The sequence below is a fragment of the Eublepharis macularius genome, chromosome 3 (assembly GCF_028583425.1).
Source record: "Eublepharis macularius isolate TG4126 chromosome 3, MPM_Emac_v1.0, whole genome shotgun sequence".
Lineage (NCBI taxonomy): Eukaryota > Metazoa > Chordata > Lepidosauria > Squamata > Eublepharidae > Eublepharis > Eublepharis macularius.
The window spans coordinates 170340675-170412519 of record NC_072792.1 but is presented as its reverse complement, the minus strand read 5'-3'; the positions used below and the strand labels follow the sequence as shown (position 1 = coordinate 170412519).

Genomic DNA, 71845 nt, shown 5'->3' with positions numbered 1-71845 from the left:
CACAAGGGTCCTTGCGGTGAATCGCCTCACTCGCAAACCTGGGGAGAAAACTGGAGTATAAATATCTAAAGTCAGGGATGCAAATGTGATGTTCCTGCCATCACCCAGACGTACTCAGAGACACAGCTTTTGTAGAAGTTCATGATATGGCAGGATAAGAAGCCCCCAACATACGGATACTAGTAATTTCTCTAAACAACTCACAGGCCGTTTTATACAATCACAAGAAAAAAAACATCACAGCCAAGGAAGAGAGTCCCATTGAACCGAGTAGGTTTATCTTGGCGTGAGCACACGTTGAATGGAGTTTCATAGCTCTGGCGCTCTGTGTTCTCAAGGAAACAGACGACATGAACTCGTCCTGTAAACTGCTCAGGGAAGTGCAAGTCCCTCCAACCGTATTCCCCGAAGGGATCTGCTTGTGAATCCGAGGGGAATCTTTTCTCTCTGCAATCCGGCATTGCTGCACAAGGGAATGTAAAGCATGAAAATGCAGGTGGGGAGGAGATGAAAAAGGATTCATAATTAGATGGCATTTGGGGGGGTACTTAGAGCGAAATCTCCCCTTTTTAAGCATTCGCTATGGGGGGGGGGAAGGGGACGATCCCACCAATTTGCTCTTCAAATGACTCAGCTGCAGATGCAGCTGACAGATGCCGGCGCTGTCTCCTGCCACCTATTCCGGCAGGCAGTTTACCAGAGCTGTCGCTAAAAAGAATATTTTTATTCATCCTTTAATGTAACACAGTAGGAAAGAGATGCAGTGGAAGCTCGCTGGTGTCCTTGTTATCTGGGGAGTGCACGGCCCAGACCCATTCGGTTTTTGCAAAGCGGCCCCTCAAGTCCCCATTAAACGATGATTGTGTGACCGACAGCACACCTGCAACCGATTGGGGACAGTCATGCGGATGCCCTCGTTGCTGTGAAAATGCCCAGGCTGCCGTTTGTTTCTCAGTCTCAACCCTCTTTTTAAAACAGATCAGAGTAGATGTCTATTGCACAGGAGGAGTCAAAAGGGTTAGGAGGAGGATATAGTTATCTCGGCTTTTATTTACATTTATTTTATTTCTTTATTTATACCCAAAGTGCCTTACCTCATTCTCCTCTCCTCTATTTTATCCTCACAGGATGAGGTAGGTTAGGCTGAGAGTGCACAACTGGCCTAATAAAAAACAAGGATTATTACAAAGTAACTAAATACAATAGGCAGGGCGCCATACGAGGGGGAACGTGCAGGAACGCAGTTCCAGCAGTTCCCCAAAGAGGTCACATGTCAGGTGGCCCCGCCCACCTGACTCAGCCATTTTGGGCTTGTTTCAGCCTGGATTGGGGCCAAAACAGCCCGGATCGGGCCTCTGATGGGTGGTGGATCACTCTCCTGCTCAGCAGCAGCCCGGTCCTGACCATTTTGGGCCCCTTTTTGCCATTTTGGGCCCAATTTCAGCCCTGAATGGCCAGGATTGGGTCCAAAACAGCCAGGATAGGTGATGCCAGGGGGTGTGGCATATGCAAATGAACCACTTCTGGTGATGGAATGAACCACTGGTTATGCTAATGAACCACTTCTGGTGATGGAAAGGGGCGTGGCATATGCTAATGAGTTATGCTGATGAATTGTGCTATTGAGTTCCTCCAGCTCTTTTTCTACGAAATAATCCCCGACAATAGGCAACATCAAGTTTTAATCATGTGTAATAGTTTGGGGGTGCTAAAATGTGAGGATATTTTGGGTTGGAGAATCGTTAAAAGCATGAAAGGGGTCCCTATTCTGTTTATAAAATACTAGAGTATATGCACCAGTGGTTTCCTTCCTTCCTTCCCCTCCCTCCCTCCCTCCCTCCCTCCCTCCCTCCCTCCCTCTATCTATCTATCTATCTATCTATCTATCTATCTATCTATCTATCTATCTATCTATCTATCTATCTATCTATCTATCTATCTATCTGTCTGTCTGTCTGTCTGTCTGTCTGTCTGTCTGTCTGTCTGTCTGTCTGTCTGTCTGTCTGTCTGTCTTTGCAATCCTGTCAATCTGTAATCTCTATTTTTCTTTTGGAATTGTGCACGCCGCGCATGCTTTTGATTTACTTTTGATATTTCACACCACATTCCTCTTTCTGCAAAAACATAAAGGCCGAAGAATGTATTCAACGTTCATGCATGCCTCGGGTGCATAAATGGAAATATTTATTTGGGATGACAAAAGGATGGAAAATTCACAATGCATTTTTTGCAAATAAGCCACATTTTAAAAACGAGTCATCTGGAAGGTTTACTTTACAGCTCTCTTGTTCCCTTTTTTTGAAATCTTGGGGGAGGCAAGGTCACTTCCTCATCTAGCAGTGCAATCCTAAACAGAGTTAGTCCAGTATAAGCCCGTTGATTTCAATGGGATTCTTAGGGTTGCACTGTCTATTTTCCTTAAGACAAGCAAACACAAGCTGGTTAACATACTGCAGACACTTACAGTTGGATCTAGTGGGAATACCTGAATGGAAGGGAGAAGACATGATTGACATTTCCCAGACTCTCTTCTCATATTGTTCCGGAGGGGTCCCCTGTCCATCAGAAGTATCATTTGGGGGATATTTGGGTTTGTATAGGGAGGGGAGGCTGTGAATGTTTGGAGCGAGTGATTGTCCATCCTTTCTTTCGATGTCTAACAGTGCCATCTTACGCAGGTCTATTCAGAATCGTATTCAGGTTTGTATAGTAGGATTTATTGTTGGGAAAGCATCTTTAGGGTTGCGCTGTAAATGGCTTATGATGAGCCAGGGTGCTTAAAGGATTGCCTTTTTCTGGAGGGGTCTGCTCATTCATTGAAATCTTCATCAGACACTTTTTTCTAATTCCCTGGCCTTTCATGATTAGGAAGGTGGTGATTGGGAAGATGGCCTTTTCAGTGGTGGCACTGTCATATATGCCTGTCTGCACATCTGCCATGAATGTATTCTGTCTGCACATCTGCTGTGAAGGTATTCTGTTTGCACATCTGCCATGAATATATTCTGTGTTCTGTACTGGCCCTCTGAGGGCATGAGCAGGGGAAGATCTAGGGTTGCCAGCACACAGTGCAACCCTTGTCCAGCCCTCTGTGCACACGCGCAGTGCACATGTACGCTCCTGGTGTTGCGTGATGATGTCACTTCCATGACATCATCACACAGGGCAGGAGGTCTGCTGCCCATGCAGCAAGCTGGCCACCCCAGAGCCTGGTGCACCACGGAGCTGGCAGCGGCAGCACAGGCATGTTCTGGGGCGGCCAGCTTGCCGTACAGGTGGCTGAGTGCAGGGCTAGGAGGCCCTCCGCATGGTTCACCTGCCCCACTGCCCCGTGCTACCCGCGCAGCAAGCTGACAGCCCCAGCGCACGATGCGCTGTGGAGCTGGTGGTGGCAGGTGGGGCAAGTGAGGGCCTCCCAACCCTGCGCCCAGCCTGCTGCATGGCAAGCTGCGGCGTGCTCCCGGCAGCTGGCAGCCATGCCTGGCACCCCCTCTTTGGCGGTGCTGGGGGCAGGCTACCCCCCTGCCCTCCCTCAATCCAACCCTGGGGATGAGAAGTTTCTCGTTGATATTGAGGCAGTAGGTTATCTCTCAAGTATTTACTTTCTCTTTCTTTTTTTTTTTGTAATATTTTTATTTTTCAATATCTAACATACAACTACTACATACATACATACCCTACAAAACAGTAACTACAAAAGACTACAATAACACAAGGGATAGGAAAGAGGAGAGAAAAAAGAGAGAGGGAGGGAGGGGTGGAAAAAAGGGGAAGGTACCCTACAAACACTAAACACTAAACACTACATTTCTGTTTTCCCTTCATACTGCCATTATTCAAAAGTTAAAGCTTTATATTATATTGATGGAGTGGTTGACCTTACTAAATGCAAATTACAATTTAATTTCAAGTTAAATTTTTCTTCCCCTCCTGGGTCCCGGACGGAGTTCTCTCTGCGCAACTGCAGCCGCAGTGCTCGTTTCCTCCCCCTCCCCCTCAGACTTCTCCTTTTCGTCTTGCTTGGTGCACTGGAATTCTGGGTTCCTGTCCTCAAAATCCCTTAGTTGATCTTCTGATAATATCTTAAAGGCTTGATCTTTATGGGTGAACCAGATTCCTTCCGGGAATAACCATTTGTACTTTATTCCACGTTCTCTCAGAAGAGCTGCGAACTTTTTATACTTAAAACGTCTTTTCCGGACTAGAAATGGGACGTCTTTCAATATCTTAATTTTGTTGCCCAAGAAGTCCAAATCCGCATTGTATGAATTGTATAGGATAGTGTCCCGGATCCTCTTAGATGAAAAATCGATGATGATCTCGCGTGGCAACTGACGCTTCATTGCATATTTTGAAGTAGCCCGACGGGCTTCCAAAATGGCGCTTTTTACTTCTTCTTTAGTTGCCCTCGCGGGTGTCGCCAATAGTTCCGAGACAAGACCCCGTAAATCCTCGTTTTCCTCCTCTTTCACATTCTGGAGGCGCAATATTGTCTGTGTTCGTTCCACTTGTAGCCCGATCAACTGATTCTCCACCAGTTTAAGCTCTTTATTCGTAGCCTTCACGAGTGACGCACTTTCCCGAGCAGACTTCTCTGCCCCCCCCGCTGCTTCCTTGATGGTTTTCACTTCGCTCTCAATTAAGCCCACCCTTTGATCTGTTTCATTCAGCTTGTCAACAAAGGGTTTTATAGCTTCACCAACCACCCTCCGTACTATTTCCTCCAGCGATTCTCCCTTTAAGGCAGCCGAAACTGACTTGCCAAGGGCAGGACTTTGTTTTTTTGTTGCCATTTGGGGGGGGGGGGCGACAACCAAATTTTGAAACTCAGCAAAGGGGAAGAGTGAGCCTTCTTAGCTTCAGATCTCACCTCTCCTTCACGTACGCTTGTAATAACAGAAGGAATTCGCTTACTTGTAGGCTCTCGCCTAGTTCTGCTCTTTGCCGTTTCTCATGGCCCGGCAGCACTCGAGGCGCCGCGCACGTCCGCCGGCCTCCGTAGGGACAAACGGGCAATTAACCCCCCGCATTGATTCCGGGGGGCTCTTCCCGCAGCGTCCCGGACCCAGCCTCCCTCACTGGGAGTTTTGGGGGCTAATCTTCGCAGATCAGCCGCCCGGACAGGGTGCTCGGCCGCTTCCTCTCGAGCCAGCGAAGAGGAGCGTCCGACATGGCTGAGAAAATGAAACCGAATCCAAGTATTTACTTTCTCTTTCCTCGCTGCTTCCAGAAGTGTCCTTGAAGGCTGCTTGCGGCCAGCTCAAAATGTATCTTTCTTGGGAACTGAGATAATTTCATTCTTTGTTCCATCTAGTCTAAACCTAGCTGTTCCTGGTGACCCCCCCTGGCTCTTTCGTGCCCCGAAACCTTTAACGGCCCTTATCCTGATGGCAGGAACATTCCCTATAACTAACCTCGCCAACCCCAGTTACATCACTTCTGCCAATGCACTTGTCTGAGCACCTTGAACTTGCTGACTCTCTAACAAAGTTACTTCAACCAATACACCTGTGTGTTTGCTGCGGAGAACTGGGGATTCTACCTGCCGACAGGCACTCTATTTGTGCAATAGCACCCTCCATATAGCAAGATCAAAGGAATTGCCTTCAAGAGGGTCCAGCACCTGCACCATTCCATTCCCAGGTTAGGATATTTTTATTCTCCAAGATGTTTGATTTGCGTCTCTGCAGTTTTATTTGGTTTTAGACGTTTTATTTATGGGACTCTTAGACTGTTCCTCACTGCTGTGCTGCTCAGGAGACATTGAAATTATTTAGCATCATTTTTCATCAACTTTATGGCCTCTGCTTTGTTAGATTGTCTGTTTATTTGTATGCCAGTGCCACTTGGAGAATGCTTGGTGGAAAAGAATTTTTTATAATAAATTACACATGAATATTGGCGGAGGGGAGGAGCTTAACATACCAGAACTTCAAAGTAGGGTTTTTAAAAAAAAAATCCTAGCTATTTTGACCTGAAAAAAACCCTTTTGATTTTGGGTAAATCATACTTTTGTGATAGATCACACATACATGCATGTATGTGTGTGTGTGTGTAGTTTAATGACATTTTTTCTCTTTCTCTGCATCAGATTTGTCCCATTTCTACATTATTTATGCCCTGCAACTTTACATACCACACAAGATGCATATCAAAACCATGTGACACTTACACCCAACACAAATGGTCCCCCCAAACTAACAAGCCCAAAGATGAATTTCAAAAAGCCTGATGAAAATATAAATAAATATAAAAAAGAAATTAAGCTGGAAATATTTTCTTAGCCCCTACAGCAATCAGGAGGTCTTCAGGATTTCACAAACCCCGTGGATCTCCTTTTAAATGCAATGCACATTGATTGATACCAGTAGATGTGTCATGTTCAATTATCAGCTTGGCATGTGTGTCTTCATTTACACAAAGTGCGTCGTGTTCCTCTGAAGCGGCTTGGAAATGTCTTGAAAGTCCATGAGACAGGAACATATTTTAAATGGGCTGACTGTCAGGAATGTTATTAACCCTGTTTTGAGAATACAATGAACATATCAAAGAGATTTCTTCTTGAGTTCAGCACAACCAGTGCTCAGTAATGACACACATCTCGATGATACTGTGTACACCATCCTGTATCATGACTGATAATTTTAAGTGACAGGGCCAGACCTCAATAGTCGGACAAATGCTTTCCTATGTATGTACCCACAGAGAAATGTTGCTCGTCCTAAAACATAGCCACATGTGACAATGGCGATCTTCAAACAAGTCTCCTGACATGGAATACAGCTATAAAAACCAGCATTGGGGTGTGATATGAATCAAGGCTGGAACATTGGGGAAGAAGGGTTTAACTATTCCCATCCATGCAGCTTCCTCAATACATTCCAAGACAGGAAAAAGACAGGCGGGTAATACTGCCAGTCTTTTTCCTTGTTGGCCATCCTGATTACTTATGGTTGACCAAGTATGTTTAAACATATTAGAATAATAAATAAATAAAAGATGGCCTGGTGGTCCATTTACAATTAAGAAAATGGTGAATGTGAACATGTATCGCTCAGATGTTTAGCGAGGATAAATCAAAGGAAGGGAATTACTACTTCTGTGCTGCTGAAAAACTTGATTTTTTTTCCCAAGATTTTTTCCAAGATTTTCGGAACATGGTCTCTGTAGCATTGCCAGCAGGTGACAGCATATTGATTCCATGTATCCCAGAGAATTTTCTTCATTATGTAGTTTCCTTTTCACAAAATAAATAATTAACTCTGAATTAACTACTTGACAGGATTTTTTTTGTGTGTGTGTGAAGATCTGGAAAAAGCAGCAACAACAAAAATATATTCCTAAGAAGAATGAATGGTTAGGGAAAGCTAAAGATTGTTTAAACTCATGGCATTTCAAGATTTCCAGAGGCATATAAACTGAAAAAGACTTGGAAAGATGCGTTGAAATATTCTATGTAAACGATCAACTTTATTTTTGTTCTTATAAATATCTACATGCACTTATTACTCTGGTTTTTAATGAATGCTTTTGTGTGTATAGTTAATCTGGAAAATAAAGAAATGGGGAAAAGAATAAGTCAATAAAGACTGCCTAGAGGGGCCCATTTACAAACAGGAAAGAGAGAGAGAGAGAGTTATATTTCTAAGGTTGCCAACATGCCAGGGAAAAAAGCACTGGGAAGTTTTTTGACTTCTGGGCCGGTTGCCAGAATATTTCTTTTCTCTTTCTTTCTCCCTGAAAGCCAGAAATGTGGGCTTCTTGCCAAAATTCTTTTAGTAAAACCAGAAAATTTGGAGTAAAGCTCATCATCAGCATTTTCACTCAATGCCCATACTCGAAGAAAAGCACTTCAAAGGGAGATGCCAGTGTGCAGGCGTTGGATTAGATTTTTATTTGATTGTATTCATCTTGGGTTGAATGGAGATGAAAGTGTTCTCACTCGCTGCAGGTGTAAGATTAACTTAACAATGTCATAACTGCTGTGAGATCAGCCCATCGCAGCTACTGGGAATGCTCACATGGCTTTTCCTGATGTTTGATGTTTGCCTAGAAATGTCATCACCTATATTGCATAGCCTTTCCACCTCTGTTTTTTCCTCCCTCTTCATGCTCATGTATATACCTGCTAGCAGAGTACACTTCATGCAACAGATGACGGATGCAATAGACGATCTAGGGCAATGCCGATCACCACCTTGGGGTCAGGTAGCAAGTTTCCCCAGGCCAGTTTAGCTAGGATGGTGTTTTGCATCTTCTGGGCATGGAGCAAGGATCACTGGATGTGTGTGTGTGTGGGGGGGGTACTTGTGAATTCCTGCATTGTGCAGGGGGTTGGACTAGATGACCCTAAAGGTCCCTTCCAACCCTATGATTCTAGTCCACAAAAGCTTATGCTGTGATAAATCTTAACAGGCAGCACAACCCTAAGAACATTTTCCTAGGAATGAGTCCTGTTGATGGTTGTTGTGGGTTTTCTGGGCTGTATTGCCGTGGTCTTGGCATTGTAGTTCCTGATGTTTCGCCAGCAGCTGCTGGCGAAACGTCAGGAACTACAATGCCAAGACCACAGCAATACAGCCCGGAAAACCCACAACAACCATCGTTCTCCGGCCGTGAAAGCCTTCGACAATACATTGAATCCTGTTGAGTTCAGTAGGACTCTGAGTAGATCTGTTTAGAGCTGTTCTGTTAATATTTCACATGTCCCAGGCCTTCCTTTGCTTGTAAGGCATGGTCTAAACATTAATGGCAGAGCGTCAGCAATGCCCTTGTCCACAAAGTTACACCTTGAAGTCAGTTGGTTGAGAAGGCTGTTGCTCTGCTTAGGACTGCACTGTAAACCGTTTGGTTTAGCCTGTCTTTTTTTAAAAAACCTAGTGCATTTATTTACTTACTTACTTGGTGGTGGAGAGTGCCCTCAAGTCAGAATTGACTTATGGTGACGCCTGCTGGGGTTTTCATGGCAAGAGACTAACAGAGGTGGGTTGCCGTTGCCTGCCTCTGCAACCCTGGTCTTCTTTGGAGGTCTCCCATCTAATTACTAACCAAAGCTGACCCTGCTTAGCTTCGGAGTTCCGACAAGATCAGGCTCAACTGAGCTCTCCAGGTCAGGGCACTTACTTACTTCATTTATACCCCACTTTTCTCCTTGGGCAACCCAAGTGGCTTACATCATTCTCCTCTCCTCCATTTTATCACCCCAACACCAACCCTATGAGGTAGGTTAGGTTGAGTATGTGTGACTGGTCCAAGGTCACCCAGCAAGCTTCCATGGCGGAGTAGAGATTTCAATCTGGTTCTCTTTGATCCTTGTCTGACTGTATAACCACTGCACTACGCTGACGTTAGAAACTGCACTGTGCATTATTATTCATTGCCTTTCTATTATTCCTTTCTTCCCCTCAGAATGCCAGGTGACACATATGATTCGCCTGCTGCTCCTGGATAAGCTCTTTAAAAGGTTGTGCAGTTGATTGTGCTGAAAAGCGGAAGCTCGTCTTTTAAAATGCTTCTTTCGGCTAGCGCAGACAATAGCCGAATCCACACGTCCTTTTTGTTTCCGCGCCTTTTTTGCGTTGTTCAAGCAGATTCTCACACGCTTTCCCATTCCGCGTGTTCCCCGCCATCACCGTGCCACAATTGCGCCTCCTTTCTGTACCACGTGATAATGGCGGCAATCTGGTTTTGCCCGACCTTTTTTTTTTTTTTTAAAAAAAGGGCTTTCATAGCGCATTTGCACAATAAAGAAAAGTCGGTATACCGCAAAACCTACTTTAGTGAGCAGCGGTTTGTGCGGGAAAAGAAACAGATGATGGTCCTTTATGACGGTCCATCGGTTACTTCCCACTCTTGGCTTTGAATGGAACCTGGTTCCCCCCCCCCTCCATAAATACTCTGGCTTTCTCCTTGCTCTGCCTACATAAGAGTCGGAATATCGGTATAGCGCAAAATTAACTACTTTTTTTTTTAAGGGACATGACGTGCGCCGTCAACACTGATGACGGAGGAGGGAACCACCCACTATAACGCTTTACTCAGTGGGGTGTGGAGAAATGATTGCACCATGAAGATGCACTGGGAGGGTGAATGTGATGAACGGTAGCGGAATGAACCCAACTGCCATGACCGTGCAAGATAAGCGGATTGTGAGTGCGTGTGGATTTGGCCAATATCATGAAACCACCTTCTCCCTCAAATCAGCCTTGCTACTCTTTTGTAAATTATACTGTCAAAGGCTTTCACAGCCGGAGAACGTTAGTGGTTGTAGTTCCTGACATTTCACCAGCAGCTGTGACTGGCATCTTCAGAGGTATAGCACCAAAAGACAGAGACATGCAGCACATGTGCGCACTTCTGGGGCAGCGCAATGACGTCACTGTAGGAAGTGACATCATCAAGCTGACCCCATACCACCTTCCCTTCCCAAGGCAGTTTACAAATTCAAAACTGAAAAATACAAAATACAATACAACCCAAATAACACCTTTCCCTCTTTACTTGCAGGAAAGCCCATAGAAGCAGCTACTGTGCATGCGCAAAGCTGGCTGGTGGTATATAATTTCAGCTTTGAACAAAACGCACTAGGATGATCCAGGGAGACCCAGAGTGTGGTAAATTCAAATGTCAACCATGCCCTCCTCAAAGGTTTCAGTGTCCCTGTGCAATACTGATGGTCTAACCCAAATTTGATGATGATTATTTTTTTTTACACAGGTATCTTTTCAGGAAAGCTATGAAGTTTGGAGGAAATCAGATTCAGAACACTGGTGAACATTCCAGCGCAACGCCTCGTATTTTTAAGAGGTTTAGCTATACCACTGCTGCACCCTGGTGGCCCTTCTCTGCAATTGCATGTGCAGCTTCCAACGTTTGCAGCCCGCGGCCGATTGGAGGTTATAACTTCTCATTTTCCTACATGTGTGTGTGTCTAACTTTGCAAACAGTTCAACTGCCCAAAGGCAAATAGACCTCATATTGTACTTTAAAATCTGTTGCCCTTCCAGCAAGTAATTACCTCTTGAAAACATGACAGGATATTTTTTCCAGAGTGTTGTCAACGCCGGAGGCCCCCTTTAAATGTAGATGGTTCTCTGTTGCTGTTTGTTTTGCCTTAATTGTCAGGTTTCCTCACATATTTCTTTGTCTTTTTCAAAGCAATAAGCTTCATGTGAACTTCATTCCGTAAGCAGCATTCCAGCCCTCTGCGGCTCTGACCATCGTCTAAGCTAACTTGAACTGGGAAGGGACCATGGATCCGTGTCACAGCACCTGTTTTTTATGCAAAAGTTTCCAGATTCAGTTTGTTACATCCCCAGCTGAAAGGAGCAGGTAGTAGGTGATATGGAAGACCTCCACCCAAGACCCTGAACAACATCTTGAAGCCAGCTGGGTGACCTTGGGTCAGTCACAGCTCTCTCAGAGCTCTCTCAGCCCCATCCACCTCACAGGGTGATTGTCCTGAGGATAATTGACCCCATCTTGGGACAGTTATTATCTGTTGTTGATTTTGTGATGAACGGTTGTTTTATGAATTGTTTTAATATTTGTATTATATTTTTATAACTGCTGTACCTCGCCCTGAGCCGGCTTGTGGGAAGGGCAAGTTAGAAATGTAATAAATAATAATAACAACAATGACAGCAGCAACAACAACAACGCACTTTCTAAACCTCACTGAGTGTAGCATTAAGTTGTCCTGAAGGGGGGAATATATAAACTGAATGTTGTTGTTGTTGTTGTTGTTGTTGTTATTATCTGCCGATCAAAGTAAACAAGACTGACCTCAGTCTCCTGCTACTTGATTCTTTTAAACTGAAGTTTTCCGGTGTTGAACCTGGAATCTTCTGCATGCCACAATGTTGTACAATTGGGTCATGTCCGCACCCCAGTGAAATATGGATCTTTTTTAAAAAATGTCCTTTCTAGTTTATCCTCATCTGGGTTCATCACTATCTCCTTTGTATTTTTGGATGCCTTCCCTACCTTTCTTCAGATCTAACATAACCCTGTGAGGGTTTGTCACTATTCTATTAGAAAGACGAGTGATGAAAGATGGCTGATGAATTCCCAGCACCAGATGTTCTCTCCGACTGTTTCTGGATAAATGAGGACCCTCCACAGATATGTCACTGGGTAATCATCTTGCACTTGGCAACGTCTGGCCCATTTGCTGATGCCCCAGGTAACTCCCAAGGGCATAACTTTCAACGTCAACTGTCTGTACCGAGCGACTGAGGTCATGGATGCCGCTCTGAAGTCATATTTTGTTCAAGAGGAGGAAAAAAGAAACAAGGGGGTTCTGAAGAAACCCACACAAAAAATAAATGATCCCATTATGAGTTTCAAAGCATTGGACAGAAAGGGAGAAGTAATAATGGAATGAATGAAATCCTGCCATCAAGTCATAGCTGGCTTATGGCCACCCCTGGTGGGGTTTTCATGGCAAGGGGCTAACAGAGGTGATTTGCCATCACCTACCTCTGCAACCCTGGTCTTTGTTGGAGGTCTCCCATCCAATTATTAACCAAGGTCAGCCCTGCTTAGCTTTGAAATCTGACAAGATCAGGCTCACCTGGGCTATCCCAGTCAGGGCTCTAATAATGGAATAACCACTGGTATTTCTTACACCCCCAAAGTACAAATCACTTTTATAAACAAGGCAGAACGAGCAATCATGCCACCGTCAGGCTAAAACGGTGCCCCCCCCCCCAAGCTGTATGGGCTTTTTAGTATCAGCTACAAGGGTTATTTGATTACAGTTACAGGTTGATGATGACACACGCATCCAGAAATACTGGCAAATTCACACTAGATTATAACATCAACAAAGAGCTTTGTGTGAGTGCAGTGACCATGTGAAGGAATCCATGGCCTGTCCACAAATTTACATCACACTACATATAATATGAGATAATAACATTTGGCTAGAATTGATATACACTAGTTTCTGGATGTGCGCATTTGTTTTTATGGTTCTTTGTAAAAGTGTGTAATATTGTCCACTGAGGAAGGCCCCTGGGGCCAAAGCGTGTATGGTCTTGTGTTGGTCATTTGACATGTTCATCAACTGTTTTTGGACTATATCACAGATTATGTAAAGCGTGTTCTGTCTCTGACATTCAAGCCCCTTGTTTTTAATTTTATTATTGTGAACACTACATAATGCCCTGACTCAGATGGCCCAGGTGAGCCTGATCTTGTCAGATCTCTGCAGCTAAGCAAGGTTGGCCTTGGATGGGAGACCTCCAGCAAAGACCAGGGTTGCAGAGGCAGCCAATGACAAACCACCTCTGTTAGTCTTTTGCGATGAAAACCCTGCCAGGGGTCGTCATAAGTCAACTCTGACTTGAGGGAACTCTCCACCACCACTACACTACATAATAAATAATTATTTTGATTATATTTTATTTGATATAGCTTGATACTTGTAGCATCTCCTTGCTACAAGGATCTATCCTTGTAGATATTTCAGGTTGAGTTTGGGTTTCCCCCCCCCCCCCCCGCTTTTTTTTTTTTGCTTTTCAGTATCAGTGCCTTGAATTGGACCCTCACCAGAGGTTTTCAGGCAGAGGCTCGACTGCCATCTACCGAGAATGCTCTAGCTTGGGATTTCCTGAACAGAGCAGAGTTGACCCATAAGTCTCTTCCAGTTTTAGTCTACATGATATTATCCACCTACTGCCTTCGCCAAAAAACAACATAAAGTATTCTGCCTTCTAAGATATTCTAAAGATGAACAGATCGAGTGATGTTTTGACCTCTTCTGAAAAGCTCTTCCGCCCCAAACAGGGTCTGTTGAAGAAAAAGCCCATCAACAGCCAAAGACAGCTAACGTTCAAGATGGTATAGTTAAGAGGGAGGGCTGCGGGGAGGAGAGCTGCATTGAGCCCCATGCAAACAGGCATCTTTCCCCCTCACTTTGTGCACACGAATCACATGCGCCGAATCGATTACAAGCCACACACACACACACACACACAAAATGGAGCAAGTGTGATCCTAGTAAATCCGCAGAAAATTCATCATAAAACACTATGCAGGCAGCTGACAAATGGTAACTTGTGCATACTTGGAAAAAAGCTGCCACAGTTCTGTGGGTGAACCGCACCTCTAATGACGTACGGAAATGGCCTATATGAACTTGGAAATTCCACTTGCATATGATCACTAAAGTGAATTGAAAGTGCATTATTCAGAGTATATGAAAGCAGCTGGGAGTGCTTATAAATGAAGATGTTTTTCCATTTTTGGAGAAGATTATTAAATATGATTGTTGGGTTTTTTTCTTAAGAATTAACACTGATTTTAAAAAAATAAACAAAAATGTTTCAGTGGTGTTCTTCAATTAACCTTGCCGTAAAAGACACGGCTCCTTCTGGAACCACAGTTATTTTCTTTCCAGGCTCATTTTCCTCTTGGTTTTGATTGGTCTCATTAATCACAGCCCCTTGTTGTACAGATTATCTCATTTAAATAGATGTATTATGCAACAGATGCCAAGCAGGGGATCTCATACATAGGAAATTTGCAACAGATTTACCTGATCTTGATTTTTCAGATTTGCTCATGTCAGGTAACTCTTTGAAGATGGCATCCTATGTAAGTGGTCATACTTGCCCTCACCATATTAAGGCTTATGAATATGGCACTATCATAAGCCCCTCTGCTCATGTGTTTAAAACACAGACAAGCTGCCTGGCTAGGCAGGAGATGGGAAAGTCCTGGAATGTGAGAAGTGAAGTAAGCCTAACTCAGCCCCACACCCCAGAGTTTGTGTATAACCATAGAACAATGGAGGTCTCCAGAGGTACTTGGGTGAATCCGTTCACACGCCCTGCCAATTCTACCCTTTACCCACTCTCCTATTATAGCCTCGCCCAGCCAGCCATCGTGGGTCATCAAATAGTCTTTTTACACCTATAGTTCCTCTCAGGAAGACCTAATCAAACCGTCCTCGTTCATTGTCCCACCTTGGAGACAGTTCACCCGCCTTATTGTCTCACCCTGGAGACAGTTTTCCAGTCCTTTGTCCCACCCTGGTAAGGACCATTAAGGCATTCTTTTAGGGCAGAGACTCTCAGTCCCTGCCTCAGGGCATGTTACACAGTATGTATGACTGTCCTGCCATGTGCTCAGTGTGTGTGTGTTCTGGACCCTCCACACACCCTCAGATGGCATGTCTGAGCCCTTCTCCCTCTTGCCATGAAGTCCCGGTCAGTGGTCACTGAAGCTGCTCTCCCTCGGACACTCTCAATCTGCTGGACCTGGTAACTATAAAACCAACTCTGCAACTCTCTCCAATTTTCCTCCCTGTTTTTTTCTAGTTAGCTCTGTGTGTTTTGTGTGCAATTAATCTTAATATTTTAAATAAAAAAACCCTTTTTGATTGAATATCTGCTTGTTTATTGAAAGGGTTCTCTAGAGGAATGGATCCTCATAGACACTGGTGCACAAGATCCCATCCTTACCAGCTTCTCGCATAGCTGTCTTCCTTGCTTGCTAACTCCCCCACAAATTCTCATACTCGTAAGGAGACTAAATTCCAGTAACACCTATTCCAAACAGCAAAAGTGTCAAAATACTTTTGTTAGGACCAACAACATACTTACAAATAAGCCTTTCACTGGGCCAGGAATTCTTCTTCAGGCCGAATGTTAATCCAAAGAAAAGAAAAGGCAAAAAAGAAAGAGATGTTGACAGCCATGTTTAGTTAAGTTTCGACCCAGGCTGAAGTCACTACACACTCATGATGACATTCATTGGGCAAAATTCAAGTCCAGTGGCAAAAGAATAAATGGACATAAATCTGGTATCAAAAATCACAACATTCAAAAAACGGTGGGAGGACTGTCAAGGCATTCCATTGCAGACCCAAGAGGAGCAGTTCTCAAGCAGAGAAATGTCAAAGGAAAATTACAATGTGAGATTGCTGAAACTGAGTTTATTTGCAAATCCGGAACAATGGACCCTCCCAGGTTGAATGGGGACATTGGATTTTCTTTGCATTACAGATGCTAGTTTACTGCACTTCACACCCATGCTCTGTCTAACAACATGTATTATAGCTAGCTTCCTGACACTCTGGTTTGCAATGCTTCTCCCATCCTCTGCCTGGATTATAAAGACTCCTACCTTTTTCCACTCCGTGTATCTGATGAAGAGAAAGCTCATACTTTGGAAACCTAGTTGGACTCTAAGGTGCCACTGGACTCGAATCTTGCTCTTCTACTGCAGACTCAACATGACTACCCACTGGGTAACCTTGGGCCAGTTGCCTTCTCCTCACTTGCCAGACAGGGTCATTGTGAGGTTAAAAAGGGGAAGGGGAAATTATGTATGCCACCCTGAGGACATGGGATAAAAATGTGTTAGATAGCCTATGACCCCTGCCTGCTGCATTTGTAATAACCATAAAATAGAGAGGAGATGGTACTACCTAGACTTAATTTGGCTACCTATGTATCCCCCCCCCCCTTTTTAAATCATGCCCTGCCTTCCGGGAACTCAGGTCACCAAATGTGGTTCTTTCCTTCTCCTCCATTTTATCCCCACAACAACTAGGGTTGTCAGGTGACCAGTTTTCTTGTGTTTTTGCTTTGTGCAACAGCTCTAGTCAAGCATAATTTTTTGGCTGGATCCAAGCCTGTGTCTTTGGGTCCTAGAAATGGTAGCCAAGAAGGCCTGATGAGAATCAAGGCCAGTTGTGTTGTGGAAGGAAATAGGCTTGCCAGGCCTCCCACCTCCCACCTGCAAGTCTCATTGTCCGCTACCACTCAGTAATATTTTAATATTTAAAAAAGTAACATTGCCAATGCCATTACATCATTTCCGGATACAATCTGGAAGTGACAAAGGGTACCTCTAGGAATCACCAGAAACTCTATGATGATTCCTAGAAGACTGACATCACTTTCAGGTTTGCCCTAAAGTAGGGTTGCCAGGTCCCTATAACCGGCTGGAGGGAGGGACCTGGCACTTAACTGGCAGTTCCTAGGAAAGTTCTCACACATGCTTTGTGCATGCACACTCCCAGCGCTGCCATGATGACATCACTTTCAGTAAGTGACACCATCATGCTGGCCATAGGTGTATTCCTCTGCTTCGCGCAGAGCCAATTCAGCCCATTTGGGACCAAAATTGGCCTAAGCGAAGTGGGGAACCACGCCCACATGATAATTTTGCTTTGGGAAGTGATGTCATTGCACCCCACTGGGACTGCAATGGGTGCATGCTTTCCTGGGTTGCCAGCCCAGAAGTGATGTCATGCCATTGGACTGGAGGCCATTTTTTTTGTTTAAATTTTCTCCCATTGTTGCTCTGAGCAGCGATGGGAAACAGGAACTGGGAGGAGGAGAAAATCTCCTGCTGTGAACAGGGGCTTGGCAGCCCTAGGTGGAGCACACCCAGACCCCAGCTACAGGTGTGGCTCTGCAGATTGACAACCAGTATTGTGTAGTGGTTAAAGGGGCAGACTACCATCCTTAAGACCCAAGTTCGAATTCCCACACTGGTATGGAAGATGGCAGGGTGACCTTGGGCCACTCTCACTCTCTCAGCCAGTCCATTCTGACGGAGTTGTTGTGTGGATAAAATGGAGGGGAGAAGAATGATGTAAGCCCCTTTGAAAGGTGGGGTGTAAATTAAACAAATATATATAAATAAATAAAAGGATGCAGGGAAAGCCAGTACTTTGGGGCGGGGGGGGAGGCATGATTGATCAATAAACACAGTCCTGTCTGTAGTGCAAGCTGATGTATGTTATGCTGGCAAAGAATGGAAACGGCACAGCAAGAGGCAGAGAACGGTTCTTCTAGCACTATAAATCTCAGGCAGATGCTGGGCATTTCATTTTTATGATGGGGTGCACAGGATAGAAGAGGAAAGCCTATAAATATCTTTTTTTAAAAAAAAAACAATAGTGTCTCTCTCTGAAGGCCAAAAAAATAAGAAAACCCAGTGAAGTAGAGGATAAGACAGCAGTGTGGTGTTTTTTCATAGAGAGCTACCAAGTTTATGTTGCACAAACTCACAATTTATGAGGAGTCACAACCCCAGTCCAAACTAAAGGGAAATTTTTCCCCTTGGAGTATATTTTGCCTTCTAAACTGTAAATGTTAGTGTGCCTTTCAGTAGCTGCCCATTCCATTCCGGTCTCAAGCCAGCTCCGAAGCTGTCATAGGAAGCTGACCAAGGCCAAGCCAGATTTCTGATCCATCCATTTTACTGTTCTCTACTCTAACTGGCAGTTCTGGTGGGACTCTAATCTGCAGAACCGGGTTTGATTCCCCACTCCTCCACTTGAAGCCAGCTGGGTGACTTTGGGTCAGTCACAGCTCTCTCAGAGCTCTCTCAGCCTCACCCACCTCACAGGGTATTTGTTGTGGGGATAATAATAACATACTTTGTAAACTGCTCAGAGTGGGTGTTAAGTTGCCCTGAAGGGCGGTATATAAATCGAATGTTGTTGTTGTTAACATCATCAGACCTTTGGTGAAGATGTCAGGGACTGAATCAAACAGACTTTAGCACTCCAAGTACATGGGATGGCCTTTCCCTAACCTCTTATTTATTTGGTACATACTTAGCAGATGTCTGATAATTCCCGCTTAATGCCCAGAACAACCCTGTCAGTCGTGTTATTTTGAAAGCGGCCCAAGGCTACCCAGTGAGTTGCATGAAAAATCAGAGATTCGAACTCAGGTCTCTAAGTATGATGTCTGAACTAGAGATGGGCACGAACCAGAAAAAAAATGAACCATGTGGTTTGTGGTTCATCAAATTTCATGAACCATGAACCACGAACTTCCACAAACCTGCCCCTGGTTCATGAACCGGTTCACTTGGTTCATGAAAACACCACATCTGGGTCAGAAGGTCACTTCTGGGCCAGCAGAAGGTCACTTCTGGGCCAGCAGAAGGTCACTTCTGGGCCAGAAGAAGGTCACTTCTGGGCCAGAAGAAGGTCTGCAGGAAGCCCATCCCCTGTTGCCTAGGAAACTGATTGATTGGCACCAGACTGTCTGCAGTGGCGAACCAAAAAACAAACCAAACAAACCAGCCTAAAGTTTGCCGCAGTTCGTCAGAAATGGGATCTGACAAACCATGGTTCGCGAACCACGAACCGGCCTGGTTCGTGCTTAATTTTGGTTCGTATTTCGGTTCGTGCCTATCTCTAGTTTGAACTACTACAGCACACTGTGAAATCAAATATTGTCACACATAGAACTTATTTTTCCTCTTATATTTTTATCCCACTTTTCCTCCAAAGAGCTCAGGTATATGTTTCTTCCTTCTCCATTTTATCCTCACAACAACCCTGTGAGGTAGGTTAGGTTAAAGCAGAGAGAGACAGAAAGAGAGTTTGGCCAAACGTTACCCTCAGGGCAATACAAAATGGAGTTAAACCCTTCAAAACCCATTTATTTCAATAGACAGAAGGATATATCTCTGCTTCCAGTTGCATTGCCAATGAGCGTCATAACTGAGGCTGGATTGAGTGCTTGTCTCCCAGATCCTACTCTAACCATTACTCCTTGTCTCTTCTCATAAATAGAAAATGTGATGCTGGGCATAGAACTGGGTATCTCAGAAGCAACAGTTCTTAATTAGAGCAAACAAGAAAAGCAAGTTTCTAGGCCATGTGGCAGCAAAGATGGGCTTAAAAGGGTTGTCAGAACAGATGTGTGTCCATCACTTGATTGAGTGAGCAATGACTTGTCTGTGTGGGCTATGGCAGATCTAGCGCCACAGCTGGAACTTTCTTCCATCTTACCTCAAATTTAAGATTTTTTAGTGGGGCCAGGTAACATATTCATTGATGAAGTTTTTGCACACCCTGGATTGAACAAAGGCCTGGTAATTTGCATTAGTTTTCATATTTGCAAAAAATGCAAGTTCCTTGCGCAGTTAAGTTCTTACTGTTCCATCCTGGGAAAGAGAAAGAATTCAATAGTTGGATGCCTCCCTCTTGGCAATGCAGTTGCCTCCCACATCCCCTCTGTGCTGCTCTCTTTTTAGGTATGACATTCAGATGCTATTTGGGCTCTGCTTCCCAGAACTCATGCTTAGCGCAAAAGAATGGTGCAGGCCAAGCCGAAACAACCCCAAGTCCACATCCCTATGGGGAACTCTTCTCCCTGGATATCTACCATATTGCTGTCCTATCATTCCTCCTCAAAGTGACTTAAGTAGTTCTCTGTTTACTATTTTATCATCACAACAACACCTTATGGTAGACTAGGCCGAAAGAGATCAACTGGACCAAGTTCCTCTAGTAAACTTTATAGGAGAATGGGGTTTCCCCCCTGGGGTCTCTTAGCTGCAAATTCATCATATTAACCACTACCCTGCGCTGGCTGACAACATTTAGCTAGATATGTTTCGTTGGCTTACTTGTGCCTGGGACTTACTGGGTCCTAGAAGATGGGTCCTTGCCCCAAAGAGCTTACAATCTTTCTGTCCTCAAACGGCAGTGCTTTCTTTCCCTAGCCAGAATGACAAGAGTTGATATACATATTATTATTAGAGTTAATGTAAGTTTTCATATCAGTTGAGTAAAAAGGGCACATGATGATGCAGAACTGTCATAAAACAGCATCAAATATCATAAAAGAAGCGAATGATTCGGGAGCACCTGCATCAAAAAGGAGCAAAACGAAAAGGCTCATCAGCAACATTTTTAAAAATGAAAAGGGGGCATATTCTCATATTCCATTGCAGCAAGACAAAGGAATTATGGAAGGCTGTTAATGCATTTTGCGCACGAAAAATATTATTTCTTTTGAGAGGCAGAATTATGAAAAAAAATTGAAAACCAGCTTCTGTGAAAGAGTCGGTCTTAGAATGGCTTATGCTCTGTTTCAGCCTTTCTTCAACTCTGTATTGGACTTTTGCTGATGCTGAATCCTTGCAAATTTTCAATTACGTACCCTATGGAATTGTTTGCTGAAACATCTTTGACATTGACTGTACTAATCTCATACTATGTAATCCACCTTGAGTCTCCATGAGAAAGGTGGACTATAAATGACATAAATAAATAAAATAAATACTGTGATGAGAAAGGCAACAAAGGGTGTTCCCCTTTGGGCCATTCCTTCGCTACAGGTGAAGGGCCTGCATCTTTGTTCCCACTTTATGAAATGAACTCCCTGAAGGGGGTGAGGGCCAGGACTTTCTTGGAAAATTTTGGGATGTCCTGTACGTCGACTTCATTCACCTGAGTTTTTAATGGAGAACAGGTCGCAGAAATTTTATTTCAATGCTTTTACTTATATATTGTAATCCACCTTGAGCCATGGGGAAGGAAGGGATATAAATGTTTAAGGAAGGAAGGGTGGATGGATGGACAGATAAACAGATATGGAACTGAAGATACACAGGGGGGAAATGATATGAAGCCCTCGAATGGCTGGTTCAACAGGCAAAACTGTTAACATGAGTCAAGTCAACTTGTAAGCCACATACAACGCCTACACTATAATACAAGCTGCCTGGCAGGGCAAGAAGATAGTTGCCATCTCCTGGAAAAGGTGAGCTAGCAGCCCCACAACCCCGAGGAGATGTGCAAAATCTACAGATCAAAGAAGTGACCTTTCAGAGTTCCTGATCCCTCCAATCTTCCCCCTCGCCCCCTCCCTCATTCATGGCATTCAGCAATCTGAGAGCTCTTCCTGTCCCGCACTCAGCAAGGCATAAATCTTCCTTTCGGTATCAATAGATGTGCCTGATCAAACCTTCTCTGGTTTTATTGCCTTGCGATGTCGGAGATAACCTGTTGAATTATTGTTTTAAGCAAACGTTTCCATCCTGCCCAAAGGATGGACTTTTTCTATTAAAAGGGCTGCTTTCAGCCTGTGTGTATGTGTGTGCGCATTTCCACCGCAGACTTCTGGTCTCAGCCTCCTTCCTTCTCCTTGTTGCGATGTGCTGGACACTCCAAGCTGCTACCCTATGGACTCCTCTTGTCTTCAGGATTGGGGCTTTCTCTCTCTGCACTGCTTTCTCACTTTCATTACTGTGTTCTAGTTAAATCTGTGTGTGAGTGCTGTGTGTATTCCGTGCAACTGTTCTTTTACTGCTTCTAATAAAAACCACTCCTGTTGAACATCTGCCTGTTTATTAAAGCGTTCTCCAGAGGGAAGTAATCCTGGTATACATTGGTTAAAAGATCCTGCCATTACCCTCCTCTTTACAATCTCTCCTTGCTGCTAACTCCCCAACGAAACTTGCAAGGAGACACCTCTTTGTCTCCTTGGGTAACAAACTCCTTGGATAACAAACTCACTTCATTGGGTAACAAACTCACATGCAAAGGCTATAATTCAGAAACATTTAAAGGTTTAACAGATGAAGTTGCCTTATACTGAATCAGTTTCAGGTGGGTAGCCATGTTGGTCTGTAGCAAAAGAGCAAGATTTGGGTCCAGTAGCACCTTAAAGACCAATTAGACTACCAGAATGGGAGGTGAAACTGACAGTGCCTTTGGGGAGGCGAAGAGTGTTGTGTACTGGGCCGAGCAAGGCCTCTAAAGTAGTTACTGTACTGATTGTAATGCACTATACTGTGTTGAGCTTGAGGTTCAGTCAAGGCTCCCAAAGCCTGCATTCTCATTGGTCCATAATCCCTGCAATATCACTGGTTACTTTCTCATGACAGCAGCCAATCGGTCCTCTATAATAAAGACCAATCAGTGGCCTGTCTACTTCAAACAGTGTATATAGTTTATGCAGATGATGGTATTCTAAAATATGTATTCTCATTGGCTATCAGTTATTCTGGGGGTGGAGCTGCTGTATATATATTGAGGACTTCTGTTCAGTCTGTCAGTGTGTGTTGTGTTCCTGCTAAATAAAGAGCTATTGAATCACCTCGTGTCTGAACCCACTATTTAATACTGGCGACGAAGGTGGGATCTCTGATTGGGTATGCAGCCCCAATACCAGAGCGATATCACTAACAAGGTGCTTGGGTAGGCAGCCCCAAGACCTAAGCTGAAATCTTAAGCGTGAGGAATTGTCACCTCCACCATCCGACATACGCTCGCGTCGTCCAGAAGGCAGACATGGCCGCTAAGGGCCACTTCGAACCGTTTGACTCAACAGCCGAGGACTGGGAATCCTACATTACCCGCTTCGACTTCTACCTTGAGGCGAACAAGATTGAAGACACAGATCTCGCGAGAGCAACGTTCTTCAGCGTGTGTGGGCGTTCCACGTTTGATATAGCACGGGCACTAGTGGCGCCAGCCCAGCTTCAAACTACAGCGTTCAACACAATAAAAAACAGACTCAAGGAGCACTTCTCACCACAGCCATCTGAGATAGCCTGCAGACATGCGTTCTACAGCCGAGACCAGGCGCAAGGTGAATCGATAGCGGCATTTGTCACAGCCCTCCGACAGGCAGCCAGACAATGTAACTTCCCTGACCTTGAGATGGCACTACGTGATCGCCTGGTGTGTGGCCTTCGTGATGAGAAGCTACAGCGCCGGCTTTTCACGCAGAAGAACCTCGACTTCCAAACAGCATTCAAAGAAGCACTAGCAGCTGAAGCAGCAGACCAGTCCACCCGGGAGGTGCGACGTTGGCGGAGTCCAGATCTGCCCCTGAACGAGGAGCCAGTCCACTATGGGGATTTTGACAGTGGCTCTGAGGAAGAAGACGGTGTGCACAGATTCCATGCAGTGCAAGCCCAGCACTCTGAGAGGCAGCCATACTACGGTTCCCCTTGTTCTAGTTGTGGGGGAGACCACGAAAGAAGGAAATGCCGGTTCCGGGATGCCAACTGCCGGGCATGCGGAAAGAAGGGCCACATCGCTCGGGCCTGCATAACTGTCAGGAAAGGAGGCTCTCCGCAGCAGTCTCCTCGCCTCACTCCGCGCTGCCAAAGGCCAGGAGGAAGAGAGTGCCAGCTGAATGAATGCCACACCACAACTGTCATCATGCACACACAAGCAGGCAACAAAGATAAGATCTACACCACGGTTTGTATTGAGGGAACACTGTGTGTCATGGAGGTTGACTCCGGGTCAGCGCTCTCAATTGTCTCCAGGGACACCTACAACCGCCTGTGCTCCAAGGGCAAGAACCAGCCGCTCAAGCCCAGCAGTCTACGCCTGATGGATCTCCAGGGTCGTCGGGTTCCAGTGGTTGGAGCTGGCCGAGTTGTGGTCGGCTACAAGGACTTTCACGGCCTCCTTCCTCTTGTTGTGGTTAAGGGGCACTGCACGAGTTTGCTGGGACTTGATTGGTTCAAGGCGTTGGGCATCCGCGTTACCGGAGTCCAACAAGGCAGCCCATCCATAAGCAAAGCGGCACACAGCAAGTTCCCTGCCAGGCACGTTTCATCAGGGCGCCGCAAAGGGCCGCCCGTCTCCACGCCAGCAGTGAAGACAAGCCATCGGAAGGAGCATCAGGTCCACTCTGCACTCAATTACATCAGCTTAAACTGCCTTGGCCGCTATGGGAGCAGAAACAGAACCGGGACTTTTCCCTGCAATCCACGGCCTCAAGTGGCTCGCAAACTCCCACAAGAGACTGCACCTCCAGAGCAAAGCCAGCAAGGAACACGGGGCTGTCGGCCCCAAAGAACTCTGGAGCGACTGCACCGTGCAGGCTCTGGCAGGCTCACCTTTCCCCATTCCCACTCCAGGACTCTGTTGGCATCAGGTAGTTCCACACTAGGGGGGAAGGGGTGTGATGTATTGGTCTCAGGGCCTCTAATGTATTTTGGCTCATCTTCCCCAGCCTATCTGCGAACAACAGGGTATTCCAAACTAAGGGGGGAGGGGTGTTGTGTACTGGGCCGAGCAAGGCCTCTAAAGTAGTTACTGTACTGATTGTAATGCACTATACTGTGTTGAGCTTGAGGTTCAGTCAAGGCTCCCAAAGCCTGCATTCTCATTGGTCCATAATCCCTGCAATATCACTGGTTACTTTCTCATGACAGCAGCCAATCGGTCCTCTATAATAAAGACCAATCAGTGGCCTGTCTACTTCAAACAGTGTATATAGTTTATGCAGATGATGGTATTCTAAAATATGTATTCTCATTGGCTATCAGTTATTCTGGGGGTGGAGCTGCTGTATATATATTGAGGACTTCTGTTCAGTCTGTCAGTGTGTGTTGTGTTCCTGCTAAATAAAGAGCTATTGAATCACCTCGTGTCTGAACCCACTATAACAAACTCACATGCAAAGGCTATAATTCAGAAACATTTAAAGGTTTAACAGATGAAGTTGCCTTATACTGAATCAGTTTCAGGTGGGTAGCCATGTTGGTCTGTAGCAAAAGAGCAAGATTTGGGTCCAGTAGCACCTTAAAGACCAATTAGACTACCAGAATGGGAGGTGAAACTGACAGTGCCTTTGGGGAGGCGAAGAGGAAATAAACAAACCCCCTGAGGAGCAATCTGTGAGGCTCTGTAAAGAGAGGAAATTGACAGAGCCTTCCGATCTGTCTTTGACTATTCAGCTTCCCGGCTAACATTGTGGTCCCCCTTCACTTGAGCATCCCTACATAAGAGGTCTTGTGTAGAGAGACTCAGTATTGAAAGAAAAAAGAAAGAGAAAGAAGTCGGAAGGACGGAAAGAAGGTCCCCTATGAGTAGCAATCTACACATCCAAAGGATAGCGGCAGAGCAGTAGAAAGGCAGGATACACAGGTCCACACCTGTCTCCCTGGCTCTCTGTAGTCCCCCTCTGGTGTCTGAGGCTAAGATAGGCCCTCACCTGTCTCCCTGGCTCTCTGTAGTCCCCCTCTGGTGTCTGAGGCTAAGATAGGCCCTCACCTGTCTCCCTGGCTCTCTGTAGTCCCCCTCTGGTGCCTGAGGCTAAGATAGGCCCTCACCTGTCTCCCTGGCTCTCTGTAGTCCCCCTCTGGTGTCTGAGGCTAAGATAGGCCCTCACCTGTCTCCCTGGCTCTCTGTAGTCCCCCTCTGGTGCCTGAGGCTAAGTTAGGCCCTCACCTGTCTCCCTGGCTCTCTGTAGTCCCTCTCTGGTGTCTGAGGCTAAGACAGGTCCTCACCTGTCTCCCTGGCTCTCTGTAGTCCCCCTCTGGTGCCTGAGGCTAAGATAGGCCCTCACCTGTCTCCCTGGCTCTCTGTAGTCCCCCTCTGGTGTCTGAGGCTAAGACAGGTCCCCACCTGTCTCCCTGGCTCTCTGTAGTCCCCCTCTGGTGCCTGAGGCTAAGATAGGCCCTCACCTGTCTCCCTGGCTCTCTGTAGTCCCCCTCTGGTGTCTGAGGCTAAGACAGGTCCTCACCTGTCTCCCTGGCTCTCTGTAGTCCCCCTCTGGTGCCTGAGGCCAAGATAGGCCCTCACCTGTCTCCCTGGCTCTCTGTAGTCCCCCTCTGGTGTCTGAGGCTAAGACAGGTCCTCACCTGTCTCCCTGGCTCTCTGTAGTCCCCCTCTGGTGCCTGAGGCTAAGATAGGCCCTCACCTGTCTCCCTGGCTCTCTGTAGTCCCCCTCTGGTGTCTGAGGCTAAGACAGGTCCTCACCTGTCTCCCTGGCTCTCTGTAGTCCCCCTCTGGTGCCTGAGGCTAAGATAGGCCCTCACCTGTCTCCCTGGCTCTCTGTAGTCCCCCTCTGGTGTCTGAGGCTAAGACAGGTCCTCACCTGTCTCCCTGGCTCTCTGTAGTCCCCCTCTGGTGCCTGAGGCTAAGAGACAGCCCAAAGTCCTTAACTTCCAACAGTGATGACTTTATTCTTGCCTTTTTCCTGTGGCTACTATATTTATGGAGGGACAGCTGCCTATATTGGGGTATCCTGAAAAGCAGTCTTTGCCACGCTGCTTCCAATAAACGTGGAGATGATCAGAGAATACTTAAAGCATTTGGGTTGGAGCCAAACTAAAATTTCCAAAGTCCGAATGGATCTTTCCTGCCTCCTCCTTCCCATTGCAGTCTAATGATCTCAGAGACTTGCCGCTTCAAGGGGGTAAGATCACGAGGGGGTCTGCAGCAGGAGGGGGGAATTGGAATCATTGCCATTTTAGTCTGGATTCCACCCCCGTTGTCTTTAAAAACCTCATCTCAAGTAGGAGATGATGTAACAGGGACAAATTCTGACCCTTCCTGTGCTGGGCCTCTTACCAGTTCTTCTCCCTTGCCTCCAGGAGTAAGTAGGATTCCATGCCAAGAGGGACAAAATGGCTTGTCCACTTAAAAGTAAATGCCGAAAGCACAGCTCTCATTTTGAATGGGCCATGTGGCAGTGTGATGTCATCGTATGGAATGTGATCCCTGATTGGCTGGGATTACTTTCTCAGTCGCAAGGGAAGGGGATGGTGCCATTGCAACTGGCAATTGGGAGAGGGATGGGGCAGAGAGGGATTGAGGGAGTTCTCTCCTCTTCCTGAAATCACTACTTTCATACTACAAAGGTTGCATGCAAATAAATACTCAGCTCAGCTATATCCTTACTCGGCCACAGAGAAGGGGGCAAACAAATGGACCGGAGAAGAAGCAGACAGGAGCAACTGCAGCTACTCTGTGACCTGTTTGATTGGTACAACCACTTTTGCCATGTCGCCCCAACTCGCTTCTTTGACCAGAGAGAGAAATAGATTTTCTGTAATTGGTTGGACAGTCTTGTTTAAAAAGGGAGGGATAATTGTTTGTTGTTTATTGCTGCCCTCTAGTGGATACGATCGCAGCATTGAGAAAAAGCATATCGGTGCTTTTCTGGGCAATCTATGCTGGTTTTTTTTTGGTATTTAAATGGCAAACATGGCTGCGCCTTTCATTTTTATGCTACACATTTAAAAATTATGTGTTCTCAGTAAGGCCCTGGAACAATGAACTGGCCTCCCGCATTCTGAAGAGGACAGGTCTGTTGCTGGATATTAGCAGTGAAAGCTTCCAAATTCAGAAGCAGAATGGAGGATGTTGCTGCTCATATGTTGGCAGAGGAGGTGAAGGAGCACAAAGGAGTGATTGCATCTAACGTGGAGGCTTTGTCTTCCAAGCCCACATCTGGCCCTCTCACAGCATGTTAGTGTACTTCAGCAGACAGCTTGGAAGCTGCAGACATAAGCCTGTTGCAAGCTTGAGCAACAGGCACAGTGTCAGTGCGCACAGGCACCACAGGGTTTCCAACTTCCAGGTGGAGCCTGGAGATGTCTCAGAACTACAACCTAGCTATGCCAGACCATGTCTGGCAAAAGGCAGGTGTTTTGGGGGGAGAGGACATAGGGGGCTGCAATGTTGCATGCACTGGTATGTCATTTTGGAGGGTAGAGCTAGGAATCACCAGAAACTCTATGGTAAAACCATAAAAACCATATGATAAAACCTCAGAGTTTCCACGATTCTGAGAGCTACCCTCCACCACTCCTGGGTTTCCCCCAGAAGTGATATAATGGCACATGCAATGCTACTGGTTTTAAAAACATTTTTCTCCTGCTACCACTCAAAGCAGTGATGGCTATCAAGAGCTGGGGGCAGGAGATCCCTCACCCCAACAGGGGACTGGCAAGCCCAACTACAAGTCATCTCTAAATAACAGCTATCAGTTCCCCTGAAGGACGTGACTGCTTTGGAAGGCAGACTCTATGGCACTAAACTCGACTGAGGTCCCTCCCCAAACCCTGCCCTTCCCAAGATCCAACCCCAAACCTCCAGGGATTTCCCAACCTGAAGTTGACAGCCCTAACCACCAATCAGGACCAGACTAAACCACCATATTGTGCCCCTTTGGAAAGCTTGGATTTCCCAATTCAAGCTAAAAACAATGGGCCATATGTACTTTACTACTGCTATTTCTATGTTCATTCCCAAAGTCTACATCTAAGCTTGGCCACAAACCTCAAAGCTGTCCCTCACTGCTAGTAGCCAAGCCAATAAGGGTGGACATTGCCACCTCCCCTAGGAAATGTAGATATTTTTGATCCACATGTAGCAGAAAGCTTCCTAGCATACCACCAGCTTAAGTTCATGGCATAAGCAGGTCCTGATTCAAATAAGAAGCAATGCCTTCCATTCGCTGGGAGCTGCCATGAGATCCAAGCTGTTATATACCGGGAGAGCACATTATATGAAGAATGCCTTGTTTCCGAAAAGGACAGTGTCTGCTATTACTACTGAAAAAACTCTACAGCCTTATTTCAACTTCTGTTCTTCACACATGCAGCTCCAAAAAGGGGCAAATAAAACCTCCAGGGCTATTTTGGCTCAGGACAAGGGCACAGGGGAAGACAGAAGTCCTGCAACGTCTCCTTGATATCAGGGTCCTGCAGTGGCTTTAAAAAGCAGCTGCTGTGTGGCTGCAGGGAAAGCCATTCAAAAGCAGGACTTGTGCTTTGGCCCTTATGCATCACATGTCCAAGGTTCTTTAATGCACATACGAGCTTTTTTCTGCCACGGCTTGGGAAATCCCTGGAGATTTGGAGGTGGAGCCTGGGGAAAGCAAAGTTTGGGAAGGGGAGGTGGCTCAACTTGAATACAGAGACTACCCTCCAAAGCTGCCATTTCCTCCGGGGACCAGATCTCTGTTGCCTGAAGATCAGTTGTAATTTGGGGGGATCTCCAGCCATCACCTGGAGAATGGCAACTCTAGTGGCCAGATTGAAAGGCCGGTCAGGAAACATCTATAAGAGAAATTGGGCCAGGCTCCGTGTTTTATGGCAGACTGACTTATAGGGTTGCCAACTCTGGGATGGAAAATGTCTAGAGATTTTGGGGGTGAACCTGGGCAGGGCAATCTCGGGAGGCGAGGGAACCTCAGCAACGTATGATGCCATAGAGTCCAGCCTCCAAAGCTGCCATTGTCTCCAGGGGAACTGATCTCTGAAGCTTGGAGATCCGTTGTAATTCCGGGAGCTCTCCAGCCACTACCTGGAGGTTGGCAGCCCAGAAAAAAGTCCTGCCTCCTCCTTCTCCAGGCAGTCACTGCGCTGCAAGCCTCGTCGCGCTGGCTGCGTTGCGGAAGCCTCCCTCCCCAAAGAGGCAGCGGATCCGCTTGCCAAGAAGAAACCCATCCCGGCTCCCTTGGGCTCTCCCTTGCAGAGGAACGGCGGTGCCAGGCCGTGAGACTTGGCAGCACGACAAAGCTCGGCCCGGCCGCCTGTCTTCTGCGCTTCCAGCCTGCAGGAGGAGTCTTGCTCTATGCAATGGAGCGAGGACTTCGCCCCCCTTGTTTGTGCTCGCTTGGGGCAGGGACTGGTTAGATCCGCGCTCGGGGAAGCCTGCTGGCGGCAGAGGCCAGGAAAACCCCCCCGAGGATGTGGACCTCCCTGCAGACTGTCACCGAACCGAGCTCCCCCAGGGGGGCCCGGCGTCGATTCTGGGTTCTGATTGTAGGGGCAGCCGCTGGAATCTTCCTCCTGGGCTTCTTCATCGGTACAGCGCAGGGGGAGTTCTGCTCTCTGGGATCTGCAGAAGTTCTTGCAGGGGAGGCGGGGGGGGGAGCGGGGGGGAAGGGTGTGTTTGTGTGTGTTTACTGCCCGAACTCCTGGAGGAAGGGAAAGGGAAAGGGTCCCTGCAAGAGGGAAAGACGGGGAAACTTTGTGTGCCGGAATGGGAAAGCGGGATTTGGGTCCAGTGGCACCTTAGAGAGCGACAAGATCCAGGGTATCTGTTTTCAAGAGTCAATGCTCCCACTGGGAAAGCTCCAGGTTTTCCCTTGCAGCAGCTAGCACGCAGGGGAACCTTAGGACAGGTAAAGGAAATGGTTCGCCAGGTTCACAGGAGGTGGTGATAACTGCTAGGTGGAGTTAGAAAGGAGCGGGCAGATTTGTGGAAGGGTAGGGCTCTCTCAACAGCTAGGAGTTGGGCCAATGAAATGAAACCTCCCTGTGTGGATGCACAGTACCTGACAGTACCAGATGCTGGGCACAAACAAGGGAAGGTAGGGTTGCCAGCCTCCTGATGGAACCTGAAGGTCTCCCTAAATTACAACTGATCTCCAGGTGACTACAATCAGTTTCCCTGGGAAAAAATGCCTCCTTTGGAGTGTGGACTTGATGGCATATCCTGCTGAGGTCCCTCCCCTTCCCAAACTCTAAGCCTGCCCTAGGCTCCATCCCCAAATCTCCAGGAATTTCCTAACCTGGAGTTGACAACCTTAAGGGAAGGTCATTTTATTCAGGAACTTCCAGAGACATCTGTCTGTCTGTCTGTCTGCTTTTGGAAAGGGAATGCCGGGCTAGCTATGTCCCAGTCTAATGCAAGGAGGTAATCTGGGAAGGGGGCCAGGGTTCAGTAGCAGAGCAGCAGTTCAAATCCAGTTTTCCCAGTCTCTAGTTTAACATTCTTAACCACCAGTACCGGGTTACAGTAGATGGATGGTCCCTAGTCTGACATTCTTAACCACCAGGACATTTGTACCAGGTTACGGTAAATGGATTGTTAATGGTAGATGAAAAATATGGGTGATATAATACAGTCTCCTGCCTCTCGGGTGTCAAGCAAACTACCCCCCAAATCTTTGTGATGCAAACTTCTGCACACATGAGAGGCTGATTGCGAGAAGGCGAAGGTCAGAACAGTAAATCTTACAGAGACACAGCAGGCAACCTTGACTGTTGGCGGGCACTTTGGAAGTACAGGAGATTTTATATAATGGATGGATTTCTCATGGCATACTGCTGAGACCCAGCACACAGCCTGAAACTGAAAATGTGTAGGAGAGCGAATCACTCAGTAGGGATAAGATCCGGAAATGGATGAGTGTGTCTTTCACATTGGCGGGCTCCTTGGTGGAAATGTTTTGGTGTCTCTTGCAGGCTGGGTGAGTAAGCCCACTGATCCATTGCCAGCAACAGGTTCCAACAAGAAAATGAAGAAAACATTTCTGACGGAAATGAAAGCGGAGAACATCCAGCAATTTTTACAGTAAGCAAAGCCCTGCCCCACCCCACCCTATGATGGCGCTTTCTTTTTAAAGAGATGTATGAAATGCTAATTAGGAATAGTGCGGCTATTCACCTGTCTAAGGCATGACAGAAAGGACCAGCCCTTCCTCCCACAGAGCCATTGTTTATAGATTAAACCAGGGGTCCCTAACCTTTTTAAGCCTGCCGGCACATTTATAGCCCAAAGTGTGGTAGGCGCAGCAACAAAATGGCTGCCACAAAATGGTTGCTGCAGGAGGCAGAGTCAGCCACAAAATGGCTGCTACAGCTTACCTTCAGTCACACAGTGAAGATCCTTGTGCTGTGGAAACAGCTTCACCCAAAGCAGTGTTTTTAAAAATCTGGGCAACCAATTAAATCTCCGATAGGCAATCAGAAGCCATGCTTGGAAAAACCCCACCTGGCCACACCCACTTTTAAAAAATACTTGGCAGGCATCAGAATCATAGAGTTAGAAGGGGTCTTACAGACCATCTAGTCCAACCCCCTGCCCAATGCAGGAACAGCCTAAAGTATCCCTGACAAGTATTCATCCAGCTGTTCCTTGAAGACTGCCAATGAGGGGAAACCAACCACATCCCAAGGCAGCTGATCCCACAGCTGAATTACTCTTAAAGTGAAGAAGTTATTCCTAATATTTAGCGGGTACCTTCCCTCTTGTAGTTTAAACCCATTGTTTTAAGTCCTATCCTCTGTTGCCAACAGGAACAGCTCCCTTCCGTCCTCTTAGTGACAACCTTTTAAAGTGAGTAATCGTGTCTCCCCTCAACCTCCTCTTCTCCAAACTGAACATTCCCAAGTCTCTCAGTCTTTCCTTGCAGGGTTGGTTTCCAGGCCCCTGATCATCCTGGTTGCTCTCCTTTGCACCCATTCCAATTTCTCCGCATCCTTTTTGAAGTGAGGCATCCAGAACTAGATACAGTACTCCAACATGTTACAGAGTGGGATAATAATATCCCGTTATGTCTTGTTAATACATCGTAAGATTGCATTTGCCTTTTTTGCTGCTGCATCACACTGAGTGCCCTATTTAGCTTCCTATTCAGCCGTATCTCAAGATCTTGTTCACGCACACTGCTACCCAGAAGTGTTTCCCTCATTCAGTCAACAAGCTTTGCATTTTTGTTACCCACGTGCAGAACCTGGCACTTATCCATGTTAAATTGCATCTTATTCAAATCTGCTAACTTTGCCAGTATGTTCAGATTTCGTTGAATTCTATCCCTGTCTTCAAGGGTATTTGCTACTCCTTCCAGTTTGGTGTCATCTGCAAATTTAATGAGTAATCCTTTCACACCCTCGTCCAGATCATTTATACAAATATTGAAAAGCACTGGGCCCAGGACCAAGCCCTGTGTCACTCCACTGGACACTCCCCTCCATTCAGTCATGATGCCATTGGCAACTACTCAGAAAGGTATCGGTGGGCACAATGGTGCCCATGGGCACCATGTTGGGGATTCCTGGGTTAAACTCATTAAGAAATGACAGGTTGGATCCTACCAGTTTTTCTGTATGGTCTTACTCAATTCCCTTCCTTACTACAGCCCCCGTCCTGTATAGTTTTCATCTGTGTGGGTCCCGTGATCCCCAGAATAACCTTTTGGGAGTCAAAATGGCTCCTTCCTTTTTTTTTTTTAATCAGTCAAGAAGCTGGTAGGACTCTAATCTGGAAGGCAGGTTTGATTCCCCACTCTTCCACTTGAAGCCAGCTGGGTGATCTTGGGTCAGTCACAGCTCTCTCAGAGCTCTCTCGGCCCCACCCACCTCACAGGGTGTTTTGTTGTGGGGATAATAATAACATACTTTGTAAATGGCTCTGAGTGGGCATTAAGTTGTCCTGAAGGGCGGTATATAAATCGAATGTTGTTGTTGTTATTATTAAATAAGCTCGTGACTGGCATTGTGGATGATTAAGTGAGTTCCCATTTAGTCAATTCAAACCCATTTCAGGTGCAATCTTTGGCTTGACTCCAGGAGGGGACGGGGTCTGATGTTCTGTGCTAAACGCTACATGGAAAAGATGCTTTTTGAAGAGAGATTTGAAGGGCCTAAGAGAGAATGCATCCTACAGATGTTCCGGGAGGCAGTTCCAAGCGTAAGGAGCAGCAAGAGAGGACAGGCAGGGTCATTTGAAGGTAGAAAAGCAGAAAAGGCCTTCAGAAAGCAATGGTTGCCAACTGTCTGGAGAAACCCCTTTGACACAGGGATGTTGTTACTAGGTGATGTTATTTTCTTCCATGCCATGAAAATCTTCAGCTGCGCATTTCCACACATTAATCCTCTATTAAAGGGACAGAACATTTTTCTCCAGGTCTGTTAGTAATCCTACAAGTGGAAGATTATAGCAGTTGGAAGTAAAGATCAGAAGATTAAAAGCAGAGACAAGGCCTTTGGAAGGATTATTAACAATGATGAGCTCTAACCAATCCTGTTGGACCTGAGAATCCACCTAGAATCCTCCCCACACACAAAAATGGATCGCCACAGGGAAGCTTTCTTTCTGGGAAGCTTCCTCATCATTTCTGTTTTTCTCAGTGAGGAATGATAATTTTTTCTTGGAACACAGTGTGAATGTTATAGCTCATCAGAAGCACAATAAAAGCACAAATCCAGTTTCGTAGTGTGAAATGAATGTCCCTTTCTATCTTCTAGCAATTTTACTCGGCGTCCTCACTTGGCGGGTACAGAAGAGAACCTACGCCTCGCAGAACAAATACAAGCCCAGTGGAAGGAATTTGGCCTGGATTCAGTCCATCTGGATCCGTATGATGTTCTGTTGTCTTACCCAAATGAAACGGATCCTAACTACGTCTCAATTGTCGATGAACAAGGGCATGAGGTAAATGAAAACATGCTGCCAGCTGTTCCAATTAGGTTTGCCAGGCCCTCCCACTGTGGGGGGAGCCCTCCTGCTGGCAAACTTCATTGCCCACTTCTGCTTTGACTGGCGGCAGAAGAAAAGTATAAAAAAACTAGTGATATTGTTGATATTGCTACATCACTTCCAGGAACTACAAAGGTAGCTCTAGGAATTTCTGGAAACTCGATGATTTTCCCATAACATTTCCAGTGATTCATTGTCACTTCAGGGTTGTACCCAGAAGTGATGTGGCGATGTTGCAGCCTCCCACCCCTCGCCAGGCCTGGCAACTCTAGTTCTAATCTCTTTTAGTGTGCTATGGCTGTTGTGGGTTTTCCGGGCTGTATTGCCGTGGTCTTGGCATTGTAGTTCCTGACGTTTCGCCAGCAGCTGTGGCTGGCATCTTCTTTTGGTGCTACACCTCTGAAGATGCCAGCCACAGCTGCTGGCGAAACGTCAGGAACTACAATGCCAAGACCACGGCAATACAGCCCGGAAAACCCACAACAGCAATTGTTCTCCAGCCGTGAAAGCCTTCAACAATACATCTCTTTTAGTGTGCTTAAATTTACCAAGGATGAATGAGATACAAATCTGGGCAAGTCCTGAAAACCCCAAAGGATCAATCTCCTGCATGTATGATTAACTACCTGGGGACTTCTCATCCCATGTAATGTGTGGAGAGAACTGGGAGAACATGAAGATGAGAAGCCAGGTATCAACCTGGAAGTCCAACTTGTTCCTCTCTAGGCCAGATTACACGTCATTGGATATCAATAATTGGATGTCCCAGTGAGCAATGTGGCTGCAGAAATCTGTGGCCGATGCACAATATGGGGAGGGATTGACTCTTCAATCTATGTGATTTTCTTAGTTGCAAATGTCTCCTCCGACCACGATTCTTTTTTTTTTTTGAAAAATTTTATTGGATTAGAAACATATAATATCTATTACAATCACATTCCCTTAATTATTCCAATTCTAACCCCCTCCCTTCCCCCCCCTTTTCTTGACTTCCAACAGTTTTCCAACCCCTTATCTATTCTCCCTCTACTCATTTCAAACTTATTTTGTTTATTATAGTATACTTTCAAACCCTTCTAAGCTTATCTATAGTAACATAGTGCTATCTCTATTTCCCCATTTAAATTATCAACTAAATAAAACGCTCAACATATCTTCTTCAATAACAATAATCATTTTGATAATCTGTACTCTATCTTACTCTTTCTAATCTCTTCAATATGGGAAATAGAGGGCTCCGACCACGATTCTTTTGATCCTTATGGGGGGAAAGGACAGACACAAAGCAGCCACCTGTTTTTTTCTTTCTTTACCACAGCTGACATCAGTTGGGGGAGGGGTATTTTCAATCAGGGAAATGATACAAGGAAGCAATTAAAGCACTCCTTTTCACAAGGCATCTTCGTATGTTTAAATCCTGATGTCCTACTTCTGAGAAAGTCTGTTTTGCAATCCCAGAGCCATTTGAACATTGCTGGCTGCGGCAAAGCAGGAAAAGGGTCCAAATCTGATTGTCCTTTTAATATACGTGTCTCCTTCCTTTCCCTCTTTGTTAACTAGGTTTTCAACACATCATTGTTTGAGCCTCCTCCTCCGGGGTATGAGGACATTGGAGATGTTGTTCCACCCTACAGTGCATTCTCAGCCCAAGGTGTGATCGAGGTAAGGTCTATGGGAACTTTTTCCCTCGGCTGTTCAAAAACAACACATGCCCTAAGGTTTGATGACAAACCATAGGGCTGTCTCTGTGGGGACCAAGATCAAGATGATCCAAACTATGGGTATTCCCCATTACTATGTATGGATGTGAAAGTCGGACAGTGAAGAAAGTGGACAGGAAGAAAATTGATTCATTTGAAATGTGGCGCTGGAGGAGAGCTTTGTGGATACCATGGATAACCAAAAAGACAAATAAGTGGGCACTAGATCAAATCCTGTCTGAATTTTCCCTTGAAGCTATAATGACAAAATTGAGGCTATTGTACTTTGTTCACATTATGAGAAGACAAGGTTTTCTGGAAAAGTCAAGAATGCTAGGAAAAGTGGAAGGCTGTAAGAAAAGAGGAAGACCTAAAACAAAGTAGCTTGACTCTATGAAAGAAGCTACGTCTTCCAGTTTGCAGGATCTGAGCAAGTCTGTTAATGACAGGACGTTTTGGAGGTCTTTCCTTCATAGAGTCACCAAAGGTCAGAAGCGACTTGACGGCACATAACACACACACATAGAGTTGTGACTAATAGTCTTAGCTGGACAGATTCCAACTGGATTTGTTACACTTCCCCTAAGGTGATGTGTACCCATTACTGGATATTACAACGTTGTTACGGCAGAGGAATAATTCATTAATGGACTGTCTTGCCCACACAGGAAAATCCGGTTGCAAACGATAACATAATATCTGATGATGTGTGGATATGTTGTAAGTAGGAGCTAAAAGAAACAATGCTTACTTTTTTGGAACTGGGTCAGAGAATAAGGAGAAGTTAGAACTGTTTGGAATGGAAGGATATGCCGTTGCTTTTATGAGACCAGTGAAGCTTGAGAGATGAGCACAGCCTGACTGGGAGCTTGCTTGCTTCCCACCTGCTCTCCCTGTATATTTGTATATAAACAGATATTACCCAAACACTACCACCCTAACACAGCAAGGGGTTACTGTTAGCCAGAGTACACAGTTTGGCGTGGAAGGGTGCCAGTTCATGGCCTAGAAGAGGATAATGGATATCAGAATAACGAAAGAATCTTGTGAATGACTCACCTCCAGGAAGTGATATGAGTTTTCATGAACCAGACTGACTGTGTCAGCTATGTGAAGGCGAATGAATGACTATCAAGCCACTATCAGCAATTGCTTACAGGTTTAGTTCCCTTGTGATGGAACACAATCACACGGGTCAGTTTTCCAAGTTACGTAACCTTTTTGCTCTGTAGATGATAAAAGGAATAGCATTTGTCCTTTGATTTGTAGGCTATAAAAGTTAACAATTGTTCCCCTGAGGTGACTTTGCAACCATTCCTGAGTTTTATTCATTTATTTACATTATCTGTGGCTCTCTTTCTCACTGAGATAATGCAGTATGAGTTAATGCAATCGGCAGGTTGGGACATCCAGTAAGCAGCACAATAGGACTTGGATTGCAGAATTCCAAAACAAAGCATAAGTAGTTGCATGACATGTTAAACAATGCAGAAAATACATAGCAGGGTCATAGATACAGCAACAGATAAATACATACTATACACCAGGGCTTTTTTTCTGGGAAAAGATGTGGTGGAACTCAGTGGTGGAACTCAAGACTGCACAATGATGTCACTTTGGGTCAGCTGGAACAAGGGGGGAGTTTTTTAAAGTTTAAATCGACCTTGGCAAAAATGGTCACATGGTCGGTGGCCCCGCCCCCTGATCTCCAGACAGAGGGGAGTTGAGATTGCCCTCCGCGCTGCTCGGTGGCACAGAGGGCAATCTAAACTCCCCACTGTCTGAAGATCAGGGGGCGGAGCCACCAGCCATGTGACCATTTTTAAGAGGTGCCGGAACTCTGTTCCACCGCGTTCCCGCTGAAAAAAAGCCCTGCTATTCACAGAAGTCTAATCCATAGTCCTTTCCCCTTTATTAAAGCATCTTTCTAAACCATTCTTTTATCATATAGCCCTACTCCTTGTGTAAAAATGCCCTCCTGAGTAAATTTGGTTTTGCATAGTTTGCAGAATGCCAGAGGAGTATTGATGACTATATTGTTCTTGAGGGACCTCTGACGCCACAAGACAAAGTTTCAGGGGGCTTAGTGGGGTGTGGAGGGAAGGGGAGGCAGGAAAGTCCCATTCTGTGAAGTCTGTGGATAGCTGAATATGTGCCACTTACGCCAAACAAATTCCAATTTTTGGGACTCCTAGTTCTCTAGAACCAGCGTATGAGGCACTCAGCGGCTAAAGTATTGGATCAGGATCAGCGAGACTCGAGTTCAAATCCCCACTCAACTGTCAAGCTCGTTTGATTGGCCTTGGCCCAGTCGCTTCCTGTCAACTTAATTTACCTCACATGGTTGTTGTGAGGATACAGATGGAGGAAAAGAAACAACAGTGTAATCCACCCTGAGTTCCTTGGGATAAAAGTGTGAGTGATTCCAGCTAGTTTCCACCTAAGTCAGCTGCAGGTTACATCAATCTAGGATCATGTAAGCCACGAGTCGAAGTCTGTTGTAAAATGACAGGCTGATATTAAAACCAGAGACAATTCTTGAAATCTGAGAATACCTGGACACTGAGGGCGGTTTTCATACTGAGGCATTTCCATGGCTTTCTCTAAAGGATCCTGAGAATTGTACTTGCATGAGGAGTGGATTGTGTCAGAGATTCCTGTCTCTCCCCCTCCTGAACTGCTATTTTATTTATACAGTTCATTTACTTAACACATGTGCTATGAAATGGAATTGGTCCTTGTGGATCAAGGGAAAGATGTTAATCTTTCTTTTCATCTCCTAAACCCTCCTAAACCCTCTCAGATGCGGAGGGGTTGGTTCCCTGATCCCATGACCCTGGGCCAGTCCTGTCATTGAAGCACAAAATGTCTGTTTTTCCCCCTTCCGGCTTTTCCCCCTTCCTTGTGCCACCAGGGAGATCTCGTCTACGTGAACTATGGCCGCATAGAGGACTTCTTCAAATTAGAGCGAGAAATGGGAATTAATTGTTCGGGGAAAATTGTCATTGCCAGATACGGGAAAATCTTCCGAGGAAATAAGGTAATGGTACCATCTAGTTTCAGAAAGGTTTAGTAGTGCTTTTCTACTTTTATGAAGAGAAGCTGAAAAAAATCTGAGTGCCATTTAATGACCAAACTATACATTATTCCAGAGTTCTGACTAGAATCCTCGATGTGTTTTTTAACCATAAGTAACAGCTGTTGGGATGAATGGCAGTATCTACTTCCACAGATGAATAATAGCCAAAGTAGGCCCGATGCATTTTTAGTGGGAAATAGCAACCCTGTGTGATCCTAAATCAGACTGAGTGCAAAAGGGGAGGTGGTTCAACCCTTCCCTACCCAAGCATGGTTTTGACCATTGAATCTGCTCCCCCAAACAGATTTTATTTATTTCCTTCATTAATACCCCACCTTTCTGCTCAGTGATGATTAGGGTTGCCAGCCTCCAGGTAGTGGCTGGAGATCTCCCGAAATTACAACTGATCTCCAGGCCACAGAGATCAGTTCGCCTGGAGAAAATGGCTACTTTGGGGGGTGGACTCTATGGAATTATGCCATGCCAAGGTCCTTTCCCTCCCCAAACCCCACTTTCTCTAGGTTTCTCCAGGTTTCACCCCCCAGAACTCCAGGAATTTCCCAACTTGGATCTGGCAACCCTAGTGGAAACCCAAAGCCACTTATTTCCTTCTTATTTCCACGACATCTCTGTGAGGTAAGTTGGGCTGAGAGTGTGTGACTGGCCCAAAGACACACAGTAGGGTTGCCAGGTCCAGGTTGGGAAATTCCTGGAGATTTGGGGGATAGAGCCTGGAGAGGGTGGGGTTTGGGGAGGGAAGGTACCTCAGCAGGGTATAATTCCATAATGTTCACCTTTCATAGCAGCCATTTTCTCCAGGGGAACTGATCTCTTTGGCTTGGAAATCAGTTGTAATTCTGAGAGATCTCCAGCTACCACCTGGAGGCTGGCAACACTAACACACAGTGAGTTTCCGTGGCAGAGTGGAGACTCAAACCTGGGTCTCCCAGATCCTAGTCTGACATGCTAACAACTATACCACACTGTCTCTGTGAGGATATCCGTTGCGGGGAGCAGTCCCTTCCAGAAGCTCTGATCGCAAAAAATTGTGTGGGCAACCAAATGAAGTTTTGGTATTAGCTGAATAGTTTGGTCTCTGGAAAACAACCATTTCTTTCTGAAGCAGCTAGTTTGCTGAGTGATCGGAGCTTTTTGCTGAAGCTTAGAGATTTCACTTATATAAAGCCTTTCTGTTATACCATCTGTGGTGTCGTCTTCAACTAATATGGCAAAACGTGGACACAGACACAGGATTGATTATCCCCAACCTGTATCAGTCTCCGCTATGTAGAAGCCACATCCCCAGATTGCATGCCAAAGCTGTATGACTGCAACACCTAAATGTGCTCTAGTAGTTAGTGTGTTGGACTAGAATCTAGGTTCAAATCCCCTGTCGGACACGAAAGCTCACTGGCTGACTTTCAGCTAGTCACTCTCTTGCAGTCTAACCTACCTCATAGAGTAGCTGTGAGAATAAAACGGAGGATCACAGAACAACATGTACCACCCTGAACTCCTTGGAAGATGGGTGAAGTTAAAATGTACTAAGTAAATAATATTTTTTCCCCTAGGTTAAGAACTCCAAGATGGCTGGAGCCAAAGGTGTTATTTTATATTCCGACCCCGCAGACTCCTGTGCCCCTGGAGTAAAGCCTTACCCAGATGGCTGGAACCTTCCTGGCGGAGGAGCCCAGCGTGGGAATGTACTAAATCTGAATGGCGCAGGGGATCCTCTAACCCCAGGGTATCCAGCCAAAGGTGAGTCTACCTTGCCTTTTACCCCACCCTTTCTCAAAGGGGTGCAGGGTGGCAGACAATATATCATTCTTTCTTCCCCATTTTTATCCCCACAACATCCCTGTGAGGTAGGTTAGGCTGGGCCAGGGTCACTCAGCAAGCAGAAAGGATTTGAACGAGAGAAGCCTGGGAAACTGGAAGTTTTGAGATACATAAGATGCTAGATTCCCCTCCTATATTACCACTCTCCCTTTCCCCCACCTTTTTTCTAATGCTGGCTTTTTCCATACCCCCCCCCCACCCTTCCACAGAGCTGCATACTTAATGTTTAATGGGGCAGCTGGGAAGTGCCCAAAATGCTGCAAGATCATATTTTTTCTTTATCTTGTAATGTCTGTGCAAACACAGATAACACTTCAGCAGTTACTGGGGGAGGGGGGGGGTTAATCCCTCTCTCTCTTTCTTGGCATATGAGTTTTCTTCAAACCTGAGAGTCCCCCAAGGTTTGTAAAAAAAGAAAAACTTTCTGATATGTATTGGTGTGTTTGTGTGGGGGAGATGTTCAGGATTTGATCAATAATGTTATGACCAACTTTTGCCAAAAACAAAGTGTTTGACATTGTCAATCACTAGACAGCTGTGTATATTGCTTGCCATTTAATTATAAAATATGTAGAAATTGGAGATAGGGGTGTGCACCCCCCCAAAGAGGCAAATCTGAATCTTTTTACTGAATCTGAGACCAAAAAAAAATCAGAATTCCCTGAATTCCAAATTGATTCTCTAATTCAGTTCAGCTATTTCTGAAAGCCATTATTCCCTATAGGGAAATCTCTCGGGGGGCTATCTGGTGTGCTGGGGGTGGGCAGGTCATTTTTTAACCAAACTTCCCCAAATTTGGTTCCTGGCTGTCCTCTATCCTGGGGTCCAATTCTATGGCCCCTGAACAAGGTGCCCCCAGCAGCTCTATGTTTTCTACAGGAAAAAGTCAAAGCTGATTCCCACTGCAGAAACACATTGGGACAGGGCTGCCGTGGCCAAAACACACTACCAAATGCAAGCTGAGCTCATCTCACAGAAAGCCCAACAGAACCAAACTGGAGCACAGTAAAAATCCCTCCAGACCAACACACCAGAGAATCAGACCCATTCCACCCAAACCAAACTGAAGCAAGGGACACTGTCACAATTTAGGCCAACATAAGCGAACTGAAGCAAGGGAATGCCTTGTGCTTGTGGTTGAGTACTGCTTGGCTCTGTTCTGTGGTGTTCCCCCACTGGCTGTACCCAGCGCTGGGCTTCTCTGAATGACACTGGTTCTGTTGGGGGTAAGTTGCAACAGTGTCTCTTGCTTCACTTTGGTTTGGATGGAATGGATGTGATTCTCCAATGTGATATTGATCCCCTTGCTTCACTTTGGTTCCCATAGGAAACAAAGGCTGAATTTTACCGAATCTTACCAAATTAATTCGGTAAAATTCAGTCTGCTCTTTTAAAAAATTTGGAATACCTTGATTTCACCGAATCAGCCAAAATTCAGTATTTTAATCCAAATTCCAAACCAAAACGCAACCCCTATTTGAGTTAATAACAACAACAACAACAACAACAACAATAATAATAAACATTATTGTTCCAGAGTATGCTTACCGTTATGATGAAGCAGAAGCAGTTGGCCTCCTGAAAATCCCTGTCCATCCTATTGGTTACCATGATGCTGAGAAATTGCTGAAGTAGGTGGATCTGGTGGTATGATTTAAAGGCTCTGTCAATTCTTTAAAGCTGTGCTGTTGAACACCTTGAGCAACAGGGAACGAATAGCATCTAAGCAGTTAACCTGGGCTTCTTGTCAGATAAATCACCCTCCTGATTTCTTTGAAACTCGTGGGGCTTTTTCTTCTGCAAGCCCCAAACTGCCCTGTTCAGAAGTTACAGTGAAGGAATGTAGATCTATTTGTGACAAAGATTCCAATGGCCTTTCACTTTACAAATGAAATGGGAGACCAGGAACCAACGCGCTGTTCTGATCACATCTTCACTGTACCTGTGTTGAACGTAACATGAAAATTAGTCAATGCACTTCTAGAGAAAAATCAGTGTATATTGTCCACAGATTGTGCATGTGTTCACTGTCAATTGTAACAATGCTAGAGTCTTGTGTTTTTGAGGATGAAACTTCTCCTACTTAATGGCTAAGCCGTCATGTTGGTTGCTCAGAGAACCAAACAGTTTATGGACCAGCAAGGTTGTCTGGGACTAAAATTGCACATAAAGGCAGCTTGAGGATTAGAAAGAAATCTTGGGGAACGTAAGTGTGGTGGTTAGGGTTTAGAAGACCCAGATTCAAACTTCCACTCAGCCATTAAGCCTGCTGAGTGACCATGAGCTAAGCCTCACCTACCTCACAGGGTTGATGTAAGGATATGGAAATTATGCAAATAGACAAGGAGGCTGAGAGCAGCGACCGCAATTGCAAGAGGCTGAAAGGAAGCTACAGAGTAGGCAGTAAACTGAGGAAAAAGAACAGGAGTTGGTGTATTATAAGTAGGGTTGCCAACCTGCAGGGCAAGCCTAGAAATCTCCCAGAATTATGACTGATCTCCAGATGGCAGAGCTCAGTTCCCCTGGAGAAAATGGCAGCTTTGGAGGGTGGCCTCTACGTTGAGTTCCCCTTACCTCCTCAAACTCTATCTACCCCAGGTTCTACCCCTAAAACTCCATGAATTTCCCAAGCCAGAATTGGCAGCCGTAATTATAAACTGATTTAGAATTAAACAATGGGGAATGCACAAGTAAACACTAATATTTAGCATTTATAATCTGCTTTGTGTTTTAATTGTGTCCCAAACGTTATCCTACTTCTCTTTACAACAACCCTGAACAGTAGACCAGTACTACCCCTATGCTACAGATTGGGGGTGGAGTGGCGGCGGCAGAGTGACTCGCCTGAGGCCACGTGGTATGAGTTCGTGGGTAGGAAGAGTTTTGACCTCCCGGTTTGTTTTCTTTGCCACTAAGCTCCACTGGTTCTAGTGAACAAATAAATGAGACTTGAGAAAGCAGTGGACTGTGGTAAAAAGTAAGCTCTGCACTTGGCTGCACTTAAAAGGAGGAGATAATTATGTTATGGGGCATGGAGAAATAGAACTACGTCTTGCAGGCAGATAGTCAATAGGCAGCTACCTTATATTTTCCAAATTCTGCTTTCTGATATCCTGTTGCTGGAGATTTCAGAGATCGATTCCTACATTTGAGAGGAAAGGAAAATATTTCTATTGCATCGACCCAGGCAGGCCTATACAAGTCACTAAACCAACACAAAGGATTTAATTCCGTCACCTAGCGCCTAGATGAAAAAATGTTAACTGCCTATCTTATTTCTATTACAGTTGAGAGACAGTGTGATGTAGTGGTTAGAGAAACACCCAGTTTTGAATTCCCACGCTGCCATGGGAGCTTGCTGGGTAACCTTGGGCCAGTCATACTCCTTCAGCCTAACCTACCTCACAGGGTTCTTGTGAGGATAAAATGGAGGACAGGAGAATGATGTAAACCACTTTGGTTCCCCGTTGGAGAAAAGGTGGGATATTAATGAATATACAAATTCCTTATCAAGCTACAATAGTCCTTTTTAAAAAAGATTTTATTTAGAAAGGAAAAAATATGGCAGTAGAAAGTGCATAAGAACTTTTACAAGCACTACATTTAAAATTAAGTTAGATGTAGCCCAAGAGGGCCTAATCTTGTCAGATCTCAGAAGCTAAGCAGGGTTGGCCTTGGTTAGTAATTGGATGGGAGACCTCCAATGAAGACCAGGGCTGCAGAGGCAGGCAATGGCAAGCCACCTCTGTTAGTCTCTTGCCTTGAAAACCACAACAGGGGTCGCCACAAGTCAGCTATGACTTGAGGGCAAGATTTCATTCATTCAATAGACCGATATGTAACAACACAACTAAATTGTATAATATTCCCTCTCTTTAGTTACTTATACCCAAACTTTAGTATCCATATTTTTAATTAATCATTTCTCCTGTGTTTTATCTTATCTTTGTAACAGATTAATTTGTTACAAAGGCTACAATATTCCTGTCAGGGAACACACAATTCCCTATCAGGCTAAAAAAAAATAGATTAAAATCCTTAACCCAAGCCTGCAGATTGTCAGCTTTCTCTCTTCTCAGCCCAACTGCTGTTTTCTAACTGCCCACTTCCCCAAAGAACTCGAATCTTAACAGGTACATGCCGCTCAGAATAAACGGAGGCCTTTCTTCCGGCACACCTTGTCTCAGAACTAACAGTAATAAGAGGGATCATTCCGGCCAACAACGGTGAAGAGAACGCCCTGTGCTGGGACATGCTTGTGAACCCCTGGCCTTGTGGTCATCTTGAGTTGAGCCAGCAAAGTGGAAGTGGGGGAAACAGTGTTTAAGGTTAAGAAGAACAAAAAAGTCGAAGATCGCCTTCTCAGATACAGATGTAAGGCTTTTTTTTTAAAAAAAAAAACCGGAACATGAAGTTCATTATTGGCATGAACAGCCTGTGGACTCAACTTTATTGTTTCACTTCCTCTGAGAAATCAAAACACGAGCCACGCTGACAACTCCACCCCCTCTTCCCTACTCCGATTTGCAGCCACATGGCTACATTCCAGTCTAAAGAAAAACAATTCTGTCTTCCTTGTTGTACTAGAGCTTGATTCAGCAGTTCTCCTGTGCACAGGGAGCCCCTCTTCAAATACAGCTCTCTGGAAAACCCTTTGATAAATTCCATGAGTTGCTTCAATCTAGAGTCCTTGTTAATAAGAACAGAATGTTTCCTACTGATGGCAGGGAGGAACTTTGTTTTTCATGCAAAATTATTTGGTGAATGACAAAAGCCTGAACTGTTCTCTTTTTTCCAACAGGCAGATGGGTGGAGCTGCTCCCCCAGATGACAGCTGGAAAGGAAATCTCTCCGTGCCTTACAACGTTGGGCCAGGTTTTGTAGAAGGATCCTCAAAAAGGTGTGTGTGTGTGGGGGGAAATATCTCCTTGTATTTTATAGAACGTTTCACAGGAGTTGGCAACTCTTGTGTTACATGGGTCAAGATGGGTCATGGAAGGGGCCTCCAGGGTTCTGTACAATGCAGGAAATTCACAACTACTTCCCCCTCCCACACCCCTAGTGACCCCTGCTCCATGCCCAGAAGATAGCCAAATAAGAGGGGTCCTCCGAGTGTAGAACACTCCAAAGAAAATTACAAACCTACAATAAATATACTATAGAATATTTATCACATTTGAGCACTTGCACTTTAGTAAGAATAAAAAATATAAAAATTTACAAAATATATTTAACATATAACCTTTGAGGTTTGTAATTTTTGGCGTGACCATGCCCAGAAGATGGCAAAACACTCCAGGGACCTTGTGTCTGAAAAGTTTGAAGGTGGCTACACTTCTTGTTTATATCAGCAACATGAAAAAAATTCAGTCCTGATCTTTTTCAAACTGAATTGGTTTTATCTTTCCAAAAGTGCTTTTGTTTCGTAATCTGATGCCTATTTGCACTTCTTGTCTTATGGCATTAGGAAGGTCAAAATGCACGTTCACAGCTTGAACAAAGTGATGAGAATATACAATGTGATTGGGACTCTCCGAGGTGCCATAGAAACAGGTAAAGCCATTTTTAGGGCCCAATTTCTCACAAGACAGCTTGTGTTGTAGTAGTGTTGTTGTTGCAAATGTGTATGTGTGGTTATGGTTCCCACTCACCCCCTCATCCCCCAAAGCACTGGATGTGCAATGTTGAAAAGTTAATATTTCTTATATTGTCGAAATATTGTCAAAGGCTTTCATGGCTGGAGAACGATGGTTGTTGTGGATTTTCAGGGCTGTATCGCCATGGTCTTGGCATTGTAGTTCCTGATGTTTTTGCCAGCAGCTGTGACTGGCATCTTCAGAGGTGTAGCACCGAAAGATAGAGATCTCTCAGAGCGGAACCACAAGTGACAAAAGGCACAGGTTGGGCACTTGTCAGCTTCCCTCAAGTTTTGATGGGAAATGTAGGCAGCTTGGTGGAATGTTGGACAAGTGACAGTTGAAAAGTCCATTGGACAGCAGTCGGAGAGCCAAGCTGCAAGACTAGGATGCCTACATTTCCCATCAAAACTTGAGGGAAGCTGACAAGTGTCCAACCTGTGCCTTTTGCCACTTGTGGTTCTGCTCTCAGTGTCAAACAGTGTTAATATTTCTTGTTTGTGTATTTATTTAGTGGAATTTTAGATAGGGTGGCTAACCTCCAGGTGGGGCCTGAGTCCCCCCGGAATTACAACCGATCACACAATGACACAGATCAGTTCCTGAGGAGAAAATGGCAGCCTCAGAGGATGGACTCTATGGAATTATATCTCTGCTGACTTCCCTCCTGAGGCAATACCCCAAATCTCCAGGAGTTTGCCAAGCCATAGTTGGCAACCTTAATTTTAAGCCACCGTTCACTTCATAGATTGATTTCTCTTTTCCCCAAGTTGATACGTGACAGAGTTTTTAACTAATTTCAAACTAACAAGTAAGTCTGAATGAGCAAATTACCTCATTGTAAAACACTCTCCTATCTACATTTCTCCAGACAGGTACGTTATTCTAGGAGGCCACCGTGACTCATGGGTGTTTGGGGGAATTGATCCTCAGAGCGGAGCTGCTGTCGTTCATGAGGTTGTAAGGAGCTTTGGAAACCTGAAGCGGAAGGGTAAGTTACCAAACACCCATGTTTGGTGAGGTGTGTTTCTGATTACAGTGTCAATGCCGAGGATTTGAGGAAAGTCTAGTTCAAATCTCCAGTCAGCCACGAGGCTCACAGGGTAACTCTGGGCCAATCTCCTCCTCTCTTTCTCTCACATGGATTTGAGTCCAGCGGCACTTTTGAGACCAACCATGGTGCCACTGGACTCAAATCCTGCTGTTCTACTGCAGACCACCAGGGCTACCTACCTAAATCTCTCTCTCATGGTGGTTATGAGGTGAAGTGGGAGGAGAAAATGAAGTCGGTTGTCCTGCAGTCCTTGGAGGGAGGACAGAATAAAAATCCTTGATAGAGCCCCTAAATTTGCACTCGTTCCACATCATATGGGAACTCTGTACTGTCACAGCTATAGAAAAGTCTGCTATACATTTTTAAAAAATATATACAAATATTTTGTTTAATTTTTTAAAAAAATCTTGCAACCAGTCAATCCAAATTGGCACACATTTTCTGCAGTATTTATTCTGTGTGGATTTTTATTGTTTTGCTCATTATGAGGTATTGTATGCTAATGCTATAGGGCCATTGTATGGTATGCAGTTCCCAACAATGAGTTGGGAAATTCCTGGAGATTTGGGGGTGGAGCTTGGAAGGGTTGAATTTGGGAAGGGGAGGGAGCTCGGCAGCAATGTGATGTCATGGAATCCACCCTCCGAAGCTGCCATTTTCTCTAAGAGAACCTTCTTCTTACTATATAACTGAGTAAGCGTATTTCAGACAACTCACTTTATATCCTGGTGCACCACCAGAGGGCGCTGCCATGGAGAGAAGCCTAGGCTAGGCACCATGTCCCTCCAGAAAACATGCCATGCTGGGAAGCCCAGGCCGGGAGCAGGATGGGAGCAGGTGGAAATGCCTACCTCCCACCTTCACCCAGCTGGTATTAGGAGTGAGGCAGGTGGCAATGTCCACCACCCAACTTAACTCAGCTGGTATTAGGAGCGGAGCAGGTGGCAATGCCAACCCCCACCTTACTGCTGGTATTAGGAGCAGGCAGAAACAGACAAACGTCCCCGTATGATGCACGAAACTTAAAGTTAATTAAAGACACATTTAACTGAGCCCTACTTGGAGGGCAATCAATGAATTATACACCACTCAATGTTTAACCAAATATATATTACAAAAAACAATGCCTGTAATTGGCATGTAATGTATTAAAGTTTAACAGATTGATATAACATGTTTTAAACAGAACTCAAAGGTCCAGTAAAGCAATTAGGAGCAGAGCAGGTGGCAATGCCCACCCACATGCCTTAACCCAGCTGGTATTAGGAGCAGAGCAGGTGGCAATGCCCTCTCCCCACCTTAACCCAGCTGGTATTGGGAGCAGAGCAGGTGGCAATGTCCACCTCCAACCTTAACCCAGCTGGAATCAGGAGCACAGCAGGTGGCTTTTCCCACCCACTGCCTTAACCCGGCAGGTATTAGGAGCAGAGCAGGTGGCAATGCCAAGCCCCCACCTTAACCCAGCTGGGATCAGGACAGAGCAGATCATATGGCAATGCCTGCCCCCCTTCACACAACTGGGATCAGGAGTACAGCAGGTGACAATGCCCCCCCTGCCTTAACCCAGCTGGTATTAGGAGTGGGGCAGGTGGAAATGCCCACCCCCCACCTTAACCCAGCTGGTATTAGGAGCGGAGTAGGTGGAAATGCCCTCCCCTGCCTTAACCCAACTGGTATCAGTGGTGGAGCACGTGGCAATGCCCACCTCCCACTATCACCCATTTGGGATCAGGAGTGGAGCAGGTGGCAATGCCAACCTTGCACCTTCATTTGGCTGAGCTTAGGCGCAAAGGAAGAAGCAATGCCCTTCCTCTCTTCACCCAGCTAGGATAAGGTGCAGAGCACGTGGCAATGCCCACCCTCTTCAACCTACCAGAAGAAGCCACTGAGCAGGCGGCAATGCCCACCCTTTCTTCACCCTGCCAGAGTCAGGAGCCAAGCATGTAGCAATGCCTGCCTCCCCCTTCAACCTGCCAGAATCAGGAGCAGAGCAGGTGGCAATGCCCGCACCCCCTTCACTCATCTGGGATCAGGAGCAGAGCAGGTAGTAAAGCCCGCCACCCACCTTCACCTGTCAGGATCAGGTGCGGAGCAGGAGGCAATGCCTGTTCCTCCCTTCACCCAGAGGGGAGCAGTTGGCAATGCCCACCCCCTCCTTCACCCAGCTGGGATCAGGTTTGGATCAGGATCCCCTGTGATTGCACTCAGAGAAGGCCAGGTCTTCATATTATATTTACTGCTGTCTTCCATCTCTGATGAGTAACACAATGTTTGTTGTTTCTGGATTGAATATGTCATATATTATGATGTTATAATACTGCTGTTTTAGGATGGAGGCCGAGAAGAACAATAATTTTTGCCAGCTGGGATGCTGAGGAGTTTGGCTTGCTGGGATCTACTGAGTGGGCTGAGGTAATTCAACCAGAAGTTACATAACAGGTTTGGTACTGCTGGAGATGTTTTTGCTGAAGGACACAATCTATGTATTGTCGAAGGCAATACAATCGACACAATCGACACAATCCAATCGACAATACAATACAATACAATACAATACAATCGACAATACAATACAATACAATACAATACAATCGACACAATCTATGCTTAAACCAATCCATACATTATTGTGTTACCAGGTATGGCCTGGCAACGAGTGATATATTGGGGGCAGCTGTCAGCGATGGCATGATGTCCCTTCCTGAGAAAACCCAGAAGTGATGCGGGTCCTGTCTAGGAACCACCAGCAAATCTATGGTTTTACCATAGAGTTTCCAGTAATTCCTAGAGAGGCATGACATCTCTTCTGGGTTTTTCCAAGAAGTGACATCATTCCATTGGGCCCCTGGAGTAGCCCTGTGGATATGAAAAACAAATTGCCATCTCCCCTTTCTCCTAATACAGCAAAACGTCAAACTGTTGCAGGAGCGTGCAGTGGCCTACATCAATGCTGACTCCTCCGTAGAAGGTAAAATACACTCGGTTTCCGAGAGACAGAAGAAGCTTGAGTCACTGACATTACAGTTTGTTTTGTGAGTACAGGGCTAACCAGGAAAAAATAGTGCAACAACTTCACAAGAATGTGTGGGAGGCTTTCAATGCCATCTTGAGATAAATTACAACTCCTGAGTCCATTTCTTCTGTTTTTAATTATGTGCCAATGTGATGGGGGCAAAAGCGAGGTGAGGTGGCCCATTCTTTCCCTATTATTTCCCCATTTGGATTCTACCTCTCCTAAGTAGAGATGGGCAAAAAACAAACCACGGAACAAAATTCCGTACGGAATGGCTGGTTCATTTGTACTGAAACATGTATTCAGTGGGAACGCGTGTTTATGGAACAAACAATTTTTTCCAGCTGTTCCGTGGCCAGGTTTGGAGTTTCACAGACCCGGTGCCAGTTTCAGTCCATCGGCTGAACCCATCGCGGGGGCTGTGAAACTGACAGGCCCTGTGCAGGAGAAAAGGGCTGTCAGTTGCACAGACCCTGCACGGGGTTCAGCGGATGGGCTGAAACTGGCGCGGGGTCTGTGAAACTGACAGCCTCCTGCTGCCCAGGCTGTCAGTTTGTCACAGACCCTGCACTGGAACAGTGTGGGGGTCTGTAAAACTGACAGTCCTGGCAGCAGAAGAAAGAAGCTGTCATTTCACAGACCCAGCGCTGAAACCGGCGCGGGGGCTGTGAAATGACAGCCTCTTTCTTCTGCTTCCAGAGCAACGGGAGAAAGAAGCTGTCATTTCACAGACCCCGCACCAGTTCCAGCGCGGGGTCTGTGAAACTGGCAGCCCGTTTCTCCTGCTGCCCGGGCTGTCAGTTTCACAGACCCTGCGCTGGAACCAGTGTGCAGTCTGTGAAACTGACAGCCTCTTTCTCCTGCTGCCCGGGCTGTCAGTCTGTCAGTTTCACAGACCCCACGCTGGAACAGTGTGGGGTCTGTAAAACTGACGGCTCTGGTAGCAGGAGAAAGAAGCCGTCATTTCACAAACCCTGTGCCGGTTTCAGCACGGGGTCTGTAAAATGACAGCCAGGCAGCAGAAGAAAGGGGCTGTCTGTTTCAAACGCCCCGCACCGGATTCAGCAGCCAGTGCATGGCGATTGAAATACCCGAACTGGGGAAAGGTTGGAAGTTCATGGTTCGATGTTCCGTGGAATGCTACGAACCACGAATCAAGTGGTTCGGGTTTTTTTGTTCCATGCCCATCTCTACTCCTAAGTCTATCCACCAGGGGAAAAGTGACAGGACTTCCATATCTTTTCCCTTACAGGGAGAAAAGCAGTTTCCTCCATCAGGAAACTTATGTGTCATGGTGGCTGCACACCAGTTCCCAAACGGAACTTCTCCGGGGCCTTGTCAGTTCACAAAAATGGCACTGGGAATAAGGGAGCTGAAGCCAACATGGTCAGAATTGGAATATGGCCCCATATACATGGGCGGGGGACGGGGAACAGAACTCCTGACTTAAGTGTGATACGAACTCCTAGAGCGGAACTACAAGTGACAAAAGGCACAGGTTGGACACTTGTCAGCTTCCCTCAAGTTTTGATGGCAAATGTAGGCATCCTAGTCTTGCAGCTTGGCTCTCTGACTGCTGTCCAATGGACTTTTCAACTGTCACTTGTCCAACATACCGCCAAGCTGCCTACATTTCCCATCAAAACTTGAGGGAAGCTGACAAGTGTTCAACCTGTGCCTTTTGTCACTTGTAGTTCCGTTCCTAGTGGCAGCTGCAAGGACTTTGTATCATGTGGATCTGGCCTTGAGGCCTGTTTTTAATCAGAGCTTCACTTTATCAATTGCAAGACTTTGCTTTCAGGCAACTACACCCTTCGGGTTGACTGTACCCCCTTGATGTACAGCCTGGTGTACAATCTGACTAAAGAGGTAAGAATGTCTGTGGAGGAAAAGCAGATAGATTGGTCCAGTTATTATAGTTCTGTAAAGCTGCTGTTTTTCCCAGCTTCTGTTTTGAGCCGTAAAATTGCCCTTCCCCCAAGCTGTCCTATAACTTTCCCCCAAGCTGTTTGGTTAGGACTGCCAATGACCAGGTGGGCCCTGGAGACCTCCCAGAATTACAAGTAATCTCCAGACAACAGAGGCCAGTTTCCATGGAGAAAATGGCTGCTTTGGAGGGCAGGCTCTATGGCATTATACCCTGCTAAACTCCCTCTCCTCCTCAAGCTCTGCTCTCCCAGGCACCACTCCCAATCCGGAGTTGGCAACCTTATCTTGGGGGAAGAGGGGGTTGAATGGGGGAATGGCAGCTCCTCTTCTTTAGCCTTTTCTTTTAGTCTGATGAGTATAAAGCTGGGGGTAAAGCTGTTTGGAGATGTTGGCATTTTGAAGAATTGAACTGTTGTTGTAATTTGAGTATGCCGAAAGCCGCCTTGGTCATGATTTTGGTAGCAAAGCAAGATGTAAACATTTTAAATAAATGAAGATTGATGGCATGTCTTTTAGGAAACTTGAATATGGCCATCTTTTATACGCTAAGATAATTGCTTCCTTTTGGGGAGAAATGAATAAGATTGCCCAGACTAGCCTGATCTCGTCAGATCTTGGAAGCTAAGCTCTTGGATGGGAGACCACCAAGGAAGTCTATGGTTGCTACACAGAGGTTGGCGATGCCTTGAAAACCCTCTGGGGTCACCATAATTTGGCTGCAATCTGATACTTTCCACCTCCTACAACTGTTTACCGGAGGCTTTCTCTGGTCTCTCTCCCAGGTGCTGATCCACCTTAGCTTCCTCAACAGTTTTAGTTTCAGGAGTTTCTGGATCAGTCACTGGGTCGAATCACCTGTTCTAACATGCAAAGCATAATTTATGTTGCCTCTCCATTCATGGGAAGGGACAAGGATGATGCATAGGAGCAAATTAAGCTGATCACTCAAGAGCATTGGTCCAGTGAGCTCCATTATTATCCACTCTGTCTGACAGCAGTTCTCCAAGCAGAGAAAGGGCCTTTTTAACACCTGAGATCTTTTTAAATTGGAGGTCCTGGGAACTGAACCTGGGATCTTCTGCATGCAAAGCCGATGCTGTGTCACTGAGCTACGGCCCCACCCCTTAATGAGAAGGCACGAAGCCTCCTTATACTAGGCTTGTCATCAGGGTCTCTTTAAATGATACGTTTCTGCATGGGCATGCATTGGTTTTAATGTGTTCCCTGCAGACATCTCGGCTGAAGGCAATGTTTTCTATTTAAAAAGCTCAAACAAGCTCAGAACCACACCCCACAGGGAGGGGGCACTCCTGCCTCCCCCCCCCAAGCCATTTTCCTGAGCCAAAACAGTATGGGGAGCTGCAAAATCAGTGAAATAACTCCCCTCACATGCAGTTTTTATATGGGAAAACAGCATTAAGGGGCATCCACTTGTTTGTAAGAGTCAACAGGTGTTCACTTTACACAGGAAACCTGGGACCAGTACCTGGATAAATGTGGGGTTTCAACCACACATTCAGCTATACATGCATTGAATGTCACATGAGAATTACTCAATGCATGTATAAAGGAATAATCAACTGTACACTGCACATGGACTAGGATCTGGGAGACCCGAATTCGAATTCCACTTCTGGGACGCTAACTGGGTGATCTTCAGCCAGTCGCACACTCTCAGCTTAACTTACTTCACAGGGTTGTTGAGAGGATAAATGGAGGAGAGGAGAATTATGCAAACAGCTTTGGGCTCCCACTGAATCACAGAATCATAGAGCTGAAGGGACCCCCAAGGGCCATCTAGTCCAAATCCCTAAATGATGCGGGAGATTCACAGCTACTCCCCTGTGGTGATCCCCTGCTCTATGCCCAGAAGAACAAAAAACCTCCAGGATCCCTGGCCAATCTGGCCTGGAGGAAGATTCCTTCCTGACCCCACAGTGGTGATTAGCATTACCATGGGCACATAAGAAAGGGCCACATAAGAACATAAGAGAAGCCATGTTGGATCAGGCCAATGGCCCATCCAGCCCAACACTCTGTGTCACACAGTGGCCAAGAAACCCAGGTGTCCTCAGGAGGTCTGCCAGTGGGGAAGGGACACTAGAAGCCCTCCCACTGATTGCCCTCCAAAACACCAAGAATACAGAGCATCACTGCCCTAGACAGAGAGCTCCATCTATACCTTGTGGCTAATAGCCACTGATGGACCTCTGCTCTATTTGTTTATCTTGGCCACGAAAGCCAAGCATCATCTCATCCCTTCCTGCCCTCCCTCTGACTCATAGAAAGGAGGGCTATAAATGAAGTAAATCATGCAGATTTGTGACCAGGGCTCTTAAGTCAGACCGCCCGTCCTCACGATCAGCATTGCCTACTCTGAAGGGCGGTGGCTCTCCAGGGTCTCACGTCTTTCACTTCGCCTGCTACCTTAGCCTTATAAATGGAGCTGTCAGGGATTGAACCTGGGACCTTCTGCTTGCACGATGATCTAGCATTGAGCCACAGCTCTATTCATTAAGAAGGCTCTAGGCCCTCACTAGCCCTGACGCCTGAGATCTTTTTCACTATGACTAGGCATTGGAGGGTGGGGGCATGCATCACACCGGCGTGTTACAGCATCCCTGCTTGTCAATTGACTCTTCATCTTAGAAATAAAAGTTACTTGGAAAACAGTAATTAAAGCCAAGTTCCTCCCTGTCAGGTTTGTAAATAACTGGGTACTGAAAAGCACAGAGATAATAAGGCGTGTGGTAATGACAGTGTGCAATAGAAGGAAGCTTAATTATTCCTGGTCTCAGCCGACATAATTGTCTGTTGGGTAAGATACTTGTTGCACATTTAAGATTATTGTTAACATTTAACAGAGAGGAAGTCTGGCCCACAGCCAGGAGAACCCAATTGGGGAAGGGCAGTATACACTACAAGCAGTCCCTTTTCTAAGGGATGCTTGGACACGTGCTGGGTCAGTTCACGTTAGGATTGCCAGTTGTGATCAGGGAGCTAATCTATTGGTGAGCTATTCATCAGGAATGGGAAACTCCTCATTGTATTCAAGCCTGGCAGGGACATTTTGGGGTGGAAAACAGAGGCAGACTTTCCGCTGATGGGGGAATCAGCTGAGAGCTTCTGTTCTTCCCCTAAACCTTCTCATTGTCTTCTTGCAATGGTGGGACACACAGAAAAGCCTGCACAGGGTGGAATGGGGAAGAATCAGAATATGAATAGTTCCCCCCAATCAGCTTCTGCTCTCACACTTCCTATTGCAGGAACCCAGCAAAAAGGGGGAGCGGGGGAGCTCACAAACCAAAACTTAGGGGAGAACTGCAGGATTTGAGATTAGTGGCACCTTAGAGACCAATAAAATTTTCTGGGTATATGCTTTTCAGATTCAAAGTTTCCTTTTTCAGAATATCTGAAGAAGTGAGCTTTGACTCTTGAAAGATTCTACCCTGAAAATCTTGCTGGTCTCTAAGGTGCCACTGGACTCCAATCCTGTTGTTCTACTGCAGACCAACATGGCTACCTCCCTGAAATTATCTTCAGGCTGGGTAGGACAGAAGCAGCATGGTGACCAGGGGAGATCAACTGCGAATTGGTTTTTGTTCCCTCCTCCCCACCCCCAGCTTCTCTGTACATCCTAGTTGGGGTAGGAGATCAGCTACCAGCTGGCTTCTCTTCTCCCTTTCTGAATGTGTCCTTGCAAGGCTTGGACTCGACGAGAATTTTGGCAAGTGACTTCCGTTTGGCGGCTGCTCAAGTCCCATTAGTAGCCACAAATAGTATGTTCAAGGAACAGAGAGGATGATGATAAGATTCTGCACCCCACCAGAGATTCCAAGGGAGCACTAGAGCACTCTGCCATGATAACCCCCACCTGCCTTTGCTTTCCCTATCCTTGCAAGATACCATCTACATATCAAATGGTGCCCACTTGCATCATGTTACCCCGTCTCCCACCTGTCTCTAGTGTGACATGAGGCACTGGGGAGTAGGAAGCTGCCGATCTCTTCCTGTTTCACATACACAAAATGAATTGTGTCTCCCTTAGATACCAAGCCCTGATGAAGGGTTTGAAGGCAGGTCTCTTTATGAAAGCTGGTTGAAGAAAAACCCATGGAAGAATGTCCCCTGGTAAGTACTGAAGTGGGAAAAATTAATACTATTAGCAGAGATGGGAGTTCCTTCTCATACCTGCTGCTCTGTCACAAAAACTGGCCTTGAAGCTTAACAGCTACTGCAAGCATTCTCTGCAAAATGAGTCCCATGGCGTGCAGAAAAGAGAGCGGAAATCTGCAGCTTTAGTCTTGCATCAAGAATGCCATTTAGGGAGGTGGGGGAGTACTGAGTATATTTGTTAGTTAGTATAGTAGAGTTTGCACAGTCAGGAAAGCATGGAATAATGTGCAGTAAACAATGTTTCCAGATAAGTATATTGTAAAATGATATTTCACATTCACATTCTTTTGGTAGCAGAAAGGAGAAAGAAGCCTAATATAAAGGATATTTTTCCTTGTTACAAGTTGCCAGCTAATCCGGCTGCATGTGCATGGAGGTATGATACCATGCTTCTGCAGGGGGGAGACCTGTGGATGCATCCTGCTTCTTGCAAGACCATGAGGAGATAGAAAACACAAAGGGCACAGGAAGAGCAGGAGGAGAATCTTTCAGTTTTGACAAAGAGAGACATCCCATTCAATAAGACAATAACACATACACAATCTAGTTCTAGCGCAGAGAGAAATATAATGCCCCCCAGCAGTGTCTGGGCATTCTGAGTATTATTTTATTTATGCATTTTTTTGGATCTCACTGAGATCCAAGGCAGATTACACAGTATGGGTGAAAATACAATATAATTGATAGCTAGGAGGACATTCACTGAGCAAAGGACAATAATGAACAACAATTTTGGGAAACAGTCACAACAGGGAATGGTAGCAGAAAATTTTAAATAAACATACATTCAAGCACAGAGATGAAATCTATCTGCATCAAAGCATAACTAATTTCCGTGGCATATTTAGCAGCATGGAAATTCCCTTACCAAGGTATCTCACTGAGCTATTTCTTATGACACAGTCCTGTAATCTGAGTAGAAAGCCCTCCTGAATAATTCAGTTTTGCATAGTTTGCGGAAAGCCAGGAGAGTGGGAGCTTTCCTGACTACCTCAGGCAGGCCATTCCATATTCTTTACTATAACAGGGAATAGGGTTGCCCCCACTTTGTGTTCCTGTCCGTATGTGATTATGCTGCAAATTGCCAGTATGTCCTCTAAAGGCCACTATATGCAGCAGCATGCTTCTTTTCTCAGACTTCTCATTTCATTTAACCTAAAGCAGCTTACTAGGCTTTGGATATGAACAAAGGGCACAATGGTGGGGCAAGGAGAGTAGGGGCCACTTCACCCTTTCCATTCCAGAGATTTTCCCACTCAGTCTCCCACCAAAGCTATCATTGGGCTCACAGCTTTGGTCTTTTTCCTCACAAGCTGAAAAACAAGTCGATCTGGAGCAGGAAAGACCATTCTGCTAATGCAACTCACAAGCTTGGAGGCAGCTTTCAGTTCAAAAAAAGAACACGGCGGAGAGAAGACACACGCGGCTACATGTAGCGTGCAGCTTGGCCCTCAGTGGCCATTATTAGAAAGCGATCAACAGGCCTTTGGTATGCCTGTCAAAGGAACAGCTCCTTTTATTTTAAAAAAGCTATTTAATCTAGAACATATACCACAGTGAATTTCTGAAGCTTGCTGTGTCCCCCAATAATATTTTGTTGCTCTTCCCTTACTGAAATCTGAAATGTCTACATCATGTGCACATGAAAAGTATGCTCAGCTGCAGCTGCAGCTGCAGCTGCAGCTGAAAATCTCCCTCTATTGAAATCCACAGAAATATTACCCTGACTACACACTTGATAGGGCCTTGTGGATCAGGGCCAGTAATGGTACTGTATTGCTTTAACATGATGAAACAACACCAACTTTTTACACAGCCCATTTCCACTTCTTTTTCCCTCTCAAAAGGATCAACAAGCTCGGCTCTGGCAATGACTTTGAAGTCTTTTTCCAGAGACTGGGCATTGCATCTGGCAGAGCTCGTTACACTAAAAATTGGGTAAGCCTTTTTAAAAAAATCAGTTGTATCCCTTTTGCCAACCTACCTTCATTACTGTTTCATGTGCTTTTAATGTGACTTTTAGTTTTGGTTTTAATTGTTTTTATGATAATTTTTTATAATGTTTTGTTGTGATGGTTAGCCACCGTGGTGGTCCAAATTGGGAAGACAGGTGGCATACAATACTTTGTAAATTAAAAAAAAAGCTAAGGAATGGGGCATGGATGAAGCTGCCATTTTCAGAGGCAGTGTATCCTTGAACACCAGATGGTGGTGCCAAACAACTGGAAATCAAAGAAAACCTGGTGGCTATAAGTGGTTCAAAAAATTCAGCCTATTGTAGCCTACGGCTATGCTTAAGAGTTCTACAAATCCGAGGAAACTCCCAGTTCACTTGTTGTGTTTCTTTTTTCAGAAAGTGGACAAATTCAGCAGCTACCCAGTTTATCATAGTGTCTATGAGACCTATGAGATTGTAAAACAGTTTTATGACCCCACTTTTAAGAACCACCAGGCTGTGGCACAAGTTCGGGGAGGACTGGTTTTCGAGCTGGCTGACTCCCTCGTCCTTCCTTTCAACTGCCAGGATTACGCAGAGGCATTAAAGAGCTATGCTCGTGTTATTTACAACATGACACAGAAACATCCAACTGAACTGGCAGCATACAGTGTATCATTGGGTATGTATCACTGGATGTGCTGGCAGGTCTCAAAGAATGAAGCGGGAGGCACCTAAAGAGCCGCTTTGAAAAGTAAACATTCCATTCTGACTCTCACGAACAAAGTTGTGCACCTGCTATTCAGATCATGTTTGGGCCAGAAGGAATGTGCTCTCCTAGGCCAACACTGCAACGGTGATTTTCTGCTAGGACTATTGAGAAAACCCCTGGTCAACAATGCACTTAGGGGCATGCTTTGTGCAGACAATCCCAGATTCAATTTTTATTTAAAGGATCACAGGAAGCCAGGCTGGGGGAAAACTTCCACTTGAAACTCTGGAGAAGGGCTGCTCGTCACAGTAGACCATTCTGGCTAGAGGGACTAGTGGTCTGACTAAGTATAAGGCAACTTCATGTGTTCTGGTGCCAGAGGACCATTTTAAGCAGGGGTTATTTTGTAGGAAAAGAGCTAAAGGAACTCATTAGCATAACTCATTAGCATATGCCATGCCCCTTGCCATCACCGGAAATGTGTCATTAGCATAACTGATTTGCATATGCCACACCCTGTGACATCACCTATCCTGGCTGTTTTGGACCCAATCCTGGCCATTCAGGGCTGAAATTGGGCCCAAAATGGCAAAAAGGGGCTGAAAATGGCTGAAAAGGGGCCCAAAATGGTCAGGATTGGGCTGCTGCTGAGCGGGAGAGTGATCCGCCACCATCAAAGGCCCAATCCGGGCTGTTTCGACCCCAATCCAGGCCAAAATGGGCCCAAAATGGCTGAGAGTCAGGTGGGTGGGACCACCTGACAGGTGACCTCTTTGGGGAACTGCCAGAACTGCGTTCCTGTGCGTTCCCGCTCAAAATGAGCCGTGCCTCTTTGTTTCTGGATTTGGCCCAACAGTCACCACCTGCTGATTCCTCGCTAGTTTTTGAGGGTGTTTGTGCTTCTTTGAAATCCCTCCTGTGGCAACAGATATGAGCGATTAACCTGAGCTTGCATCCTCTACCCATGTGGATGTTGTGGTCTTAGAAACAAGAGGTACAGAGACTCTGGTGTTAAGCGCATATCCTCATTTTTGCAGAACCTCTTTTGTCTGCGGTGAAGAATTTTTCAGAAGCTGCCAATGACTTTCACAGAAGACTGCAGCTACTGGATACCAGAAAGTAGGTCTGCTATGTTTTGGCCCAGCCGCACCATTCACCCGTTGCACATAACCCTTTCTCAGTCCTTATCTGATTGATAAATGAATGTGAAAGATAGCCACGCCTCAACAGGCTGAGATCATTCCTCTGGAGCAGCTCTGCTCCTCACCTCCCAGGGACTATTTCTAAAGACTGAAGGGCCTTTAAGGGTGGTTATGTTCAGGTGGTCACCAAAGGGCAGCACCTATGGAAACCATCTGTTTGAAAGCAAGCCTGCAGGGTGCAATCCTGCTCCCTCCTCTTCAAATGTTGGTGATAACACTGTATGCTATCTGCACAAGGTAATATGAGCCAGCCCCTTGAGCTGGCAACCATGTGTTTACTTTTATATTTCTTTTACTAATTGATGGTTTAAGTGCGTTTGGCAGCCATGAGGGCCAGCCACGTTTCAGTTTTGACAGTTAAAATGTGGAATGCCATTTCACAGAGCCAGTGTGGCATAGTGGTTAGAATGTCAGACTGGGATCTGGAAGACCCAGGTTTGAATCCTCATTCTGGCATGGAAGCTGGCTGGGCGACCTTGGGTCAGGTGCACTCTCAGCCTAACCTACCCCACAAAGTTCTCGTGAGGATAAAATGGAGCAGAGGAGAAGGTTGTAAGCCACTTTGGATTTCCATCAGGGAGACAAAAGAAAGAAAGTAAATAAATAAATTCTCCTCTCCAAAGCTCCACCTTGCGAGTTAATGTGCAGGCTCCAGGCCAAAACCTTATTCTTTTCCTAGGCATTTCTAATTAGCTTATTTAAGACCCCCATCACTAGTTTATCTAATCTTTTGCTGTTGACCAATGTCTTTTATGCTTTGGTTTGTCATGTTACACTGCTGTGAGCTTTTCATGCTTTTTATATATTATGTCTCTGCTGCTTTATGCTTTTTGTGCTGTTGTATCCATTTTAAACTGTCTATGATGATTTTAGGACTCACATAGTTTTATTATGTTAACTAATATTGTTTTTTGTTTTTAATGAGAAACCATACAGGGCAAAATTTTGGCAAGTGGGGCAGGGGCTAGAGTGTTGGGTTCAAATCTCAACTCCATCCATAAAACTCACTGTGAGACCTTGAGCCACACTGTCTTGCAACTTTATCACACTAGGATGTTTAGGGTAAAATAGAGAAGGGGAAAATGAAAGGGACACACTGAGCCCCTTACAGAAAAGGCGGGATAAAAAATGTAATAGACATGCTAATCAATACGTATCTAAATGTAATGAATGAATGAGGACATCTGGAATACAGCAGGAGTCAGGGAAGATTGTTTCAGTGGCCTATGTACAACTCACATATATTTCTCCATCTATTTAGTTTTGTTCATTTATTTATTTATGTCCTTCATTTATACCCTGCTTTTCTCCCCAAGGGGGACCCAAAACAGCTTATATTGTTAGCAATCAAACCCTACCCTCATGCTACTAGGGAAGTTTATGAATATGGCTGTATCATAAACCCTTCTCCTCATGTGCTTCAAGCACAAAAACATTGCCAGGCCAGGCAGAATGGACCCTGACCCTGCTGGAGTTGGAAAATCACTGAAGTGTGAGTCATGAGGCAAGACTGGCTAGCTGCCCCACACCCTGGAGATGTGCAAAGATGGAAGACAAAAGCAGTCTTCCAGGAGTTCCTGAGTTAATCTCATCCACACCTTTCTAAGAGCCAGTTTGGTGTAGTGGTTAAGAGTGCAGGACTCTAATTTGGAGAACTGAGTTTGATTCCCCACTCCTCCACTTGTAGGCAGCTGGATGACCTTGGGTCAGTCACAGCTTCTAGGAGCTCACTTAGCCCCCCTCACCTCACAGGGTGATTGTTCTTGTTGGGATAATGATAACATACTTCGAGTGTTAAATCATCCTGAAGGGCGGAATATTAATTGAATTTCATTATTATTATTATTACTAATCAAGGCTACTCAGGGACATGATTACTCTTCCTATCCAAAGATTGCAGGTCATAATCACTTTCCTTATCTTTAATAACACCAAGGAAGGTATAATCAAGCCTCTCCTAGTTTATTGTCTCACCTCTGGAGACAAACATTAAGTCATTGTTTCGGGTGCAGAAGACACCATCCTGCCTCAGCATATATTCCACAGTATAATTGGACTGCCCTGCCATGTTCTCAGTGTGTGTGTAGTGTGTGATCTTGGGAGCCTATGCATACCCTCAGATGTGTGTCAGAGCCTTCTCCTCCTTGCCACAAAGCGCTGGTTGCTCAGCCACTATGTCCTCTATCTCCTAGATTGGTAACTATCGCCCAACCCAGTACTCCTCTCCCTCTTCCTCCCTATTTTCTAGTTAGCTCTGTGTGTATGTGATGTGTGATTTCCTGTGTGTTTGCTCTTGCTGCTCCTTTAATAAAACCATTCCCATTGAACTCCTGCCTGGTCCTTTCAGAGAGTTCTCTAAAAGAACAATCCTGGTATACATTGGTGGACTTGGTGGAGTTAGCTACCCCCTCTTGCTGTGTTTCGAGTGCCAATTCCTCCAACTCACAAAATGACCCTGCATTTGAACCCTCACAACAATGCAATTAGATTGGTTAGGCTGAGACAGAAAGCAACCGGCCCAAGTTCGTCCAGCAAGTTTCTGTGGCAGAGTAGAGATTCAAACCTGGGTTGCCCAGATACTCTACACCACACTGAGTTAGCATATGACTGTGTTTGTATAGCAATAACATTTGTCTCTATGGTCTAATTTTCAGCCCACTTGCAGTGAGATCTTGCAACGACCAGCTGATGTTTTTGGAAAGAGCATTTATTGATCCTCTTGGTTTACCTGGCACACCATTTTATAGGTAAGGGAATATCATGAAAACTCTTTTAAACTTTGAACTGCTTTTAAAGTCCTTAATTTTTCTTTGCTCATTTGTTTCTATTTAAAACAGAACTGGATTCCATTTGTCAGAGCAGTGCATCTAGAGAAATTCTCAGTTGCGTCACTGAGTGTGGCTTCAAACTGTGTCCCTGATACTAGCACCATCATTGAATCCAGTATGGATAGTTTTTAGTATAACATGACATCTGAGTTATGAGAACGCTGGGTTTTGGGGAGCATGGGTTTACATTTACCAAAGATGTATGTGCACAGGAAAAAAAAAATGTACATTGCCCGAAGTGCACAAAATGGCAACTCTGCATATTGAGAGGGCAAGTCGCGCTTGCTCCCATGATATGTGATTGGTTGAAAAAGCAAGCCCAGCCTGGATTCATACAACCTGCATTTTCAACATACCTGTCTGTGAATTTGCATGGAAATCTATCCCCTAACCTGAGACAGCAGGAACCTAAAACAGATGTCCCACTGCTGATATATTATATCTTCTCTGTTGAAAAAAGCCTCTTTTAATGGAAGGGGCTTACAAAAATAGTCAGATTTGTGATTATGGTTCGAGAACTTTAGCTGTTTTCTCCCAACTAGTTCTACGTTGGACATTCCTTCTACTTCCTGGATGGGTAAAAAGGACAATCTACTATTCAGTTAGCACGTTTGGTCTCGGTGTCACTAGTTACCCCAAATAGAGTATTGTATCAGAAAAGCTTGTTGTGTAAGATACAATGAGTAGCTTAGATCATGGGGTGTGTTTTCAGGGCTGTTCTACAAATATTATGAAATCTCAAGGGTAGAACATCTGCTTTGCACATAAAAGGTCCTGAGATCAGTCCAGGCGTCTCCACTGAAAAGGGTCTTAGATAGTGGGTGATGTGAAAGACCCCCACCTGAGACGACACTGGAGAGCTGTTGCCGGTTAGAGTAGGCAATACTGACCTTGATGGACCAATGGTTTGACTTGGTCTAAGGCAGCTTCATGTGAGACAGAATCGTTCACGGCTCCAACTGAAGGAATACAGATGGAAAAGGAGGCACGGGTGGTTGGTACTCCCCATTCCTCGGCATCACTGTTTTGGGTGAGACCCAGCCAGTTTCATTCCAGACCAGAAAGAGACGAGTGTGAGGCACATACAGAAGGGATGAACAAAAGAGATCCAGGGAAAGATGAAATCCGTCATCCTCAAAAGGGCTGGAAGGCCGTTAATGTTGCCAATGCTCCAAGCTTGTTATCATGAACTTTAATATGTTTCTCTGACAGCTATTTGTTGCTGTTCTTCCCCCCCCTCCTCAGACACGTTATCTTTGCTCCCAACCGCCACAATAAGTATGCTGGAGTATCATTTCCAGGAATCTATGATGCCTTGTTTGATATCGGCAGTCGGGCAGACCAACGCGAGGCCTGGCGGGAAGTGAAGAGGCAGATTTCCATTGCGGCCTACACAGTGCAAGCAGCAGCTGGGACTCTGAGAGAACCGGCATGAAAATACTCGAGGCTAGAAGAAGGTGGTTTGACTCTATGAAACCCTGTTTAGGGTGGAGTCTGGTGACCCTAGAAATTATCCTCATATGCCTTCTGACTTTGAAGGAATTAAGATTCATCAACATGCTCTTGCTAATGATCTTCAGATCCTCTGAGGAGACGGAAGGTAAGCATTCTTCTCCATTACTGTCTGTATCAGTGGAATTCATTCCCTCTGCAATCAAGGCACTGGTTTGGATGACAACCCGAGGAGGAGATCAAATACAGTTAACCATGAAAGAACGATCTTGACTATGAACTCAGGCTGGTGTGAATAATTAAAGAGTTCTTTTTTGGTATTCACTTTTCTCTTAAGAACAATGGAAGTTACATGAGACTTTGCACAGGATTAAACCTACTTTTTAAAATCTTTTAATCCTGTCTTTTTATTACAGGTGTGCACCCCAAATTTGTTAGGACTTGTGTGCATTCTTACAAACTTAAAAAAATTAATAAATATCTATGGATGGGACAGCTATGGAACTTTGATATTTGCCCCACTGGGAAGTTACTAACAACAACAACATTTGATTTATATACTGCCCTTCAGGACAACTTAACATCCACTCAGAGCGGTTTACGAAGTATGTTATTATTATCCTCACAACAAACACCCTGTGAGGTGGGTGGGGCTGAGAGAGCTCTGGAAGAACTGTGACTGACCCAAGGTCACCCAGCTGGCTTCTAGTGGAGGAGTGGGGAATCAAACCCAGTTCTCTAGATTAGAGTCCCGGCACTCTTAACCACTACCCCAGACTGGCTCTCACACCAAACTGGAGATCTCATTGTGGGATATGAAAAACAAAAACCCTTAAAAACCAAGGTCTTCTGCAGCTGAAATGGGAAAGCTGTCAAAGCCATCAGATTACTTTGCCCAAGTAAGCCCACCTCCTTTTAGCTGCCAGTCACATTTTTTTTTATCAGACTTGGCTCCAAGGAGCTTGTGGTTTTCCTGTTTTACCCACACAACAATCCTGTGAGGTATCTTAGATGGTAGAGAGCGGCTGGCCCAAGGTTTCTTAGTGAGCGTTAAGGCTAGCAGGGATTTGAACCTGGATCTCCCCAGGTCTAATTTGGTACTCTATTCACTACATCACACTTTCTCCTTTCCATGGTAGTCCTTGTTTTTATTGTTAGCCGGTGCTGGCTGTGTACTAGCGAAAGGGGAAGGCTGCTTTTAGAATCAAGTCCACATACGGCTTGTTGCTTTAGAAAAAGGAATAGATCTTGTTTATTGTTAAAGACAACCGCACTGAGATAGAAAAGGTGATCTATCTAAATATACGATGGGTAGAAATTCTGAAAACACACGTTGTTCTTGTGGAGGTCAGAGACAGCAAGAAGGAGGGAGCATGAGCACAAAGAAAAAGAAAAAGGCAGCTGGAAGGAAGTCCTTGAGATTAGCTTTCTGGGTAAACAAAGAAGCACCAGCAGAACAGGCAAGAGAAAGGGCACAGAGAAATCTGACCTGCCCACCTTACTACTTCTATTGTCCTCTCTGGAGTACTGGTGTACATGGTGCAAAGAGATGCTAGCATACAGTCCTTTAAAAGCATAAAAAGAATAAAATTCTTTCTGCAAGATCACAGTCTACAGGTTTTGTTCATCCACAATGTTATTTTATTTTATTTAAAACATTTGTATGCGGCCTTTCCATCCAAGTTAGGGTCCACAAGGTGGCGAGCAATCAAAACAATGTTTGCAATACAGATAAATATATCTAAAACACCGAAAATAATTAAATAAAGCATTTAAACACATAATCACACAGGCACAAACAAAGTGAGAGGTGAGCCAATGAGAGTTAGCAAGCGACAAAACAAAACAAAATTCTTCTCTCACTGACGGAAGACGAGAGAGAGACACAGATGAATCTCACCGGGAGGGAGTTCAAGAGTTTTGGTGCCACAACCAAGAAGGCCCTTTCTCAGGTTGCCACTCATCTATCCTCAGATGATGGGGGGGGCATCCAAAAGAGGGCCCCTGAAGATGAACAGAATGGTTGGATAGGTTGGGAGGTCCTTAAGCTACGTATACTATTTACAGCACAAGCCCTTGAAATGTTAAACCAACATACTAGAGCAAAAAAGACCTCTGACTTGTTAAATCATCAAAGCTGATCCGACATCAAGCTGGGATGACTCACAGAGGTGCTGTTCCGTGTGTCATCCCCTGCTCTCGCAAATGGTGGCATTTTCTTTATATTTTAAAGTAAGGGAAGGAGGAATAGATGAAATGAAAATAAATGAATAAATTGCTCAAAAGCAGTTCTACATAAAAATGTCTTTAGCTGCCTCCTGAAGATGAATAGGAAAGGGGCCAGGAGTACTTCCCTAGGGATGCTGTGCGATATTTCCGGTATTGCAACCGATAAGGTTCTCTCTCATGTACCCACCAGGTGAGCTTTTTTAGCTGATGGGCCAGTCAGGAGGGCCTCTCCTTGTAATCTTAGTTTCCAAGCCGGAACATATGGGAGAAGATGAAACTAGAATCAATGGGTGCAGGGGTCATTTCGTAGAAAAAGAGCTGGAGGAACTTATTAGCATAACTCATTGGCATAACTGATTTGCATATGCCACACCCCCTGACATCACCTATCCTGGCTGTTTTAGACCCAAACCTGGCCATTCAGGGCCAAAATTGGGCCCAAAATGGCAAAAAGGGGCTGAAAAATGGCTGAAAAGGAGCCCAAAATGGTTAGGATCAGGCCGCTGCTGAGCAGGAGAGTGATCCACCACCTGTCAGAGGCCCGATCCGGACTGTTTCGTCCCCAATCCAGGCCGAAACGGGCCCCAAATGGCTGAGTGACATGTGACCTCTTTGGGGAACTGCCGGAACTGCGTTCCAGCATGTTCCCCCTCGAAATGAGCCCTGAATGGGTGTACCGCAGGAGCTTTTAATGGGCTTCTGTGTTTCAAATGGCCTTATGATACCCCCTCCCGTGCCCACCCTTTGCATCTTTATCCCTAACCCCAAGAGAAAATTTCTGGCTATGAGCCCATCCCTAGTTTTCAAGGAATGCATCATTCCAAACAACACTGGGAGTCCAGGAGTTATTCAGCATGAGGGTAACTTAAAAACCATGCCTGACAACACCAGGATTTTAGAGGCATCGGCCCCTTTAAATCTCTTGCCCCACTAACTCCAAGATGATGAAACGCTCATAAAACGAGACATCTTCACAGCTACAGTTTGCAGAGGTGGAATTCCATCTGGCAAATGTACCTTAGGAGAGATTTGCCAGAGCAGGAAAGCCTCCGACGGCCTGTGTTTTGAAGGCAGCTTCGCAAGATGTCCTTGAGTTAAAAACACACACGTACATAATCAAACCCCCACAACGTAAGGACAGCTCTTGCATGCAAAACCTAATCCCTTGCAATGATTATCAAACCATGCGAGGCTCCAGGAGATTAGGGGGAATGTCTGCCACGGAGGACACAACCGAGTATATGAACTTCTGTGAAATCCTGAAATCTACATCTCCAGGAATAAATGAGTTGACTTTATGTCCCTTGTTAAAAACAGAAGATGGAAGAGAGCAAGGAGACACATCCAGGCTGCCATGTTGTAACCAGTCTGGGAACATTAACAGTATTGACCCAAGTTTTGTTGGAAATAGCAATGTCTGATGTACAAGAAACAATAAGGAAGAAGAGGAGAAGAAGACGCTTCCATACAGGGGGCAGCAAGGATCAATTAGACAGGATTGCGAGGGCAGCAACTCTCGTCTCCTAAAGGTCATTTCCTTGTCTTGTCTCCTATTGGGGTAAACAGGGCAATATCCTGCTTCTTCTCTCTCCACCACTCACCACACTCTCTACTATGTAGTTAGATAGACATCATCTGTCTCTCCCCTTTACTATCAGATATGTAGTTCCTAAATTAACTTTTTTTAACCTTTAATCAGTACTGCGTAACTACCGCTGTGTTATTTGCCACTCTGCCAACAAGTTTGAGGTTGGAAGCCATGTTAGTCTGTAGTCAAGGAGCAAGATCTGGATCAAGTATCACCTTAAAAACAACTAGATTTTTGATGATGGGAGCTTTGACTCTTAGAAGCTCATAGCTTGGAAATCTAGTTGGTCTTTAAGATGCTACTGGACCTGGATCTTGCTCTAGTACCTTACTTAATCAGTGGGTTAGATTTTATTCCCATTGTTTCAATGATCCCATTAACCTCCAGGAGTCAAGACTGGCAAGATACTCATTGCCCAGGGTTAGGCCTTGTGTGCAAAGTCTGTCATTACACCAGTGTACTCAAAACCCTTCACACACATTACCTTGCTGGAATCCTTACAACAGCCCTGTAAAGTAGGTCTGTATTATGAGCATCCCTATACTGGAGATGGAATCAGCTGCATAAGATGGGACTGGGTGGACAAAATTCCAGGTCCCCTGATCAGCCATGCAGCTGAGAGAACATGTGATTTGTTTTCCTCACAACGCTTATGATGGGGATTATGAAGGGTGGGGGGATGACCAGGGGAAATCTTGGCCATGTTTACTCTCAGCAGTCCTGAGGGGAGTGGGGGGGGGGCAGAGCTTGAGAGAACACGGTGTCCCTAAAGCCACTCACAGCGCAGTCCGAAGCAGTAACACCCTTCTAATCCCACTGACTCCAATGGATTTAGAAGGGTATAATTCTGTTTAGCACAGCACTGACAGTTTGCAGCAAGGAGGAATCTGAAGCGGGGACCTTGTGTGTCACAACTCAGCCTCTTAGCCACTTTGCTACTTCAGCTCCTTGCAATGGTTTGGTACAAAACTAAAAATTAATTTTAAAAAATAACAGTATAATTGTGCTTGCAAGGATCACACACACACACACAAACTTGTGAAACTGTCTTATACTGAATCAGATTTTTGGTCCATCAAGGTCAGTCTTGTCTATGCTGACTGACAGCAGCTCTCCAGGGTCTCAGGTAGAAATTTTTCATATCACCTGCTACCTGTTCATGCCAGGCATTGAACCTGGCACTTTATGCATGCGAAGTAGACGCTCTGCCACTGAGCCACAGCCCCTCCCCAGGGGTAGAGAGGTAAAATTCTGCAGATAAGGGCAAGAATTACAATCCTCAGACAAATTCCAGTGAGGTTAACAGAACCATAGATATCCACACCTCTATGGACAGGGACAACTTTACAACCAAATGACGCAATTTGTTTTCCTTTTTTTATACTCCATACTCCCTTGAGAGATACCACGTTGTACGGGAAACTTAACAAATTTGGGTCCTTTGAGAGGAGAAAATATTGCAGGCTTTATTTATTATTGTTGTTCTTATTTATTTTTATTATTATAAAATAATCATTTATTTTTATTTTATTATTTATTTTTATTTATTTATGTTTATTGTTTATTGTTGATTTCTCCTCAACGGTGACCCAAAGCAACTCCTTTTCTCCATTTTATTCTCACAACCTTGTGAGGTAGGCCAAGTGTATGATTGGCCCAACATTACCCAGTGAGATTCTGTGGCATGCAGGGATTCAAACCTGGGTCTCTCAGATCATAGCCTAAAACTCTAACCACTAAACCACACTGGCTATCACTGGCTTGTGTTATTTTAGTATTTATCTGTTTATTTACAAGCACATAGATGGGAAAGGCAAGCAGAGCAGCCAGAGAAAACTTGGTTTTGCCTAATTCCTTGAAACACAGATACAGAAGTGCCAAAGATCCATAACCCACAGTGAGGTTAACATATAAAATTAACACAGTCATCAATTTGGTGTACCTGCAGCCTTCAAAACCATTAATAAAAATGCAGCTATTCTGTTCCCAATAAACAAGGTACACATTTTCTCCTTCCTCCCCAACATTTGCCATAGGAATCAAAGTTCTCGTAGTCCAAGTTCACGATTCAGCTACAACAAACATAACCAAAGCAGGCAAAGATATTTTTGCTTTCCATGAATACAGAGATAAGAGGAGCAGATGGGATAGCTGCACAATCAGTACGGGGAAAGTTAATGTATGTTTATGGCATTTGTGAGGGACATTAATCCCTGTTTTCTTGACAAGTCATTTCTGATATGTGGAGAGAGAAACGAGAAACAAGTGTCACTTTTTAGGGGTTTGTTCCCCTTGTCAGAGAAGTAGAGGGTGAGAACAATGTTTTGGAAGATAAAACCGTCTTCTCATGTCTCTGAGGATCTGTGGATTGGGGCATTGATCCACGTTGGCATATTCACATTCATTGTCACAATATCAAATTATGCCTCATATGTGTGAATGACCATAGCACAGCAACTGCCACACACAGACTAAAGCAGCACATTTATTCACACTGCTTAGGACACAATGATTTTCAGTGTTCACACATTCAACTGGGAGCAATCTCTAATTCCGTACACAATACAGCACCAAAAGGGTTTTCCATATATTATATAGTACACATTCAAGTTTGTAGCCAGGAATACACTTTTTAAAAAAAAAATAAAACCTGCAACATATTGTGGCTCTGATGAGTAGGTCCTGTGTTTTCCAACATGTTGGTCCCATTCACAGAGCACATGCTTAAGCG

General features: G+C 45.3%; 1 protein-coding gene across 2 annotated transcripts; it reads left to right on the top strand.

Annotated features, from left to right (window-relative positions):
- Positions 1-30116: 30116 nt before the first annotated feature.
- On the top strand, positions 30117-65694 carry LOC129325967 (putative N-acetylated-alpha-linked acidic dipeptidase). 2 transcript variants are annotated; one of them, XM_054973989.1, is made up of 19 exons: positions 30117-30340; positions 31726-31834; positions 34510-34696; positions 36302-36403; positions 39356-39481; positions 41092-41278; positions 42897-42990; positions 46161-46259; positions 46827-46912; positions 47867-47986; positions 50379-50461; positions 50954-51017; positions 52864-52931; positions 57040-57122; positions 59015-59105; positions 59521-59785; positions 60853-60934; positions 63672-63764; positions 65091-65694. In XM_054973989.1, the coding sequence occupies exons 1-19, from the start codon at positions 30223-30225 to the stop codon at positions 65278-65280; spliced, it is 2247 nt and encodes a 748-aa protein (XP_054829964.1). In that variant the 5' UTR covers positions 30117-30222; the 3' UTR covers positions 65281-65694. The 2 variants fall into 2 exon arrangements, with proteins under 2 accessions (XP_054829964.1, XP_054829963.1); XM_054973988.1 differs by lacking the exons at positions 30117-30340; positions 31726-31834; positions 34510-34696; ... (1 more) ...; positions 39356-39481; positions 41092-41278 and having other exon boundaries at positions 42895-42994; positions 46165-46259.
- Positions 65695-71845: the final 6151 nt, after the last annotated feature.

Excerpts from the sequence above, each read along its gene's own strand:
- LOC129325967 (XM_054973989.1), top strand. The coding sequence starts at position 30,223 with ATGTGGACCTCCCTGCAGACTGTCACCGAACCGAGCTCCCCCAGGGGG. Across the intron at positions 39,482-41,091 it reads AAATCTTCCGAGGAAATAAG|GTTAAGAACTCCAAGATGGC; the intron begins GTAATGGTACCA and ends TTTTTCCCCTAG. Across the intron at positions 60,935-63,671 it reads CAGCTACTGGATACCAGAAA|CCCACTTGCAGTGAGATCTT; the intron begins GTAGGTCTGCTA and ends TCTAATTTTCAG.